This window comes from Salvia splendens, chromosome 3 (genome assembly GCF_004379255.2).
Source record: "Salvia splendens isolate huo1 chromosome 3, SspV2, whole genome shotgun sequence".
NCBI classification, from domain to species: Eukaryota; Viridiplantae; Streptophyta; class Magnoliopsida; order Lamiales; family Lamiaceae; genus Salvia; species Salvia splendens.
In genome coordinates this window covers 13133435-13189022 of record NC_056034.1, presented here as the reverse complement: position 1 = coordinate 13189022, position 55588 = coordinate 13133435, and the positions used below count along the sequence as shown (strand labels likewise).

The 55588-nt window shown below is 40.3% G+C and overlaps 3 protein-coding genes, 1 non-coding gene and 1 pseudogene across 4 annotated transcripts; 2 read left to right on the top strand and 3 right to left on the bottom strand.

The window, feature by feature from the left end:
* Positions 1–2591: 2591 nt before the first annotated feature.
* LOC121796603 lies at positions 2592–4275 on the top strand (annotated as a pseudogene).
* Positions 4276–4806: 531 nt separating this feature from the next.
* On the bottom strand, positions 4807–4878 carry TRNAD-GUC. The gene has a single exon. It is a non-coding gene; the product is annotated as a tRNA-Asp (tRNA).
* A 15907-nt stretch (positions 4879–20785) lies between these two features.
* Positions 20786–24500, bottom strand: LOC121796602 (protein FAR1-RELATED SEQUENCE 5-like). The gene is made up of 4 exons (XM_042195417.1): positions 24305–24500; positions 23131–23863; positions 21874–22306; positions 20786–21784 (listed from the first exon to the last, which is right to left on the bottom strand). The coding sequence occupies exons 1-4, from the start codon at positions 24498–24500 to the stop codon at positions 20786–20788; spliced, it is 2361 nt and encodes a 786-aa protein (XP_042051351.1).
* Positions 24501–27662: 3162 nt separating this feature from the next.
* On the top strand, positions 27663–28976 carry LOC121793535 (protein LURP-one-related 5-like). The gene is made up of 2 exons (XM_042191559.1): positions 27663–28049; positions 28425–28976. The coding sequence occupies exons 1-2, from the start codon at positions 27780–27782 to the stop codon at positions 28842–28844; spliced, it is 690 nt and encodes a 229-aa protein (XP_042047493.1). The 5' UTR covers positions 27663–27779; the 3' UTR covers positions 28845–28976.
* A 14996-nt stretch (positions 28977–43972) lies between these two features.
* On the bottom strand, positions 43973–45193 carry LOC121795329 (pseudo histidine-containing phosphotransfer protein 6-like). The gene is made up of 4 exons (XM_042193852.1): positions 44994–45193; positions 44770–44913; positions 44313–44385; positions 43973–44245 (listed from the first exon to the last, which is right to left on the bottom strand). The coding sequence occupies exons 1-4, from the start codon at positions 45191–45193 to the stop codon at positions 44168–44170; spliced, it is 495 nt and encodes a 164-aa protein (XP_042049786.1). The 3' UTR covers positions 43973–44167.
* Positions 45194–55588: the final 10395 nt, after the last annotated feature.

Genomic DNA, 55588 nt, shown 5'->3' with positions numbered 1-55588 from the left:
AGGTACCGGCGACCATGGGAAGCCGGGGAGGAAAACGTCTATCGCCCCAGTTTGATTTGTCGACTGACCTTCTTCGCCAACATCGACCCCAGCGGATTCGCAGTTAACGCAATTGAGTCTTTCTCCTTAGAGGAGTTGGGGTTCGATATGCTCGGGGTCCGGAAACTCCCGATCAAATGGGGGGAGCAGTGCGGGGTGGGGGCGACCCAAAGAAGAAGGGCAAGGCGAAGAAGAAGAAGGGCGAGTCGTCGCAGCCGGGTGTGGATAGCCAGGTCCGGAGGAGGTGGACGGACGCGGAGAACGTCGCGCTGTCCAAGGCGTGGGTGAGTGTTTGCGACGATCCTCTCGTTTCGAACAACCAGAGGATCGTCACTTGTGGGGCAAGATAGCAGCAGCCTACCAGACATTTTGCCCGGAGGGGAGGCCACGCAACGGGGAGGATTGCCGGAAGGGGTGGGACCGAATCAGGGCTACCGTCTCTCGATTTTCGGGTTGTACGCCAACGCCCTCCGCATACAGAGCAGTGGCCAAACGGAGGAAGACTGCAGGAGGATAGCGGAGAAAGCCTTCCCCCAGCCCGGGTTGTATAAGGAGTTCACCAGCTGGAACTGCTATCTTGTGCTGAACGACTCCGAGAAGTTCCGAGTAGGTGTCGATGCTGGCTAGCCGAAGAAGTGAAAAGAAGTAACGACTGAACTATACCGGTGATTTCAGCGGCAGCAGCGGTGGTTTCCACGACCTCCCCGAGACGGCCCAGGAGGTCCCGACCCCTCGTTCGTTCGTCGCCGAACTAGCCCGGTTGGGCACAAGCGGGCTCAACTGGAGGCGAGGGGGGGTCGCCGGGGGTCCCAGGAGGTCCAGTCGGTATCCCCCCTAGGCCAATCCACAACGGATCTCAAATTCTTTGCGCGTCAACAAACGCGCGCTCAGATGGTCAAGACGCTGGCCGAATGGCGGGCGGCGGTAGACCTCGTGGAGAAGAGTTTGCTTCAAACATTGCTCATGAGCATGCAGGACGAGTTGGAGGCGGCACGAAAGGAGACCGGCGGGAGTAGAGGCGGCGGCGACGGGAGGCAGCGACGATGGTGGCGACGGAGGCGGAGGCGAGGGTGGCGACAGTGACGTAGGAGACGACGACGAAGACGATGAGTGAATTATTGTTCTTTTTTTAAATTATTGTAATTTTTTTAAACTATTGTACTTTTTAAAATTTTAATAGTATTATTAATGTTTTCCGTATAGGTCTTGTAAATTAAATTCCGTATATTGTGTGATTGTTAATTATTTCATTTTTATATAATTGTTATTAGTGATGTGGCTAGGCTATGGCCTGAGCTATTTGCTTGTTTGATGATGTGGCAGAAGGATTTTAGTGCTGATGACGTGGCAGAAGGAGTTTGTGGCTAGGCTATGGCTGGGCTATTGTTGGGCTATCCTATTGTGGATGGCCTGAACAGAATATGACATCAAATCATCATGTTGTTGTAAAATTGACATGCCACAACGAATACCATCTTTATCTTAATCTTAATACTCCATTAAGAACGATCACTTATCAATCATTTTTCGCTCAGTAGATATTCAACAACAATTTATGTTGTTTTCAAAGTAAGTGGAAGAAAAATCGACTAAATTGTTACTCCATTAAGTATTATTGATTTATGGTGCAATAATTCTTTTAACCTTATGAGATTGATTCGATCTTCATCTATCATTTATTGTGTGTAATGACCAGTATTTTTTATTTTTTTTTCTATTTTCTATTAAGGCAACAAAGACCAATTGTAAAGTTGAAGAATTAGAAGTAGCTAAAATCAGAGGAAGGAAAGAGTTAGCTACAAAAATTGATTTGGAAAGAAGAAAATATTATCAGAAAAAATTCTAAAATATCTTACATAGCCATATTTCAAGTTAAGTTAATGCATTGCATTAAGTTCAAAATATACTACTACACTGAATATATTAATTAAAATATTTACTTTATTCACTCTCTTATTTTATCATATCTAATGTATTTACTTTTCTATGTTACTTATTAATTAATAAAATCTCATAGTACTTATTTAGGTGGGGGGCCCACACATCTGAGATAAGCGGGGCTTCCTAACGCCACCTCATTATCATCACGTGAAACATTTGACAATTATTGATTCAATTCTTGAATAAAAATCTTTGGTGTTATCATCACTATATTCCAATTCCGCCCCTTATAAAATCCCCACCACTCTCCTTCAACAACCAAGGAGGAGCAGCCGCCTCCATTAACATCACTACCACCAACTGGAAACACACACAAATCGATCAATCATGCTGCTGAGGAGCGCGTCGTCCCCAATTTTGAATTCATGGCTTCCCAGCAATTCAACAACCGGATCCGGGTCCGGATCCCTCGCCGGAGCCGGAATCCCTGCCACAGCTTACGAGGACACGGTCCTTCTCCATGTCCATGTCCTCCGAGGAAGGGATCGGCCGGGTCACGCCAACCCGGTTCGAGTCTGATCTCAAGGATCCGGCGAAGCGCACGCCGCGGGTGCCGAAGGCTGGCGCGGGTCCAGGAGCGGAGGGAGAGGCATGAGGTCGGGCCCAGCGCCATGTCCACGGTGGGGTATCTGGAGAGTCAGAGGAAGCCGCAGTCGCTAGTGGTTGGCGGCGGCGTTGGGGGATGCGGCGGCGGGGGAGTGTGCGGCGGAGGTAGGGGTTCGGATGAGGGGTCGGGTCCCGGCCGGGAGAGCACAGACGTTTACTATGAGATGATGATTCAAGCTAATCCTGGCAATGCTCTTCTCCTCGCCAATTATGCTCGATTTCTTAAGGAGGTAGTTTTTCTTCTGCGAATTAATCTCGGATTAGGTTTTGGGTGGAAAATTGGGGCATGATTTTATACCTTATGCCTTCAATTTTGTGTAGGAGCCTTTGTGTGTTTGAGTTATTTATGGTTTGAAGAACTATACTGTTTATCCTTTTTGTGTGAATTGTGTTTGGAGGGTTGCGATTTGAATTTGGAATTGTTTGATGTGTGTGTGTAGGTTAGGGGAGATTGGTGAAGGCAGAGGAGTATTGTGGAAGGGCGATTTTGGCTAATCCGAGTGATGGTAATGTGCTATCGCTCTACGCGGATTTATATGGCAGACGCAAAGAGACGCTGTTCGAGCCGAGGCCTATTTTGATCAAGCTGTCAAAACTGACCCCAATGATTGGTGAGGATATGATTCTTACCTTCTTGCTGTTTATGTGTTGGTTGTTTGCTTAGATTAGTAACAATGGTCTGAGCTATGAATACTTTGCAATGAATGAATCTGAGGATATGATTCTTGCTTTCTTGGTTTCTTTATTATCTTTGAAGAAAAGATTATATAATTGTGTTGGCCTTTTTTGTTTGCTTAGTTAGTTTCTGAGCTATGTATACTTTGCAAGTGAATGAATCTCCATGAGAATTATGTGATACAGAGCAAAAAGGATATGATTCTTCTTGCCGTTTTGGTCCTTTTATTATCTCTGAGGGAAAAGTTTGTTATGATTGAGTTGGCCATTTTGTTTGGCTTGTTAGTTTAGACAGTGGTTTGATTCTATGAATACTTGCAATGAATGAATCTCCATGAGAATTATGTGATACAGAGCAACTAGGATATAATGTTTTGTTCCATATTTATGTGTAGTGACTTAACTATCTCCACTTCATTGCTAATTTATGCATTATTCTGAGCACATGCTATTTTGATTTGTTTGACAAACCTGTCAATGTGTTCTCACACTATGAACAATTAAAAAGGTTAACTAATCCTGTGATAAACTTAAAACTTGTGCAGCTTTTGGCTAATTGGGAAACATACAGTGATTTCATGAGTTTTTTCCTTGGTTGAAACTTTATTTCATGGTGCAGCTATGTTCTCGCTTCATATGCTCGATTCTTATGGGATGCTGAGGATGACGAAGAGGAAGAAGAAGAGGAGGAGGAAGCAGTAAACGATATGTACGAGAAAAGAAGCAATCTTCCGTCCAACTTCTTACAAGAGGGAGCTTACTGGCCTCCTATCACAGCAGCTTCTTAGTAATATAGCGACACAACATCGAAATATAGTAGTCATCAAGTGCCAAGGAGAAAATTGTGTAACATTCTTGAATCTTGATGAAATTTTGCTTCTTGGTATGTTTTCTTGCTCTGTTGTACTGTACATATTAAAGAATAGCAAGATTCTGACTGTAACATCTCTCTGTATGAACAATGTTCAGGTATCCATGTTTCTAATATAAGTGGTTTAGCTCCCTTTAATTTCATTTGGATGATGACTTAGAATATGATGAATTTTCTTGTTTTTTTTGGATTTTAGCCTTGTTTTTCTTCTTTGCAAGTAGCTGATGAGGGTCCCCTTGGAAAATCTTGAGTTGTTGCAGCAAAAAAATTATCAGCCACACTTAATGATATGCCATATCTTTCCCTGTTTGTGGATTTAGTTTTCTTTAAAATTTCAAAATTAGATCTAGGGATTTTGGTTATTGGTTTGAATAAGTCTATCGTAAATATTTTTGTAAACACATGTCATCCATGAAAGTTCTGAATGATATTTCTTGTATAATTTGATCTATGGCAAATATAAAAGGGTATTTAGTAATTTACACAAATATGTACGTATAATCATAATCATTTAACTGTAAACTAAAAACAAAATTTATATGATGAAAAGTGAAAAGTAATTAAAATTTTGAATTAGATATGTAAACACTGTTTTGCATTCTTAGGGGGAAATTAGCGAAAGCAAAAAATATGTAAATTTAAAAAGAAAATTCGAAAATGGGAGAAAAAAGAAACGCCGTTGCCGGGGATCGAACCCGGGTCACCCGCGTGACAGGCGGGAATACTTACCACTATACTACAACGACTTGTTGTTTAAGTATCATGCAATAATATTATTTATTTTCTCATTCATTTTTGAAAAAAAATATCATTTTTAGTAATTTGACAATAGTTATAATAACGTATTTTGCTTTAAGATTTTCAGATATATATTACTACATATTTTCCGTTATAACTTCATTTTCATCATCGAAATAATTAGGATACTAGTAATTTATCCGAGTTAGGAAAGTGGGATGGAATTCTAATGATTAATGATAATTAGTTTGGATTATTTTGAAATTGTGAATGACGAGGTCATGGCCCATTAGATAGACTTGGCAATGTGCTGGAATGGACTAAATGTTTCTATTGCAAAAATATTAAAGATATTTGGGCCTTTGGAATGTCTATGGTTCGCAGCATTTAGATATACTTATGTTCATACATGAAATATGTTGGGATTTACTCACACACAAGGCTTTCACACACTCAAGAAGATCACACACACACTCACTGTTGTATGAGATCACACAATGCAGAAACACACACACTCACACTTTGAGTATTGAAGATGATAATCTTGGAGAGAAACTGGAAAACTCTTTATTGATTAAACTCTACTCTAAACTACATACACGGTGAGCTATTTAAAGCTCTACAATCAAGTAGCAACTGCTACTAACTAACTACAAGAAGAATCAAGAAAGCAAGAAGAATAACCGCTACATCTCAGCTAACTAACTGCTGCTCCAACGGCTAGTTCGGCTAGGTTTGCTTTCTTCCTTCTCGGTTCAAGACCGAACTCCTTCCTCGGCTCAAGACCGAACTCCTTCCTCGGCTCACAACCGAACTCTTCCTTCTCGGCTCACAACCGAACTCTTCCTTCTCGGCTAGTTCCAGCTCAAAGCCGAGCTTCCTTCTTCTGCCTTCTTCTTCTCGGCTAGTTCCAGGCTAGTTCCAGCTCGGTAAGCCGAGCTTACCGAACTCTGCCTTTTTCTTCCAACTGAAATGAGCACTCCATTATTACAATTCTCCACCTGAGGGCTCATCTCAGTTCTTGCACAAACATTGATCAATTTCTTGCAATGATCAAACTTGTCTCTACCTAGAGACTTTGTTAGCATGTCAGCCGGATTGTGCAAGGTGTTAATCTTAATCACCTTCACTCTCCCCTTCTCGATCTCATCTCGAATAAAATGGAACTTTATGTCTATGTGCTTGCTCCTTTCATGAAAACCCGGATGTTTAGCCAAGCACATAGCTGAGCTGCTGTCACAATGAATCACCATTGTCTTTTGATCAAAGCCAAAGTCAGAAATCACTCCCTGAATCCAAAAGCTCTCCTGTACAGCTGCAGTGAGAGCTATATACTCTGATTCTGTTGTTGAGAGAGCAACAACACTTTGCAACCCCTGACTTCCAGCTGATTACAGTTCCAAACATGGTGAAAAGATAACCTGTTTGGGACTTCCTGTTGTCCAGGTTTGCAGCATAGTCTGCATCACAATAGCCCTGCACAACCTCCTCAGATTCACCTTCCCAGCCATTGAAGACAATCCCCCAGTCCTTAGTTGACTTCATGTACCTCAATATCCACTTAAGAGCATTCCAATGCTCCTTCCCCGGGTCTGCCATGTATCTGCTAGTCACTGAGATAGCATGAGCAAGATCTGGTCTTGTACAAATCATAGTATACATAACACTTCCAACCACACTAGCATAAGGGATAGCCTCCATCTCATCAGCCTCTTGCTTAGTTTTAGGGGCCTGCTCCTTTGAAAGCTTAAAACTCTGGGACAGAGGAGTTGATGCAGCTTTTGCATTTTCCATTTTGAATCTCTGCAAAACTTTCTCAATATAGTCAGTTTGCAGCATCCACAGCTTCTTGCAGCCTCTATCTCTCTGAATATGTATGCCTAGGATCTTCCTTGACTCTCCTAGATCCTTCATTTCAAAGCTTGACTTCAGATCTTGTTTAACTTTCTGAATTTCTGTCATAGAAGGCCCTGCAAGTAGCATATCATCCACATAGAGTAATAGGTAGGCAATGGGAGTCTTGCCTGCCTTCTTGATGTAAATGCAATCATCATATTCTGACTTGGAGAAGCCAATCTTCTTCATCTGTGCATCAAACTTCTTATTCCACTGTCTAGGACTTTGCTTAAGTCCATAAAGACTTTTCTGTAACAGGCACACCTTGCCTTCTTCTCCAATCTTCACATAGCCCTCTGGCTGTTCCATGAAGATAGTTTCCTCTAGATCTCCATTTAGGAAGGCTGTCTTCACATCAAGCTGTTGTAGCTCCCAGTCAAGCTGATTCACCACAGCCAATAGGATCCTAATTGAAGTGTGCTTCACAACAGGTGCAAACACTTCATTGAAATCGATTCCCTCCTGCTGTGTAAAGCCTCTAGCCACCAGCCTTGCCTTGAACCTGACTCTATCCTTATCAGTGGTCTCAATCTTTCTTTTAAACAACCACTTACAGCTTACCAGCCTCCTTTCCTTACCATCTGTACTCAGCTTGGATTTGTCCACCAAAATCCATGTTTTGTTCTTGAGTAAAGACTCTATTTCCTCATTCATGGCTTCAATCCATCTTTCTCTATCTTTACTCTGCATAGCTTCTTTATATGTGAGTGGATCTGCGCCATCAATACTTTCAGCTGCACACAGAGCATAATACACAACATCAGAGAACCTTGTTGGTGGCCTTGTTTCTCTTCTAACTCTGTCCCTTGCAAGCTGATAGTCTCTGATAGAGTCTGATATAGACTCACCAGCCTGGTTGCCCTGAGTTGGAGCCTCTTCTTTATCTGAATCAGACTCACTCCCTGAGTCAATAACTCCACCTGCTCCTAGGCCAACCCCCACAGGCTCCACCTTGAAGAAATCACCCTCATCTTCATTGGAGTCCAGCTTATCTTTCAGGAATGGCATCTGATCCTCCAAGAACACCACATCCCTACTCACCAAGACCTTCTGCTTACCGGGCTCAATACACCAGAGCCTATACCCCTTAACACCCCTCTGATACCCCAACATAATACATTTCAGAGCCCTAGCTTCAAGCTTGCTTTGCCTAGCATGAGCATAGGCCACACAACCCAAACACCTTGTACTTTGAGTAGTCACTATGAGCTCCATACCACATGTAATCAGGAGTTTCAGATTTCAGGGCAGTAGATGGGCATTTATTGGTGAGATAGGCTGCTGTATACACAGCCTCACCCCAGAATCTGCTGCTCAAACCAGAACCAAGAAGTAGGCACCTCACCCTCTCTAGGATTGTCCTATTCATCCTCTCCACAACACCATTTTGCTGAGGATTACCAGGAACAGTCCTATGCCTCTTCATACCCTTCTCTTTACAAAACAGATCAAACTCAGCAGACAAGAACTCTAGGCCATTGTCTGTTCTTAAGCATTTAACACTTCTACCCTTCTCTAGCTCAACCTCCTTACACCATATCTTGAACTTTGTGAGTGTTTCAGATTTTTCTTTAAGAATATATACCCACAACTTCCTTGTATAGTCATCAATGATAGCTAGATAATACTTTCCTCCACCAATTGAACACACCGGTGAAGGCCCCCAAAGATCACTATGTATGTAGTCTAAAGGGGCTGTAGAAGAGTGAATACCTGTAGGATAGGGTGCCTTCTTAGCCTTTCCAAGTATACACTGCTCACAGGGGTTCATCTTGTTGAAATCTCCAGAGATCAGACCCTTCTTGATGAGTTCTTTCAAGCTTCCTTCAGCTGGGTGGCCCAATCTCTTGTGCCATAGCATTATGGAATCATCTGACACTGCATTGCTTTCTCCATCAACAGCCTTAGCCTTCAGATAATAGAGAATATGCTCTCTGTCAGCCTCCATCATCACTGCATCTCCAGATTTAACAAACAATTTTCCTTGACTCATCAATATGGTGAACCCTTTCTGCTCCAGCATTCCCAATGAGATGAGATTCCTCTTCACTTCTGGAATATACCTCACCCCAGTTAGGATCTTTATAGAGCCATCTTGTAGGCTTAGCTTTACCTTCCCTATTCCTCTGATCTGACAAATATGATTGTTTCCAAGAACAACCGTACCCGATGCTTCTTGAAGATCATGAAACCAGCTTCTATTGGGGCACATATGGAAGCTGCACCCCGAGTCCATTATCCACCTGTGACTGACCCCACTGTCACTAATATTCATAAGTTGAGCCGGGGGATCAGCACTCTCCACACAATCAGATTGGTTGTGTCCCTCAGAGGCTATCTTTCTCTTCCATGCATGACAATCTTTCTTCAAATGTCCAGGTTTCTTGCACCAATAGCAAGCTCTGGTTTCCTTCTGAGCATCAGAACTTGAGGGTTTAGAGCCCTCAAACTTCTTCTTGAAGTTCTGCTTCTTGAACTTCTTCACATTCAAGGCCTCTGCAGCTTGAACATTGGAGCTTGCAGAGCCTCTGTTGGCTGTCTTCTGGAGTTCTTTGGCCATCAAGGCTGAATAGACTTCTGCATAGGTGATAGGTTTATCTCTTCCATAGATAATTGCATCACTTAGCTGGTCATACGAGCTAGGCAAGGCATTCAATGTGAGAATGGCCTTATCCTCATCTGAAATCTTGACATCAACAGATCCCAGGTCATCAATGATCTTGTTGAACTCCTCTAGCTGCTCAATGATGGACCTATCTCCAGAAAAACTATAGGCATACAGCCTCTTCTTGAGATACAGCCGGTTAGCCAAGGATTTGGCCAAGTAAACTTCATCTAACTTGTCCAAGATCTCCACCGCAGTCTTGGCTTCTTGAACTTCCCTCAAGACCTTATCTCCAAGGCACAGAATCACTGCAGAATGTGCCTTGAGCTGCATCTCCTCCATCTTTGCCTGAGCTTTGTCATCAAGCACTGGAGCCTTTCCTTTCTCCTCTGGTTTTGCAAGAACTGCGGCCAAGCCTTGTTGAATCAAAACCGCCTTCATCTTCATCTTCCACAGGCTATAATCATTCTTGCCTGTGAATTTTTCTGCATCAAGCCTTGCTGCCATCTCTGAAACCGTTTGATCCTCTGCAAATCAGCTTCAATATCCCTTCCCACAAACGGCGCCACTTGTTGGGATTTACTCACACACAAGGCTTTCACACACTCAAGAAGATCACACACACACTCACTGTTGTATGAGATCACACAATGCAGAAACACACACACTCACACTTTGAGTATTGAAGATGATAATCTTGGAGAGAAACTGGGAAAACTCTTTATTGATTAAACTCTACTCTAAACTACATACACGGTGAGCTATTTAAAGCTCTACAATCAAGTAGCAACTGCTACTAACTAACTACAAAGAAGAATCAAGAAAGCAAGAAGAATAACCGCTACATCTCAGCTAACTAACTGCTGTTCCAACGGCTAGTTCGGCTAGGTTGCTTCTTCCTTCTCGGTTCAAGACCGAACTCCTTCCTCGGCTCAAGACCGAACTCCTTCCTCGGCTCACAACCGAACTCTTCCTTCTCGGCTCACAACCGAACTCTTCCTTCTCGGCTCACAACCGAACTCTTCCTTCTCGGCTAGTTCCAGCTCAAAGCCGAGCTTCCTTCTTCTGCCTTCTTCTTCTCGGCTAGTTCCAGGCTAGTTCCAGCTCGGTAAGCCGAGCTTACCGAACTCTGCCTTTTTCTTCCAACTGAAATGAGCACTCCATTATTACAAAATAATATCTAATTATCAGTATTTGTAAGAAGCAATGACTGATCAAAAAACAAAATTCATGAGGTTGGATAGAGTGAAAAGGTTCTTCTTGTTGAGTCGAAAGACAAAGATGGTGTGGCAGTCATGCTGTCAATGAATGACGGTCGAAGAACGGAAGTGATCCATAATTTCAAATGGTTAAGGCAAAGTTGTCGCACCATGGTCTCGGTGGCAGCTCTAAAGGCTGAATACAATGTACTCCATTTCTCTAGCCCCATGGCCGACGGTAGAGTCAATCTTAACCACGTTCTCATCATTAATTAGAAGCGAAACCTAAAATATTGCACGTACCATAGAATTTAAGTATTTATCGCAGATAAAGAAGGAAATGAAGGAAATGTTGTATGTTGAATTCAAAATTTAAGTCTATCAATGTAATGCGAATTGTGCTTGACTAATGAATTATATGACGCTGAGCTGTAATGTATGATATTACTTACTTACATTCTGGTAAGATTGGATATATATATATATATATATATATATATATATATATATATATATATATATATATATATATAGGGAGATGATCAAAATAAGTATGTGTTTAAATCCAGAAATGCAGCCCAAATCTCAGCCATAGGATTAGATGATCTAATGGTCAATAATTAACACAAAACACGGAAGGTCATAATTAAGCAGTTTTATGTCATATTATAAGATTTGAGTTTAATGTCATGTTAAGATCATTTTAGGTCATACTTCGTTAGTATGACCTAAAAATAAACTAACTATGACCTAAAAATGTGCTTGGCATGACACTGTTTTGTGTTTCTGTATTTAAATTTGGTTTTGCATAGATCAAAACCCTATATATATATATATATATATATATATAGTCTCATTATTCACAAATCCACTCTTAAAGACCAAACTAGAGACCAAATTTAAGCCCTTAGATCTAATTTTTAATGGCTGAGATTAGATCATGCTTTATTAATTTTACTCCTTCATTAGGTAGATAATTTACTTCAATCAAGGGGTATTTTGGTCAAAATCAATTTAGGGTAAAAATCCATTTATGGTAAAAATTTCGCACGCCTCTTTGCCTTCAAAAATTTCGCACACCACTTTAGTCTTCAAAATTTCGCGCACCTCTTTCTCCTTCAAAATTTCGCACCTCTTTCGCCTTCAATTCACCGCGTTTCTCTTTTGCTTCATTCAATTCACGCGGTTTCTCTTCATTGTCATTTCTCCCTCTATCTTCTTCTTCTTCTTCTTCAAATTGACGGATTCCACAGTTTCTCTTCTGCAAATCGACGAGATAATCGTCGACCAGGAGTAAAATCGACGACATTTCCAGGAAGTCGATTAATCGTCGATTAGTCAACAATCAAACATTCGAAATGGTTGACACAAGGAAGTCGTCGACCAACAGTGGACGCCAGTTACGTTCTGGCAGAACATCCGGCGAAGGTAATACACCTTGAACCTTTCCAGAGTTCTTATTCTTAATTTACTTCATCTAATTCTTAAATTTGTTTCTGATTTTAGTGAAAGCGGATCTCAAATATTATCGAAAGAAGACAGCAGTTATTGGAAGCAAAATTGATGAGGAAGAAGGTATAAAAACTATTTGTTATGAAGTAGTAATTTGATAAAAACTATTTGTTATGAAGTAGTAATCTGATGAGGAAGAAGGTATAAATGCTCTGTTTAAACAGTAGGGTTTATGAATGAAATGAAGTAATAAAACATTATACTGAAGTAACAGACTCTAAAAATGAATTAATAACACTTAATAATGAAGTAACATAGTATTCCAAGTGAACTATCTATAATTGTTTCTGATTTTAGTGAAAGCAGAACTATTTGAAGAACATCTAATTCTTAAATTTGTTTCTGATTTTAGTGAAAGCAACACTCAAATATTATCGAAAGAAGACATCAGTTATTGGAAGAAAAATTGATGAGGAAGAAGGTATAAAAACTATTTGTTATGAACTAGTAATTTGATAAAAACTATTTGTTATGAAGTAGTAATCTGATGAGGAAGAAGGTATAAAAACTGTTTGGTATAAAAACTCAAATATTATCGAAAGAAGACTGCAGTTACTGTATTGATTTTTATGAAGTATAGGTTTAATATCTGTTTTGAAGTATTGATATTTAATGAAGTTAATCATGTATTTAAAGAAGTAACATAGTATTCCAAGTAAACTATCTATAATTGTGGATGATAGCTTGTATATTAATTCCGTGTTTGTTATGTATAGGTAAAACTTCCCAAAAGAATAAAGCAAGTATTTCTTCTCAAATCACTCACACAGAAGGTAAAAATGAATTTAAAGCATAGATGCATCAAATATTGAATTCATATGATTAAGTTAACTGCATATTAACTGAATATACTATTTGATTATGTGATATACTATTGTTGTGTTGTTTGCATATTCAAATGAACTACATATTATGTTTGATGAAGTAGTAAATTGATAAGATGAAGTAATAAAACGTTATAATGAAGTAACACACTCTAATTATGAACTACCTATAAATATGTTGTATGGGTTTAGTGTTTTAGGATTAAACTTAACTGCTGCGCTGTTTGCACATTTAAATGAACTACATATTCTATTACATGAAGTAGTAAATTGTTAAGATAAAGTAATAAGTTATGATATTTAAGTAATATAAATTTGTAAAATGAAGTAATGAAACATCATAATGAAGTAACATACTCTAATTATGAGCTACCTATTTAGGGTATTAGGATTGAACTTGACTTCTGTGTTGTTTGCATATACAAAAGAACTACATATTCTTTTCAATGAAGTAGTAAATTAATAGGATGAAGTAATAAATTATGATCATGAAGTAATATAAATGCTCTGTTTAAACAGTAGGGTTTATGAATTGATATGAAGTAATAAAACATTATACTGAAGTAACAGACTCTAAAAATGAAGCAATGACACTTAATAATGAAGTAACATAGTATTCCAAGTGAACTATCTATAATTGTGGATGATATGTTGCATATTAATCCTGTGTTTGTTATGAATAGGTAACACTTCCCAAAAGAAGAATGCAAGTATTTCTTCTGAAATCCCTCACACAGAAGGTAAAAAATGAATTTAAAGCATAGATGCATGAAATATTGAATTCATATGATTAAGTTAACTGCATATTAACTGAATATACTATTTAATTATGTGATATATTATTGTTGTGTTGTTTGCATATTCAAATGAACTACATATTATGTTTGATGAAGTAGTAAATTGATAAGATGAAGTAATAAAACGTTATAATGAAGTAACAGACTCTAAATATGAACTATCTATTTACTGTATTATATGGGTTTAGGGTTTTTGGATTGAACTTAACTGCTGCGCTGTTTACACATTTAAATGAACTACATATTCTATTACATGAAGTAGTAAATTGTTAAGATGAAGTGATAAGTTATGATATTGAAGTAATAGAAATTTGTAAAATGCAGTAATGAAACATCATAACGAAGTAACAGACTCTAATTATGAATGTTGTGTGGGTTTAGGGTATTAGGATTGAACTTGACTTCTGTGTTGTTTGCACTACATATTCTTTTCAATGAAGTAGTAAATTAATAGGATGAAGTAATAAATTATGATCATGAAGTAATATAAATGCTCTGTTTAAACAGTAGGGTTTATGAATTGATATGAAGTAATAAAACATTATACTGAAGTAACATACTCTAAAAATGAAGTAATAACATTATTCAGTTATTTTTGTTCTAAAATATTGATGATGATAACAGAATGTAGTCAATTAGTATTAATTGTATTTTTTGTTGATGATGATGATGTTGATGCAGCCGACAAGAAATTGGAGGCTATGAAGAAAACCATTACCCCAATTAATGAACTGCAAGGTTAAATTCCAAAACTGCCATTATTGTTTGATTTAATACAACATGTCATTTCATTCATTGACTAAAATAGTCGTCCTTTTTTCAGAAATGATAAATCTGAAGCAAAAATCTGGTGGTGATTTTGGTAATGATGAAAGAAGGACAAAATATAAGCATGATAAGCAGCAACACACAGCGAACAAAGGTTTGTTTTAAAATAAATATTAGTTGCAATGACCTAAATAAGTTAACTGATGAACTAAATAAACTTATGAAGTGGTAAATTGATAAAATGAAGTAATAAAATATAATAATGAAGTAACATACTCTAATTATGAACTACCTATTTACTGTGGTTTATGGGTTTAGGGTTTTAGGATTGAACTTGACTGCTGTGTTGTTTGCACATACAAATGAACTACATATCCTTTTTAATGAAGTATTAAATTGATAAGATGAAGTAATGGAAATAACATGTTTTCATATAACCTAGTTGCTGTGCTTAGACCTTGCCCGTTGTCTAATTTGTAATGTGTTGTATGTTTTATATAGCCAAAGGCTTGTCTATATCGATATTGGATGCAGCTCTGGAAGGTAAAACGTGAATTCTAAGCTTTTTTGTGTTCTAAAATATTGATGATGATAACAGAATGTAGTTAACTAGTATTAATTGTATTTTTTGTTGATGATGATGATGATGATGCAGCCAACAACAAATTGAACGCTATGCAAAAAACCATTACCCCAATTAATGAGCTGCAAGGTTAAATTTTAAAACTGTCATTATGGTTTGATTTAATACAACTTGTCATTTCATTCGTTGATTAATATAGTCCTCTTTTTTTTTCAGAAATGATGACTTTGAATCAAACAACTGGGGGTAATGATGAAAGTCAGGCAAAAAAGAGAATGAGGGAAACAGAATGTTCTTTACCTAGTGGGGTACAAGGGAATGATGCTAGAAAAGAACAAGGGAAAGCTAAAAAGTTTGCTCGTAATAATGCTAAAGGTGATGCCAGTAGACCTTCTGCCCAGAGAGTTCTCTGTCTTAAGAGAGGACCAAGGAAATTTGTTGAAGCGATTGAATCGCTTAATGTTGATCAGAGAGATGCTGTGGAGAATATGGGTTTTGGCAGCCTTTTGCATTTCAAGTTAAACTATATCCCAGCGAAGCTCGCATTTGAGATTCTTGATCATTTTGATCAAGATACATGCGGTGTAGTATACCAACGTGGTATATTACACATTGGGTATGATGATGTTCGGGCAACATTGGGGTTGCCAAATGGTAGTGTGAGGTTAGAGGATAATGGACATCAAAGGAAAAACAAATTCATAAACGAGCTTGCTGAGTCTGTTGGTCGTAAGAGGTCTAACATGGGTGCACAAATCCTTACAGATATGATGTTAAGTGATATCTGTGGAGGGGAGAAGTTCAGGAAGATATTCCTGATCTTGGTTGACACAATTTTGATCAATCCTTCGGGGGACGGGTACTTGCACACACAGATAGAAGATGTCATCCATGACATTGATAATGTCAGAGAATATAATTGGTGTGGGTATGTGATTGACTGCCTACTCGATGCCCATAAGACTTGGGCTCGAAACAAGGACAAACCATTCACTGGCCCAATTTCATTTCTGGTGGTAAGTTTTAAATTCAGTAATTTATTAACCTTGAATAAATATATTTTAAATATGAACTTTACTAATGCTAGCTTTCATTTTGTATCCATGCTATGTGGATAGGATTGTGCTTCGATCGAGGCCTGTTACCCGAACATTCCCAACCATAAAAGGCTGGACAAGCACGTTAATCCATGAACGTGAGAAATTGGAGCTTGAGTCTGGGCCATTTGGAAGAGGCATTGAGGAGCCCATCTTTGATCCTAAAAGAAACTACAAGTCTAAAGAATCTGCCAAGGAGAATACTGTGTCCTCCTCTAGGGCAAAGACCAAAGATATCTCTCTGACAGCCCAACGTAGAAGTACTGTTGTCAACCTTATGGGAAAGGCTGTTGATGTCCTAGGGGAGCTGATGAAGGAGCTCGAAGATGGGGCAGAGGATCTAAAGAATGATGGCTGCTCTAAAGTTGCAGCTAAATGCTCAATGAAGATGATGGGGTTACATGAGATGGAGCCAGAAGAAGAGGCAAATGATGTCCAATCAATGTCTCAAGCAATGGAACAAGATGATCTCGACAATCCAGAGTTCATTGCTGCTGTAGAAAAGGTGATGAGGGTAGTAGAACAAAGGAAGAAATGGCAAACAGAAGGGCCTTCCTTTGATCTTGGATTTGAGTTTCATGAAAGAAACGTAAGTTGACGATGGGCTGCATCGTGATGTTGGGGTTGGAGTGATTTGTTATTGGTTTGTAATTTATAAAACACATTAGTTGTTTTTGTTGTATTTGGGATGTTCTAAACTTTTTTGTTGTATTATATGGTTTTTGTAACCAACTGACATTCTCCATTTTGTGTTTTTAAAATGAAGATTACTTGTTCATTGGGTTTTGTTTGTGTTGTTGTTTATTATGTACAGGTTGATACTACACCGACAAGGGATATAGATCCCGAAAACTACATCTTTGATGCTGTGCAGTTCATGCCTGTCCAAGATTTGGACAAGGTAAGAAACTGTATTTGCCTCTTATTAATTCTGGATGAAGTAATATGTAGTTGTGATGTAGTAAATGTCTCACTGAATCAACCATATGATTATATAACACTACTAGCAGGATATTCCACCATCAATCACCAATGTTAATGCTGGACTTATGGGAAACTTAGAAGTTAATCTAGTGGCAGAGGTAATATGACAATACCTAGAAGTATACCTCCTATATCATGAAGTAATTTGTCCTTGAAATGAATCATCTTTTGAATGTATGAATTGCCACTACCAGGATTTCAATCCATCGTGTGTATTTCAAAATGGAGCAAATATGAGATCGCATACCGATAATGAGCCAAACAATGAAGGAGCAAAGGTATAAATTTGTTTTGGATAATGTAATACATAGTTGTGATGAAGTAAATGTCTCACTGAATGAACCATATGATTATATAACATTACTGACAGGATATTCCACCATCAATCATTAATGTTGATGCTGGAATTATGGGAAACTTAGAAGTTAATCTAGTGGCAGAGGTAATATGACAATAGCTTGAAGTATACCTCCCATATCATGAAGTAATATTTAATTATAATGAAGTAATCGTCTATCTGAATGAACTATCTGTTATATAATACTATGGGCAGGAAAATAATATACCAATGGAAGATGTTACTCAATCATCAAACTTCAGTGTTGATGCTGTACTTAGGGGAAACTTAGAAGTTAATTTTGTGGCAGAGGTAATATGACAATAGCTAGAAGTTTGCATTCTTTATGATGAAGTAAATTTTCCTTGAAATGAATCAGTTTTTGAATGGATGTATTGCCACTACCAGGATTTTAATACGCCGTGTGTAGTTCAACATGGAACAAATGTGACATGGCATACAGATAATCGGACAAAGGATGATGGAGTAAAGGTTAGATCTAAATTCTACAAACAAAATTCTTCATCCTCCAACAACACACAACATACAACCATGTGACATAATTCCTTTTCTTTTTCAATCCATGTTTACAAGTGTCAACCCAGCATGCTATGCATAATTATTCATTCTGGATGAACTAATATTTAATTGTAGTGAAGTAATCGTCTGTCCGATTGAACTATATGATTATATTATACTTATATCTATATTTTGTTGAACAGAATGCTAATGTGGTTGCTGAAATACAGTCAGTTATTGATGCTTACAAGGAAATAGACATGGATGATGATGATTTCATGGATAATGGTCCAGTGTGTAAGCCGGTAGGGACTGAGGTCATTGTTTACAATGCTAACAAGGTAATCCTGTGCAAATTAAGAATCTGATAATAATATGTAATCTACTTCTTGTTGGTTATATAAAAGTGATTTATTTATTGCAAACAATAGATCAAAACTTTGAAGGGGCGAATGGAGGTACGTACTAGAACAGAGAAAACTGTTTCGCATGCATTGCGATCTCCATTCGCTGACAGACCGTTTAAGATTACAAACAAGCTCAGTAAAGATGAGAAGGAATCATATTACTGGATTCTTGTAACACATGAAAGAGACGGGTATGATTTCTAATATTGTCTCTTGTTTTCTAGGATTATATCATACAATTAACATATCCAATAATAGAATGTGAAGTACCAACATGTATGATATAATGTGCAGATTAGTACTTGTTTATGACGACGATGTTGTAAAAGTTACAAAGATGGAAATGTGTTCTTTGATACCTCGGCAATTGATTGTGGTTGGCGTTATAGATGCATGGGCTTCCTACCTCAACAACATGGAGGAATTTCGATCATCGTACTCAGCAAGGCGCCTATTTTTCACCACGTACCCTTGTGTAAGTACAAATTATTGAAATATAATAAGATTGTATGTTATGAGGATCCTAACTACATTAATATTAATATGCAGTTGTACACCATTGTGACAAAGCCTCAATCCATGGATGCCAACACAGTTATTGCAAACTTTTGTAACAACTTGGACAGAGAGTTGAAGGAAATACCATATTTCAAATGGGAAGATGTAAACATGGTACAAGCATCATTAGTATTACTTCAAGTCTGATTTATGTCTTCATCATGTTTCCTGTTACTTCATTTTTCAGATTGTTCATAGTACTTTATTCGTAAAATTTATTACTTCATTCATAATGCATGTTACTTCATTCGTACACTATATTACTTCAATCATGTTTCCTGTTACTTCATTTTTCAGATTGTTCATAGTACTTCATTCGTAAAATTTATTACTTCATTCATAATGCATGTTACTTCATTCGTACACTATATTACTTCAATCATGTTGTCTGTTACTTCAATTTTCAGATTGTTCATAATACTTCATTTGTATACTTTATTACTTCATTTGTATACTTTATTACTTTCTTCATGTTGCTTTTTAATTCATTCAATAGGTGTTGTTCCCCATATGTGCAAATCAGCATTATTATGCTGTTTGTTTTTGCTTCAAGAGAAATGCTATTGCTGTAATAGACAATTCTGCAAACGGGGATGACAATGACCTCATAATAAATTATGGTCACATTCCAGAAACATTGGTTCGTATTCTTCTCTTATGTTTGAATTTTATAACACATACATATGAATGCACACAACTATAAATGACATGTATTTGTTTTGTACATGCACAGATCATACTTTTGTCACTTCCTCACCAAGAATGGTCTCCACGCATATTGTAAGATAGTGTCCAACTCCAAAATGCAGAGATTGAAAATGCCATGGAGAACAGTTGATAACGTTGAAGATTGTGGAGTATTTCTAATGCGGCATATGGAAACGTACAAGGGTGAGCGAGAAGGTTGCTGGAATTGTGGCTTGAAGTAATCAAGTTCGGGTTTCCTTCAGAGTTTGAGGGCTAAATATTGTTCGGCGCTGATGTTAGCCGAAAACAGCCATGAAAGCTTCAACAACAAAATTGTTACAACAGCGTATTATGAAGAGGAAAGCAAACACATTGAAATTGATGTTGAGAAAATGATTGCGGCATATTTAAAGAGCAAATGATCATTTTAGCATATCAAATTTTGTATTCGACATACATTTGTTATGAGCATTGAATAAAGTACCACGCGTTTTAATATTGTTCATTATTAGGCTATATTACTGCATTGGTTAACAGATTTAGTTCATTTCAGAAATCTTAGTTCATTTCAATAATCTATTGACAAATGGAAAATATTTCATATAAAGTAAGATTAATAATATATTCCTACAATATACCTTGTTTATTCTCTTTAAGCTTGTAAAAAGTTTAAACAAATTCAAATTCAAAATGTAAATGAAGTAAGAAACAACATGGTTGAAGTACAGAAGTAAGTGAATGAAGAACATAATTATCCAACTGAAGTAAATTATCCAAATCCAGATATTTAGCCTCAACATCGTATTTTCCTCTTTATATGTTGTTCAATATTAGCATGTAATGTTGCATTGGGTACCATATTTAGTTCATTTCAGAGATCTTAGTTCATTTTTGAGATCTATTGATTATTGATAAGTGAATGACAAATAGAAAATATATCAAAGAAAGACTGAGAAAAACATTATAATAAAGAAAAAATAAGCCATTATAACAACACTTCAGTCTATTCTCTTTAAGCTCGCAAAAAGTTTTAACAAATTCAAATTCAAAATGTAAATGAAGTAAGAAACTACAAGACTGAAGTACAGAAGTAACACAATGAAGAACAGAAATATCCGAATGAAGTAATAAAACAACCAGCTTTAACATTGGTTTCTCCTCTTTTTCTTGTTATTCTCCTCATGTATCTTATCACAATTTCTTGAATCATGCCGACCAACCTCGCCGCATTTTCCACATTTCCGACCAGGCTTGGACATCTCTCTCATTTCCTTCTCAAGCCGAGAAAGACGTCGACCACAACCTTTGGTTTTGACGACATCTGGCGGATGAACATCTATTTGACTAGGGACATGTGATCCATAAAAATTCTCAATCATTAATCTCTTTTCACTAATTGACAACACATTTCCCTCACCAAGTACTTCTTTTCTCCCTTCAGCCATAATTTGTCTAAATGCTCGAATTTTATCACTATCTCCTTCAATAAGTCCTGCAATATCATAAAAATCTCCATGCATATCCCTATACTCCTGCTTCGTCTCATCCGCAACAATAAATGTTTCAATATCATCATCAAACCCACAATGAACAGCCTTGACAAATTTAGACTTCAACCATCGTCCTCCATGTAACTCATTAGGGATTAATTTTATTTTTTTGTTTCTCAAGACCCAAAAAATGTGACTGCATACAAGCCCAATCCTCCCAAACATCTTACAACTACATGCATATGAATCAAAAGATGTGGAGTATGACACAGTCCAGTTCTTCGAGAACTTGTCGTTGACTACATAAATCTCATTCTCACCAATGTTTGACACTGTCACCATAGTGACATTGTCAACTGCTTCCTCTATCTCACTTTGAATTAGTTTGAAACCACTATCACTATATATTGTTGAAGCATGCTTCTCGAGGGCTGAATTTGTTTTCAAAGTTGGAATTGTATTAAAATCCAAGTATTCTAGCCTATTGTTGTTGCTCCTTTGGCCATCCAATGCATTGTTGTAATTCATAAGAAATTCAACAAGATTAGAACGAGACTTGGAGTACCTCTTGAAGAATATGTTCTGAGATTCAGATATTGATGTGGTCTTTATTAGTGAACTCATTGAAAAATCCCTAAAGAATGCAGGCACCTGCAGTTCATTAGTTAACAAATATGCTTCAGAATAATGACAGAAATTCTTCAGCGTATAGAAAATATGTTTCCAAAGAGGATACATACCCAAAATTTTCGAGAGGCAAACATCGAGGAAAACCACTCATTGTCCTTAAGCCCATATTTTTCCATTACTTTATTCCATTCTTCATCAAATTCTTCAGGCTCTATCAGCTCAGACCACACACAATTGTTTAACTCTTTTTTCAAATCTTCATTGCCAAGTAGATTCTTTGGTAACTTTTCCACAACCTTAAACATGATGTGCCACATGCACCATCGATGTCTTGTATCAACAAGGACTCTTTCCACAGCAACCTTCATTCCCAAATCCTGATCAGTAATGATCAATTTTGGTGCAGAACCCATACATTTGACAAAACGTTCAAACAACCATGCGAAGGAATCAGCATTTTCTTTAGATAATAAGCCTGCACCAAATGCTACAGGTCTCCCATGGTTGTCTTTTCCTGTGAACGGTGCAAATATCATGCAGTACCTGTATTACATCAATTCATCAAAAAAAGGATGTTATAAAAAGGATAAAGTAATATAAATGCTATGTTTAAACAGTAGGGTTTATGAATGAAATGAAGTAATAAAACATTATACTGAAGTAACAGACTCTAAAAATGAATTAATAACACTTACTAATGAAGTAACATAGTATTCCAGTGAACTATCTATAATTGTGGATGATATGTTGCATATTAATTCTGTGTTTGTTATGTAAAGGTAAAACTTCCTCTCCAATTATGAAGAATGCAAGTAGTTCTGAAATGTAGTATCTATAACTGTGCTCACTGCTAAAATGTGAACTTAACTAATATGTAAATATGTAGTAATGAAGTTTCATGCCCTACTGTGAAAACCTATGAAGTAGTAAATTGATAAAATGAATTAATAAAACATGATATTGAAGTAACAGACTCTAATTATGAACTACCTATTTCATAATTATATATAACATCCTTTTTAATGAATTGATGTAATACAGGTACTGCATGATATCTTTACTGAAGTAACAGACTCTAAAAATGAATTAATAACACATAATAATGAAGTAACATAGTATTCCAGTGAACTATCTTTAATTGTGGATGATATGCTGCATATTAATACTTCAGACACTAAGAGTTTTACTCTCCTAGTAAGACTCCTAAATACTTCTGTACTCACATCATTCCAGGGGACTATTAATTCATTATTGACTATTACTAGTACATTCTGTTAAGTTATTTCATTATTTCAGTAAATGTTTCATGCATATGCAAGTTGATCACATCAATAATCATATCATTATAAACAACATATTGTTCGTACCTATTAGTTGAATATGTTGTGTCAAACGATACTATATCACCGTAGAGATGGAAATTCTTCTTAGCAATGGGGTCACACCAAAAAAGACGAGTGAGCATATCCTGAGAGTTCACCTTAAAATCATAGGTGAATGCTGGACAATTCTCTTTCTTCCAGCTCATCTCATTAAGTACCATTTGTGCATCTGCCCCACTAGTATATGCTCTCAAGTCGCGCCTATAGTTTCTAACTTCTACAACTGTGCAACCAACATAATCCAGCCCACCAAGAACCTCATTCAGCAACTTAAAAGTCAGTGTAGGGCCTATGTTTGCACTTGCACAATCTAGTATAAATTTCTGATGCAATAGGTCAATGTTGCGATTCAGCCTCATGAATCGCTTATGGCGTAACTCCACCATATCATGATTATGTATTTCATAAAATTGATTGACAACATAACCTATTCCTTTACAAAACTTAAAAGCAATTTTAGCCTTGCAAAAACACTTCCTAGAAGAACGTCTACGTTTTGACTCATGCCCTTGCATTTTCATTTTCCTCTGACCTTCTCTACTGCACACAACATACAACCATGTGACATGATCCACCTTCTTTTTAGATCCATGTTTACGAGTGTCAAACCCAACATGTCGTGCATACTTATTATAAAACTCAGTAGCATCATCAAGTCTAAGAAAAATCTGACCAATGTAAGGCTTCAGCTGGGATGGACAATCAGGTAAGTATGACACTGTTATAAAACATACAAACTACTGTTAGTGGAAAATTTAAACAAAACAAAACATATTCATTCAAACAAGAACAGAAGTTCAGTTTTACTATTTATTACTTCATGGTAACAACAATTTAGTTCATTATGAGTACATATCGCATATACACTACAATAATATCAGCATTTAATATTCAACAAGAACAGAAGTTCATTTTAACTTGTTATTACTTCAGTATAAATAAAATTTAGTTCACTATGAGTACAGATCGTATATACACTACAAACATGAAAAAAATCTGTTTTACTTCATTATTTTTAAACACATGGATCAACTTTCCAACGTTCCAACGTAGTTTTGAGCTCATTTTTTCGACATTTACTTCATTATTATTCTTTTTACACTACAAACATGAAAAAAATCTAAGATAACACATTGCTCAATTAGAAAAATTCATCTACCTTCAACTGCGGTATTATTTGATTCTGCCTCTGAATCCGAATTTGAATCCGTATCAAAAAGAGAGCCTCCTGGATTTCTAAGATCATTCATAATCGATCCATCATTGATCGATGTAGATCCTCTTGATGTAGATCCTAATCCGTCTTCAACCGCAGAATTTGTTGAAGTAGATCCCAATCTATCGATATTCTCCATGAGAGTCAGAATATTGAGAAATTGAAACAGAATTAGTGAACTAAGGTCCAGCAGCTTTTGATGAGCCCGAAACGAATGAAACACCAGCTGGTGCAGCGTGAATTGAACATGGAATGAAGAAGATCCACGCGAACGTCGATGGCAGATTGAGGAAGATCGACGCAGAGCAGATTGTGAATTGCAAGAGAATTGATAGCTTTTGATGAGCCCGAAACGAATCAAACACCAGCTGATGCAGCGTGAATTGAACGTGGAATGAAGAAGATCGACGCGGATCGTGGATGGCAGATTGAATTGAAGAAAATTGCGTGAAAATTGATGAAGATTGCTTGAAGATTGTGTGAAGATTGTATGAATTGAGAGAATGAAAGAGATTCACGTTTTTGATGAAGATTAATAAATTGATTTCCAAAAATACCCCTCAGCATGTTTTTATTGAATAAATAATTAAATTAATTATAAATTAATCCTAACCATAAGATTAAAAAAATGGATGGCCCTAATTTGGTCTCTAGTTCGGCCTTTAAGAATGGTTCGACATTGATCACATCCCTATATATATATATATATATATATATATATATATGTGTGTGTGTAGTAGGTAGGTTTGGTTAACCTTATTACCAAAGATAGTAACCTCGTTGTTAACTGGTAATATCCGCTAAGCTATAAATTAACGGACATTGACGGCTAACACTTGGAGAAATTTTTTATTGACTTTTTAGGCTTCACAAGTGTTTATCTAAAATAGGTAGCTTTAAGATGTGGAATCCATAGAAAAAGTTTTGTATTTTATTCAAAAATTAGTAATACACCTCACAATGTTATAAAAGTATTCACCATAAAAAATTTACTCATATAACTACTTATTCATATTAATAAACTTATAACTGAATATAGTATATTATGTACTTACTTTGGATTTTTTTAAAATGGGTGTTATTCTAATTTACATACTATTGTCGCACTTGAACTAAATTTGTAATAGAAATGTATAAAAAAACAAATCAAATTTTATAAACAAAATTATCGTTTTTATCTTGTACTACTAGTATATTGCATGGTTTGTGACGTTGGTTTAGTTTTTTAGGATTTGTAGAGATGGATTATCTAAAATTTTAATAACCCTTAAAAGTAACTAATTAATAGTATTAACAGTTTGAAATAGTTATCTTAGACCAAGATAATCAAGAATTTCAATATTCAATCGTCCTACTACTTTATAGTTGCTAGAATTCTCTATTTGAATCAAGGATACAGTAATTTTTCTTAGATGATCTATTATTCTAAGCATGAGACGACAGATTTTGATATTATTAAATAATGATCATTCTTTGACTCAAACTATTTTTTTTCACTCGTTATTCTTTTCTCACTAATTTTGTCGTACCATAATTAATGAAACACGTATGACTGAACTTTACCTTATTAGAAAATAATGTTAACTGATATGACATCAAAATTATCCTGCCTCAGATTTCTATATTCATATTCATGAGATTTGACTTGTTATCCAATGTAGGGTTGGAGTTCAATTTTTCATGGTCATTGACATTAATCTTGCTACCATAATAAGTCCAAATCAAATAAAACAATGTTTCCACCTAATAATAGCTGTAAAGAGATTTACCCAGCCTTTTTTGGTTAATACTTAGTTGAATATAGCTTCCCACATAAGTATTAAACGTGTCAAGCTCTATGTATAATCGTTTTTCAATGAAGATCAAACAATATGCATAAAAGCAAATGAAAATGAAAATAATAAACTATAGTCGAAATATAACAATAGTAGATTAATTTGTTTATAGGAGATGAATGGTCTCAAACTCCTAGATAGGAAAACTCCCCAAAAAAAAAATCTAGAAAGCTTATTAATTAGGTCAAATAAACTATTCATAGTATTATCCAATTTTTAAAAATGTCAAATGTTCCCCATTCACGTATACACGTCTAGAATACCTAAAAGTGGTGAATAATTTAAAAAACGTATAAATGATAGGTTTTTCTGTTAATAATTTATAATCCACTTTAGTTAGCATATGAAAAGCCAAAGTTCTTACAAGACTACGTACTATTTGATGTATTTTGATTGAATTTAAAACGTTTTAAATCACCAAAATTAAACTCATAAATAAATCATACTCCCTCCGTCCCGTGCTACTCGCACGTTTGCTTTTCGGCTCGTCACAAAGTCCTTACACTATTTATAATTTAAGTTAGAATTAATGCATTTAATTAATATGTTAGTTTAAGTTAAGAGCTCTTTTATTAAGTGATGTCTCATTACACCTAAAATTCTTTTTTAATTACACAAAAAAATCAATCCCAAATTTACGGCCTAAAATGAAAAGTGCGAGTAGCATGGGACGGAGGGAGTACTAAAATATAGTAGTAAGATACTCCTTCACCCCACCAAGAATATGCCCTCTTTCCTTTTTAGTCTGTCTCATAAGAATATGCACTTTGTAATTTTTGAGAGTCTTTTCTCTCTAATGAGGTGGAACTCATTCTCCACTAACAATACTTCAATTACTTTTTTTTTCTACATGTCTCTTACTTTACTAATTTTACATTAAAATTCATGCCGACCCCAAAGTGTATATTTTTTAGGGACGGAGGGGGTAGTATACAGAAGCAACTTTAAAAATAAAATTAAATGAACTGTAATTGGCATAGTGAAAAATATTCGAATCTAAAAACTGGACTACACTTAAATTATTAGTCCAGCAGTTATAAAATAAAGACACATGCATACTATTCATGTGTTTATTAAAAAGTGACACTATTAGTAATAAACTAAATAATCAAATCCTTTTGAATCTGAATAATTTATTAAAAAGTGATAATAAACCAAATAATCAAATCCTTATGTATCTGAATAAATTAGTACTCCCTCCGTCCCGGACTACTTACACTTATTTCCTTTCTGGACGTCCCAAGTTATTTGCACTCTTTCCATTTTCAGTAAAAATTATCACCTACAGCCGCAATTGTTAACTTTGCTATACACTCATTCCTTAATCTCCGTGCCGAAAAGGAAATGTGCAAGTAGTCCGGGACGGAGGGAGTATTAAAGTAACACGATGCTTCCTCACTACTACGTGGGCGCGGAGTAGGCCCCACAGCCTCCATTTCTCCTTCAAATAGCATACATTTCACAGTTCTCAGTTCTCACTTCAATTTCATCGCACTCATTTCCTTTTCCTATAAAAATTATATAAATTTTTTTAATCATCTTCTTTTCTTCTTCGCCGCAGCCGCTAATTTCTCGATTTTGTTATGCTGTGGCCGACGGCGACGAAGCGAATGGCGGCGGAGACAGTGACGAAGAGCGGCGCGATCGTGGAGAAAGGCTACGTGTACGAAGAGGAGACACATCTCACCTTGCTGAAAACCTCTCTCTTTTTCGCCGGCGACGGCTTCACTGCTTACGATTGCAAAGGCGCTCTCGTCTTCCGAGTCGACTCGTACGGCCCCGACGCCGGCGATACTGGCGAAGTCGTTCTCATGGACGCCTCCGGTAGATGCATCCTCACCGTCCGCCGCAAGGTATGTATTCATCTCAGATCACCGATATTCTCATAATTCGGCAATTGCGTATGAAGTGTAGTACTGTAGCTGTTAATTTATTTTCCCCAAATTCATATGATTTTTGTGGTTAATTGATCACCGATTAGGCGCATTCGCGATACGATCATGTGGTTTAGCAGTGGAGTGAAGTGTATTCATCTCAGATCGCCGATTTCCTCATATTTCGGCGACTGTGTAGTATGAAGTGTAGTGTTGTAGCTTGTGATTTTTTCACCAAATTGATATGATTTCCGTGTTAATTAATCAATCATTACGCGAAATCGCGCCGCGATCGTGTGATTTAGCAGCTGAATCAACTCACTGATCTGTTTTCCCCAATTTGTATCGAGACAGAGGCCGAGTCTGCACCAGCGGTGGGAGGGCTTCGTCGGCGAGGGATCGGAGGGGAAGAAGGCGCTGTTCAGCGTGCGGAGATCGTCGATAATCGGACGGTCGAGCATGACGGTGGAGGTGTACACCAACCCCGGCGAGGAGTACCAAATCGAAGGCTCCTTCGCGTGCCGGAGCTGCAACATTCTGGCCGCGGATAAGGAGATCGTGGCGGAGATCCGGCGCAAGGTGGACGCGACCACGAACGTGGTGCTCGGGAAGGACGTCTTTGTGCTGTCGCTGAAGGCGGGGTTCGACGGCGCATTCGCCATGGGGCTGGTGCTGGTGCTCGATCAGATCTACGGCGCCGATGGAGACGAAGCCGGCGGCGGCGTTCACAACGGGAGCAAGGTCGGTGATGATTCCAATTTGAATATCCTGTAGATTGTAGATTTGCGGTTTGATTTTGGTATTTTCTTTTGACTTTTATGTAATGTGAATTAAAAGAAAATATGTAAAATTGTAGTTATGAATTACTAGCTAGTAGTATCAAAGTACTACTACTCCATTCACTAATTGGCAACACGGTTCAGTCAAAAAAGTTGGATGATGAACAATATGTCAATAAGGCCATCCACAATAGGAATAGCTCAGCCATAGCCTAGCCACTGCCACATCATCAGCACTAAAAATCCTCCTGCCACATCATAAATAGCCCAGCCATAGCCTAGCCACATCATAAATAGCCCAGCCACATCAATAGCCACATCACTAATAACAATTATATAAAATGATATAATTAACAATCACACAATATACGGAATTAAATTTACGCCACAAAAACGAGAAAATTCACTAATATTAATTTTAAAAAGTACAATAATTTAAAAAAAGTACATTAATTTTAAAAAAATACAAGTGGTGCGAATGAAAATGACGAGCAAAGCGCGTATATATAGTGTTTCGGAAAAAAAAAATTAATTTTCGCGCTAGGCGGTGCGCTGGGCGATCCGGGCGCTGCAATAGCGCCGAACGGACCGCCCAGCCGACCGCCCAGCGCTGCGCGGTTTCTCTCTCCACTCAGCCGCTGGGCGGCTGCAATAGACCGCCCAGCGAACCGCCCAGCGCCGGCGCTCGGCTGGGCGGTCGCTGGCCGCCTATTGTGGATGGTCCCAAACCCTTTTGTGGGCCAAGAAATAAAATGTGTGCGTAATTAAATTTAATGAGATATTATAATCTTGAGGTTGTAATTAAATCACACTATATATGGTCCGTAAGTATTTGCATAAGATATGAGACTGGTGCACTTTATGGACGAGAATAAAAGCCATATGGGGTATTATTGTAGGAGTATTCTGATGCGAATCAAATCGTACATTTTTATTCCACTAACTTTACATGATTTATATAGTTTGATTCTTGCAAAAGTATGTTTTATGGTGTAGAAATGAAGCTCGGATGGTGAAAAAGTTGTGCAAGAATGCCCAATATGACAGACTGCCCAGTTTGCGTCGTGAGTCCAGAAAGCTCTCAAAATGAGGCACCCGGCCAGGTGTATTTTATGCCTAATAATTCACTCGGTCGGGTATGATGTTCAGAATACGAAAATTCCAGCAAGTCCTCAAAATTGGCCACCCGGTCGGGTGAATTTTATGCCTAATAATGCACCCGACCGGGTGAATGTTATGTAACTGCAATATTGCAGTTTTGTGTACGGTTTTGGGGAGACAGGAAAGAAAGGCTGCAGAAAAAGGTGACGAGGGGAGAGAGCGAGGGGAATTGAATGGAATAAAAAATAGAGAGATTGAATAGGGACGGATCTGGAGAGGAATTGCATTGATTAAATTGAGATTAAGTTTGGGAGAATTGGATTGGAAGTGATTAAAAAATTGAGAGAGAAAGGGACGGCAGGAGAGAGAGAAAAAGGCCGGCGGTTTACAAAATGGTGGTTGGAAGTTTAATTTGATGATTTTTAAGGCCCAAATAAAAAAAAATTCTGGGGGTGACAGAGGGGACGGAGAATAGGAGAAAGAAGCAAGAGGAGAGAAGAGAAAGGAAGGATCCAAACTCCATCTCGGGGGAGATTATCCATCATCTAGAGTTGGAGAACACCACAGAGCTTACGGTTCACGGTTCTTTTGGTGTAATTCATTTTAGTATGTTTGGCAATATTTCCTTCGTTGCTCCGAATATGTTATAAGGTGAATTGTGGATACTTTGATGATTTTTATGGTTTAATTTATGCATGATTCTTGTTTATGAATTGTTTAATCATTCTACTAATCTTGAGACGTCTAGATAGGTAGAATTTTGTAGCCATTATTCTATTGCCTCTTTAGCATAGATTTTGGTCGTACTCATATGCAAGGAACTCGAGATTTGATACTAGTTCAGAGAGATAATCTCGAGTGGATCGATAGTTTTCATCTATAAATTTGGTTTGGTGTCTGCTGCGCTTCCGCGTGGGCATTAAGTTAAAATGAGTTAATTATCGTGCTTGACAATTGAAGAAACTAATCTAAAGCTTGCTACGCGACCTAGTGGTGGTGATAGGTTAGTGAGTATAACTTGGGAGACGTGTTCAACTTATCCTAGGTATACAATTCTCTTGAAGTGTTCAGCGGATAGGGAGCGTAAAACAAACTTAATCCTCTTAAGCATAGTCTTGATCGTAATAATCCATCGAAGTATCCCAATTCGTATGCCCGAGACCTATAGAAGCAATGCTTTCTTCTTATCTTATTTTCTAAAGTTTGTATTTTGTTTATCTTTTTGTGTTTTATCATCTTTTTATCGAATTCTATTTTTATCAATCTCAAATTAAATAACCTACGTCTCCCTGTGGTTCGACACTTTTTTACTACAGCTACATTTGTACTCTTGCAGAAAGGTTGTAATTTTAGGGTTATTTAATTAAACTTGTGTGATCTTACACTTGATATTTAAGCTCGAAAAAATACACATCATATTCAATTTCTAGATTTTTTTTCGTGAAAAAATGAGACGAGCTCTTAAAATCAACGAGCAAGTAATAAAAAGAATAAGTACTAAATTTTCGCCCCTAGCTAATAACACTAGAAGTTAGAACATTCATACAATAAGAAGTTGCATCTATTAATTATAGATTTTTTTAATCATCCGGTCGTCTTAATTATTCCGCAAAAAGGAATAGGGGAAAATTGCAACTTGTTAACAAAATTGGCCAATAGCAAACTATAGGGTAATAGTTGATGGAGTATGTACTAAACAAGCCCATCAGCCTAAAGCCCAAGAAAGAGTATCAGTTCGGCGTTACCAAAGAGTTCGGCCCCAGCCTGTAGCTCGGTAAAAGCCGACCAATCAAGCTCTACAAAGCTGCTCGGCAATAGTTCAGCAGTTCGGTCTCAGCATCGGCAAAAGCTGCTCGGCAATACCGAACTGGGAGCCACGACCTCCACTACACGATCTATCTAGTGGTGGACCCATGCAGGCTCTCATGACCTCCACGACATCCACGACATAATTACTGATGATGTAAGCCACTGCCTAGTCAGTGGCCATGCAGGATCTCATGACCTCCATGACCTCCACGACTTAGGGTGGTGATGCAAGCCACGATCTCAGTTCAATATATAAATAGAACTTAGATCTGATAGACCAGGATTTACTAACTCTAGAGATAAAAGATCATATAGCAAGTCTGTGTTGTAAGCTGTAATCCCAGATCAAGCAATACAATCTTGCCCTCCCTTCTTCCCGTGGACGTAGATTTACTTCAGTAAATCGAACCACGTAAATTCTTTGTGTCGTAGTCTTTATCTTCTACCAGCATTTACAAACATCAGAAATTCGCGGATTCATCACTGGCGCCGTCTGTGGGAAACAGAGAACCAAATCTGTGATAAAGCGAATTTTTGATCCTTTTTCCACCACTAAAAAAAAAAAAAAAAAAAAATGCATACCAGATCACATAACACCCGTGCCTCCGTCCGTGATAACCATGAGGAAGCTAATCCAGCAGCCCATAGGCCTGGAAAGCAGCCTCGTGAGAAATCTGTCTCCAGTTCTCACGAAGAAGGAACAAGCCACTCCAGGAGAGATCGCACCGAGTCTTCCCAGCAGCCCGATTTAAATGAAGCTGTCAAGCTGTTCTTGGCCGAGAAGCAGGAGGAGTTCTTAACCTTCCTGCAGAAGAGCCAACAGCCGGAGAAGACAACGGCGGATTCTCCCTCCTCATCCAGACATGAAAGTCACTACCGCAGTAGTGATGTGTCTTCCAGGAGAAAGAATCCTCAACCCCGACATGTTCCTGTTCCTCCTCGGTACCGGAACCACAGGAGAACTCCATCTCCTCCGTACCGAAGAGATGTCGGGTTCGCCATGTACGGAGCATTAAAGACTCCGTTCTCGGACGATATCACCCGAACTCCTTTGCCGCGGAACTACCGGACACCGTCAATGACTTATGACGGGCTAGTGGATCCTCATGACTTCTTGGGATGCTATCAATATAATATGGCGAACCAGGGTCTCAATGAGGTCCATATGTGCAAGCTGTTCCCCGAGCTGCTCATCGGGAACGCCAGAAGGTGGTTCGACAGCCTTCCTCAAGGCAGCATTAGATCCTACCGAGATCTAATGGATGCTTTCCATAGGAGGTTCTTTCAGAAAGCGGAAGCCCGAATTGCTTCGGCTCAGCTGCTTTCTATACGTCAAGGTCGCGACGAAAAGATCAGCGACTTCCTGACGAGATTCCATAAGGAATGCCTACAAGTAGATAATCTCAATGATCTACTTGTCATTTCGGCATTCCAAAATGGAATCCTGCCCGGAGCTCTCTACAGAAAGCTCGTGGAGTGCGGTCCGCAAACAACTCAAGAAATGTGGGACATTGCGGACCAGTTTTCCCGTGCGGATGAGGCAGACCGTCGAAAACGGTCTTTAGACAGCTCATCCCGAGAAGAGAAAAAGAAGCCCGATCAAAGCGGCCAGGTGCTTCCTCGCCGAACTCCTTTTGAAAGAATTCAAAGGGCACCGGTACAAGGCAGATTGGGGCCACGTCTCAATCCTGAGAAGCCGCCCGCTCAGTTCGTACCATTAAACAAGTCAAGAACGGAAATTTTCGAACTACATTCCGATATGTTCGAAAAACCAAAGCGGATGACGAAATCAGCCACGCGGCGACCTCAGGATCAATATTGCTCCTTCCATCAAGCCCACGGTCACGATACCGAGGAGTGCCGAAATTTGGCTGCAGGTATTGATGTTCTTGTGAAAACAGGAACGTTAAAAAAATACCAAAGCAAGCAGCCGAAAAAGAACAAAAAGCAGAGAGGTGCGAACTGCAATCCTCAGGATCCGAAAAGGCATGAAGATCCCGAAGACGACAACGAGCCGCAATATGATGGAGTAATCCAGACTATTGATGCTCTCCCTGCCGGGAAGACTAAGTCGTCCCTAAAAGCAGAATGCAGAGGTTCCAATCAAGAGGAGCCGACACATAAAAGGCTGAAGAAAGACGAAGTGATTACATTTTCAGATGCCGATCCCGTCCCAGCCATCTCTCCTCACCAAGACGCTATTGTCATTCAAGCCGGAGTGGCAAACAAACTGATCCACAGAGTATTTGTGGATACAGGAGCGTCAGTCAGCGTTCTTTTTAAAGAATGTTTCGATAAAATGGAAGTGGATCCAGCTCGGCTCAGTCCGGCTCCTCTTCCTCTGAAAAGTTTCGCCCAGGAGGACACCCGCCCTGAAGGTATTATCAGCCTTCCGATCACGGTGGGAAAAGCGCCTACAAGCTCCAATACGATGATCGAGTTCTTTGTGGTGAAAGTTCGGTCCCCGTACAACATCCTCCTGGGGAGAGACTGGCTCAACACAGTTCGGGCCGTTTGCTCTACTTATCACCTCACCATCAAGATCCCCACTAAAGGTGGGATAGCGGTCATCCGAGGTGATCAAAAGAGAGCAAAAGAATGTCTGCAGATTGCGCTTAAAAGTGCCGAGCAATCAGTTCGGCACCATCAAGCATAGCAATCACAGCAACCGGAGTCAGAGGCAAGCGAGATGACCGAAGTCACTTCAGAGCCGAACTCAATGACCGTTCAGTTATACGAAGATGATCCATCCAGAACGGTCAAGATCGGCTTCACAGGAACGCCTCTACTCCGGGAAAAGACCATTCAGCTCCTCAAGGAGTACAAAGATGTCTTTGCATGGTCTTCGTTGGACATGACCGGAGTGCCCCCCGAGGTAATCACTCATCGGTTAAATATTGATCCTTCAATCCGGCCAGTAAAACAGAAGCAAAGACTCTTTGCGGCAGAAAGAAGCCAAGTCATCCATGACGAAGTCCGCCAATTACTAAAAGCGGATGTACTATTCGAGGTGAAATATCCTTCTTGGGTGGCCAATCCTGTGATGATCAAGAAAAAAGGAGGAGGATGGCGGATGTGCATAGATTTTACCGATCTAAACAAGCACTGTCCTAAAGATTGCTATCCCCTTCCGAATATAGATAAAAAAGTAGAAGCTTTGATCGGCTTCGAAATTTTCTGTTTTCTTGATTTATACAAAGGATATCACCAAGTGTTGATGGATGAGAGTGACGCTCCGAAAACAGCTTTCATTACCGATTTCGGCATTTTCGCTTATAAAAAGATGCCATTCGGTTTAAAGAATGCCGGAGCCACTTATCAAAGGATGGTAGACAAGCTTTTTCGGCACCTAATCGGAAAACAGGTTGAAGTGTATGTCGACGACATAGTTGTCAAAAGCAAAAGCACTTCGGAGTACGAAGACAACCTCAAATCCACTCTCGACGTGCTCCGAAAAGCCAACCTCAAACTCAACCCCCAAAAATGTACCTTTTTGGTAGATTCGGGAAAATTTCTGGGTTGTTGGGTTTCAAAGGACGGACTCAAGGCAAACCCCTCAAAAGTTCAAGTCATTCAGAACATGGCAATGCCGAAGTCCATACATGACGTGCAAAGGCTAACCGGATGTCTAGCCGCACTGAATCGATTCCTTTCCCAAGCAGCCGAAAAGCAACTGCCGTTCTTCAAAGTGTTAAAAAAGGCACCAAAGTTTGAGTGGGGAGCCGAGCAGAAAAAGGCTTTTGACGAGCTCAAAAGTTATTTAGCCGAGCTTCCAATTCTCTCTGCTCCAACAGATGCCGAAGTGATTTTCTTATACTTAGCGGCATCCGATCAAACCATTAGCGCGGTGCTTGTACGAGAAGAAGGCCTAAAGCAGTTTCCCATCTACTTTACAAGCCGAGCATTAAGAGGTCCAGAAACAAGGTATCAACCTCTGGAAAAAATTGCTCTGGCGTTAGTAAATGCAGCAAGGAGACTGCGGCCATACTTCTATGCTCACAAGGTATGCGTCTTAACCGATTTGCCTCTTCGGCAAGTTTTGACCAAGCCAGAAGCATCAGGCAGAATCGCCAAATGGGCCATAGAGCTGGGAGAACACTCAATCGAGTACCTACCTCGGAAAGCCATCAAGGGACAAGCCTTGGCAGATTTTCTTGCAGAGGCCAAGTTCGATCAAGCAATCCCTGTCATTGCCGAACAGAAAAATTCTGCCAATGCCGAACTAGCACAGCCCTTGGAATCCGAAGTAGAGCCGCCGGACTGCTGGAGCGGATTCGTAGATGGAGCTTCGAATAAAACGGGAAGTGGAGCTGGTATTCTGCTTATCGCTCCCGATGGACACGAGGTAACCTATTCACTTCGGTTCTCATTCCCAACTACTAATAATGAAGCCGAGTACGAAGCCCTCCTGGCCGGACTCCAGTTAGCGCAAAGTCTGCTCGTCAAATCTCTCAAAGTCCATTGTGATTCACAAGTCATAGTAAATCACATGTTGGGTACAAGTGAAGCTCGTGACGAGAGAATGAAGAAGTATTTGGACAAAGCGCAAAGCATCAGCCGAAGTTTCTCCTATTTTCGGATAATCCGCATTCCCAGAGCGGAAAATAGCCGAGCAGATACCTTAAGTAAGTTGGCCTCAGATCCAAGCTCAAAGGCAGAAGAATTAATGCATCGAAGCATTAATGAAGCCGAGGTACATTCAGTATCCAGCTCGCCGAACTGGATGACGCCGATCTTGCAGTATCTGGATCAAGGACAATTGCCCGAGGATAAGAGAGAAGCTCGGAAGATCACGTGCCGAGCACTTCGGTACGAACTTCATGAAGGAGTCCTCTTTAGAAAGTCTTACCTCCAGCCGTTATTGCGGTGCGTAAGACCAGAAGAGACGGACTACATCCTCAGAGAAGTTCATGAAGGATCGTGCGGCAGCCACATCGGAGCTAGAGCTTTAGCTAAAAAAGTTCTAAGATGGGGATATTATTGGCCAACCTTGGTACAAGAAGCAGTGCAGCTCGTCAAGACATGCCCGAAGTGCCAAGTCCATGCAAATATCCCAAGGATGCCGCAGACCGATTTATCCACTATGCAAAGCCCTTGGCCTTTTATGCAATGGGGTATAGACATAGTAGGACCACTACCACAAGCTCCTCGGCAAATAAAATTCCTAATCGTTGCCGTGGACTACTTTACGAAGTGGGTGGAAGCTGAACCATTAGCTACGATAACGAGCTCGAAGGCATTGGATTTCGTCTGGAAGAACATAGTGTGCCGATTTGGCATACCCCACATCCTCATCTCGGATAACGGGACTCAATTCACCGACAAGACGTTCAAGAATTGGTGCCAAGAGCTGAATATTCAACAGCGGTTCACTTCGGTCTCTCATCCACAAGCAAACGGACAAACGGAGGTAACAAATCGTATCCTGGTGAAAGGGTTAAAAGCTCGGTTAGAACAAGCCAAAGGACAATGGGTAGAAAATCTCCCTCAAGTCCTATGGTCCTACCGAACTACACCCACAACCTCCAACGGTGAAACTCCGTACAGTCTGGTGTACGGCACTGAAGCCGTGATTCCGGTGGAGATCGGCATACCCAGTCCCCGAACTCTAAATTTCTCAGCAGAAATGAATGACGACGGACTGAGAGCCGAGCTAGATCTTGCCGAAGAAAGAAGAGAATTGGCATGCATAAAAGCAGCCAAGTACAAGGAGCAAGTAGCCCGGTATTATAACCAAAGGGTGAAAAAGCTGCAATTTCAAGTGGGAGATCTCGTCTTGAGAAACAACGAAGTAAGCCGAGCAGAAAAGCTGGGCAAACTCGAACCCACATGGGAAGGTCCGTATCGGGTGTCAGAAGTCCTCGGCAAAGGGTCTTACAAATTGGCTCCCATGTCAGGAGAACAGGTACCCCGAACATGGCACACTTCCAACCTCAAGAAGTTCCATTTGTAAGAGACAGTCCGGTCAGTCAGTCAGTCTTGAGTCCTGTTCGGTCAATGTGCTTTCTTTGGTTTGCTTGGTCTTTTTGTCTATGTGCGTTTTGTCTGTCTATGTGCGTGTCGTCTCTTACAAATGTTGCTGAGGTATCTTGTTCTTCGAAGGCTGATCCCCTTTTTAGAACATATATAAGCTAACGATTGTGAGTCAAAGCTTCTAAAGAGGATACAAGACCACAATTCAGCTTAAACAAGCACTTCGTCTGAAACGAACTGCAATAAGCCAACGATTGTGAAGTCCAAGCTTCTAAAGAAGATACAAGACCACAATTCGGCTTAAAAATCAAGCACTTCGTCTGAAACGAACTGCAACAAAAGTCCGATTCACGCGATAAAACTTGCCTGAATTAGGACAAGGGAAAGTCCGATCCACGCGATAAAACTCGCCGAATTAGGACAAGGGAAAGTCCGATCCCCAAATTAGGACAACGGAAAGTCCGATCCGAGCGATAAAACTCGCCAAATTAGGACACAAGACGAGTCCGGTCAAAGATGTTTATTTCATCAGACCAAAGACGAGTCCGGTCAAAGATGTTTATTTCATCAGACCAAAGACGAGTCCGGTCAAAGATGTTTATTTCATCAGACCAAAGACGAGTCCGGTCAAAGATGTTTATTTCATCAGACCAAAGACGAGTCCGGTCAAAGAAGAGTTCACTTCATAAGACCGAGGACAAACATCAACTTACCCCGTACCTTTATCCAGAATGCCGAAGTAGTTCACTTCGCTTTTCGGGGGGGGTAGTGATGGAGTATGTACTAAACAAGCCCATCAGCCTAAAGCCCAAGAAAGAGTATCAGTTCGGCGTTACCAAAGAGTTCGGCCCCAGCCTGTAGCTCGGTAAAAGCCGACCAATCAAGCTCTACAAAGCTGCTCGGCAATAGTTCAGCAGTTCGGTCTCAGCATCGGCAAAAGCTGCTCGGCAATACCGAACTGGGAGCCACGACCTCCACTACACGATCTATCTAGTGGTGGACCCATGCAGGCTCTCATGACCTCCACGACATCCACGACATAATTACTGATGATGTAAGCCACTGCCTAGTCAGTGGCCATGCAGGATCTCATGACCTCCATGACCTCCACGACTTAGGGTGGTGATGCAAGCCACGATCTCAGTTCAATATATAAATAGAACTTAGATCTGATAGACCAGGATTTACTAACTCTAGAGATAAAAGATCATATAGCAAGTCTGTGTTGTAAGCTGTAATCCCAGATCAAGCAATACAATCTTGCCCTCCCTTCTTCCCGTGGACGTAGATTTACTTCAGTAAATCGAACCACGTAAATTCTTTGTGTCGTAGTCTTTATCTTCTACCAGCATTTACAAACATCAGAAATTCGCGGATTCATCAATAGTCCATCAACTATATTTGAAATTCGTGTACAACCGGCTCGACCTAGCTACGATATATTCATAATAAAGTCATACCCTTTTATGTTGTATTGATAAGTCGGATTGCATCTTTTTACTTAATATTTAATTTTTTTTCGATTTAATTTGTGACGAGTGAGAGATGAACCATGGCTACAAACCGGCTATAACAATAACTTTTTTTTCTATTTTTTAAAATCCGAGATCACGATAAACCAGAATTCTGATTCGGGCCAATGATTGAATTTTCGTACAATGATTTATTCAAAATATAGTACTCCCTCCGTTCACCATTAGAAGTCTCATTTCTTGACAGCACCAGATTTAAAAAAGTAAGTGGAAAAATTTAGTGGAATATGAATCTCACTTGTATATATTAATTTTAAATGAAATGTGAGTGGAAAGAGTTAGTGAAGTGTGAGACTCTATTACCTTTATAGTAAAAGTGAACCCGGACTCTTATTCTCGGACGGATTAAAATAAAAAACGGGACCCCTATTCGCGAATGGAAGGAGTAGAGTAGTACATAATTAGAAAAATTTATAAGGGAGTCAGTGGGTCGGGCAGGGTTGACAAGTCCAGCAGGTCAAAATAGAATAAGCCTCATCTTAAGTTGGGTTACTAATATTTGGAGGCCAACCAACTTTAAAAACAATTCAACTTTCGAAGGCTCACAAAGTTTGGCTGCACAATTCAATTTCTACTAATATACGGAGCAGGGGCGGACACACGTGAGAAGAGGGTAGGGCTTAAGCCCTTACCAAAATTTCCATTTTCTTGATTTTTCTATTTCGAAAATTGTTTAAAATTTTAAAAATCATCTTCAGCCCTTATTAAACTACTGTTGTAGATGCCTAAATGACCAGAATTTGAAAGGTAGAAAGGGCTGAAATTCAAGAAAATACAAATATTACAAAGCTAAAAGTAGCAAAAATGGCTGCCCTATAATTGAGGAAGACGAAGACCTCGTTTTAAAACAAATATTATTATATTGTTAAATTTAATAGGAGTACTACAATTTGGGAAAACTGGCAGTGACGTATTGTTTAGGTTTGGCTTGTATTTTAAACTGCCTTTCTTTTAAATAGTATGAAATTGTTTTGTTTAAAATAGCGTGTAAAATTTTCTTTTGTATTTGAGTTGTACACAAAATTTTAATAAGTACTAATACTAATTCAATTTTCTTTCAATGAGTAATAATCTAATTTACAAAATAAGTAATAATTCAATTTTCTTTAAATATAATCTACGTAAATTCAATAATTTTACAAGTATTGAATTAGTTTATGACTATTGTGTTTGTAAGTTGTTGTATGATAGTATTATGTACTATGTAATACTCCTATTATTTTGTGAATTATGTGGAAAAAATAAAGTAAAAGAGAGAAAGTAGAGAAAATAATATTTCTATTTAAAAAAATATGTTACGGCATCTAACGTTGAACTGAACTAATTTTGATGAGATTTTGAAATTATCGCGGCTTCTAACATATCATGGAGTATTAGTATTTGAAATCTTTTCAAATATGTATTAGAATAACACTGTATGCTTAATAGTCATGCAAGTAACTTTGATAATCATTATTATTTCTTAAAATGGATACATACTGCGATTGCTGTATATTTCAGTGATGCATTAGAGTGTCCAAGTTGGCCCGGCCACAATTTGTGGCTCTTTTGTGGCCCTCCACAATGGTAAATGAACAAAATTAACAATAACAGCAAGGGCCACAAAATGTGGCCCTCTCCAAAAAAAAATTTAATTTGTTTACTTTTTGTAATGATATTTTTTAATTTAACTATATTAAATTTTATTAGACTAATAATTAGGAAAATAAACATAATTTAATAAAGTTACGAATTAAAGACAAATTTTCGTCGTACTATAGATAGAGGAAAATTCTAGAACGAAAAATTTTAAAAAACACAACATCAAAAGATAAAAAAACGTTACCGCCTCCTACTCGGTGGCGTCATCGGAATCCGACACATCTTCTTCACCACCTTCTCGCCCGCCGCCACCGCCCCCACTGCCGCTAGCTTCGCCCGTCTCCGACCCATCGGTCCACCCCAACTTCGACCTCAATCTAATAATGAGGTCGTAGCACATCTTCTTGGTGAGAGGGTCTGTCGACATCTCGTAAAAGGACAAGTTATCCCCGAGTTGCTTCATCATCTGCACCTCCAGTGTTCGAGCCAACGCCGCGGTCGGTGATGGACGCGGTGCCGACACGCTCGCAGCAGAGACTTGGGATGCGATTCTAGCTTCCCGGATGGCGGATTGTTGGCCCTGCGGGCGTTGGCGCCTCGACATTGTCGAGGGGGGCTCATCCAACACATCGTCATTCAGGTCGAATGCACGTGTGTCGCTACCACTGCTGTAGGTGCTGTCGGCACGGAGTTTTGTCCGCTTCCCGGTGGGACCGGTCTCATCATCGCAGATCGCCTTGAATTGAGGGCAGTCTCGGAGAAGCATATATTCATTCCAGTAGGTGAACTTGGGCTAGTTTTCAGTATTAAACAACTGATACGATAACACCCATACGTCTGCTTCGCTGCGGCCGCTTTCGACATTCTGGAGTTGTCGCTCGTAAATGCTACTGAACCTCTTCACAGCTCTACAGATCTGGCCGAACTTCTTCCGGATCTGGCCTTCATCACGCAGGGCACTGTCTTCTGGTTTGAAGCCGTGGTACACCGTCAGGACGCGCCTCCAGAAGCAAGTGTCGGTCTGATCCGTACCGATGATCGGATTCATCGTGACCGCCTCCCAGGCCCGAGCAACAGCAAGGGATTCATCTCCGTTGTACGGGACCCCCCGCCGAGCCCCACCACTCCGCCCGCCACCTCGGCTGCAGCTTCCGCCGGACCCCTGCTCTCCGTCTTTGCCGCTTCCGCCGAGCCCCTGCTCTCCGTCTCCGCCGCCTCGCCTCCCACGACCGCCGCCGCCGCCGCCGCCTCGCCTCCCACCACCGCCGGTTCGGCCAGCCCAGTGGGGGCATCCACCTCCACACTGCCGGACGTCGGGGTCTCCGGTGTACCCATCAATTGTTCCCATGTGAATCTATCAGATTCAGACATAGGAGACTGGGAGTATTGAAATTGGGAGGATTGGAAGTGCTGAGACGGGTTGTTGATCCCGTCCATATTCGGCCGGTAGTCACCGAACCCCGATTGTTGGCGAACCATGTTCCTCTGCTGGGATGATTGGACCCGGTATTGGGGCGATTGCGGACTCCACATCTGATTGGGGAAGTTGCCGTATCCCGAGTCTCCGTACCCCGGGGAATCACCATCTCCACCTTGCATTTTTTGTAGGATGTTAATTAGGGATTGGAAGTGTAAAATGAAGTGGAAAAAATGAAAATGGAAGTGCATATTTATAAAAAAAATTTCGAAAAAAAAAATAAAAATTCCCGCGGCCCAGCCGCGTTTCGTGGCTCGCTGCAGTGGAGGGCCGCGGCTCACACGGCTCAGCCACGTGAAGGCCGCGACCGCGGCTCTCTCGTGGCTCTCGGCCCTCAGCCGCAAAACGTGGCTCTCTGCAGTGGGGGGCCGCGCACCGAGCCGCGGGTCGCGGCTCCCCCACTGTGGACACTCTTATAATATTGTTTTATAAAATAATAGTATACCAGTGTGAAGTATGTACTACTATATACTTTTGTTATATTTTTACTACCATTCATATCACATATACTGTATTTGTGTTAAGAGAATATATACTATAAGATATTTAAATACGGAGTACTACTACTAACTTCTCAAAATATAAAAAACCTATATTTTTGTTCACATCACAAAAATGGCAACATTAGGCCACTCGCAACCCATCCCTTAGCCGTCCCTTATCTCGTCTCGGAGGGACGAGGCGGATAAGGGACGGCGTTGCAGCCTTCCGTCTCCATCCCGTCACGAAGAAATGCTCGTCCAGGAGGGACAGCTCGCGAGACGTCTCGCCACGCGTGTTGACGGCGTGGCGAGCTCCGGTTCATCCGTGACCCCCACTCGCCGGCCCGTGAGTGGGCGTCGTTTTTATTCGAAAAAATGTTTTTTTTGTTTTTTTTTTAAATTCAGGAAAATTCAAAAATTAAAAAAATCTCAAAAATATACAAGTCGTTTATAGGCATTTTTTGCAAATTTTTAATTTTTTATATTTTTTTAAGCCTCCAATCACTTCTATAAATATCAAATCATTCCCACAAATTAATCAACCATAAAATATGTATTTTTTAAATTTAAATTATGTATTTTTAATTTTTTTAGGATTTTATTAATGAGGTTTTTAATTTTTTTTAGAATTTTATGTTGTAATGTTATTTTATTTAATGAAGTGTGTTTTTATTAATTGAATTTGTTCGAAATAAAAATAAAAAATGAAATTGAATGAATAGTAATTTAAGAGACGGTTAAAGGATGAATAAGAGATGGAGGGTTGCAGGTTCCGTCCCTTAGTTAAGAGATGAAGTAAAAAAGTACAGTGGGTCCATGAATAGTAATTTAAGAGACGGTTAAAGGACGGATAAGAGACAGCGGCCGACGTTTTGAAACTAATTAAGATTTTTTCTTTAAAAATAAACTCTTTTGACCGAATTAAAATAAACAGGATTTTCTATTCACCCTAAACATATAGTACTCCTACATCAATTTTGTTCATTGACAATCTGCAAACAACATTTACTACTTGAATGACAACACAACTTCACACACACACACACACACACACATACAAATCAAAGTGAAGAGACAGTAGAATTGTTTTGAATAGATTACAGTCCACAAAAGAAGCACTAAATAAGATATGATAAATCTTTCTCTACTTGTACTTTAACCCCTAAACTAAAAAAAAAAGCTGAAAACCTAGTTTCTTGGAAGTGAGATTTGTTATCAGAAGCAGCTGCTGCCTCAATTAAATACCCATTCAAGAAAAAAGGGAATTTATCTCTGCTGCATGCATTCAATGCAGGTGAAATTCTGTCACTATCTTCCCCCACTTTTCTATCACTTTTTGATGCCATTGAAATTTGAGATCACTTCAGCCTTGAGGATTGTCTGTGTGTTGCTGAGGCGCAGGATATCTCACTGCAGCTGCTAGCATTCTCTGCTGCTCAATCTGAGACACATTTCAAAATGTTCATTTATGATATTAATTGGTGAATTTAAATTGTCATATAGTTTACCTGAAAGTATTCATGCAGCTTGTTTTTGAGGTAACAGTATTCATATTCTAACAGCTCCAAAGCCCTTAAGCATCTGTAAAATTCACAAATTAAAGGTGTGACAATTTACATTTAACTTTTGTTACTCCACTTTATTCCATACACTATGAAATTTGTTTAATTGAGAGTCTTAAAATAAATTGTTTAGATTTTTCTTAATTGTCTCGTACTTGTACAAAACAACGTTTTTAATTTAGTGATATTCAAAACGATATGTTTTCATAAGGAAAAAAAAAAAAAAAAAAAAACTACTCCAGTTTACTGAAACGAAGTCATTTGAGCATATAGACGATACAATTGAGAAAACTTAAAAGTTACTAGTATATTGATTTAATAATCTTATACTATTTCTCAAATCTTATGAATTAAATGTAATGATTTAATTGACAAATATCCCAGGAAAAGAGAGTAGACGAACCCGGGGCGGTTGTTGAGCTCGGAAGCGGCCCGAAAGGCGATGCAGACGTTACGGAGGCGTTGAGCACCGATGCTGGAGCTGCTTCCCATCAATTGATTCAAATGGATTCCCATCTTCTTGTAGTCGGATAGCTCCTTATCCACTCTAAATTAATTCAATCATTTTGTAAGAGAAATATATGTGTATGTAAAATGGAATTAATAGTAGTAAGAAATTAATATTACAGCAAAGCTCTGAGGTTGCGGAGGAGCTTCTCGGACTCGTGGAAATAGATGGTGACAACTTCAGACACAAAGTTGGGGGAAGATTCATCTTGCAAGTGCTGGAGCTGCAAGAACTGCTCGTCCAACACTCCCTGGTGGAAAAGAATGGCCAGCAAACGGTTCATGTCAGCTCGATGCTGCTCCACACTCAGTCCCAACATCCACAGAGGTAGACCCGTTTTGTCTTGTTTATTCCAAAGAAAAGCAATTAGTAATTGTTGCTGCTTTGGTTGGTAATGAGTTATGACTAATGACCAGTGAAGCAAGAGGCGAGGGGATTTTAAAGGGTGGCGCTGGAATTGTGACAGATATCTTTCTGTGCCTGCCAAATAACTGCTCTTGCTTTTGTCCCATTCACTCAATTTTACTCCTATATATTTCTATTTTATTTAATCTAATGATCATAATGAGTAATTTCTTACTCTGCCATCAATATAAGTTATTTGTGATGCAGTAGTTGATATCATTAACCAAGAAATAATTAAGAAACAATCAAAATAAACTTGAAAAATATGCATTATTATATGTCAAAGAGATCATAGAAAGAAATTTATATCCTCAGTATAAATCTTCTTGCAGTGATAGCTTGAATAAAATCGAGTAAATTATACTCCCCTCGTCCCATTCTAAGTGGAACATTTCTATTTCAGTATGGGATTTTATGTAGTGTTGTTTTGTGAGCTAAGTGGAGAGTATAAAGTAAGAGAGGGGAAAAGGTAAAAAGAGTGATGTTTCAACTTTTAAAAATATGTCATGTAGAGTGGGATATCCCAAATAGGAAAATGATTCACTTAGAGTGGAGCGAAGGGAGTATTACACCTATATGCAGTGAAAATGTTATGGAGTACAAAATTTAGTACTCCCCCGTCCTAACTAAGTCGAGTCGTATTCATTTTTTGGATGTCCCAACTAATTTGAGTCATTTCCCTTTTTGGCTAAAAACAAAACATTCAATCACTCTCATCTTATTCCATAATCTACTTTACTCTCTCTTTATCTTTCTTACTTTATTCATCTCTCCTATGATGATTCCGCGAATTGTTGATGTTAGTAAATGCAGGAAAATACAGATCACGACACAGAGAATTTTACGTGGTTCGATTTACTGAGGTAAATCTACGTCCACGGGGAGAAATGGGGGCAGGTTTGTATTGCTTGATCTGGAATTACAGCTTACAACACAGACTTGCTATATGGTATTTTTCTCTAGAGAGCTTCTAACCCCTTTCTATCAGATCTAAGTTCTATTTATACATTGAACTAAGATCGTGGCTTACATCATCACTCTAGGTCGTGGAGGTCGTGTAGGTCATGGCCTAAGATCGTGGCCTGAGTTGACGCCACGTGGTAGTGGGTGTGTTGGAAGTTGTGGAAATCCTGCATGGGTCCACTAACTCCTTGTTCGGTCGAAAACTGAGACCGAACTGCTTTGGTTGCCGATCTGAGAGTAGAGCTTGATGCCGACCTGAGAGCAGAGCTTGGTTGGCTTTTACCGAGCTGTAGGCTGAGGCCGAACTCTTTGGTAATGCCGAACTCGCAGAGCTTGATTGGTCGGCTTTTACCGAGCTGTAGGCTGAGGCCGAACTCTTTGGTAATGCCGAACTCATACTCTTCCTTGGGCTTTGGGCTGATGGGCCGTCATTGCTGTCGGGCTTGTTTAGTACGCACCCCATCACTACCCCCCCCCGAAAGACGAAGTGAATCACTTCGGCGAAGCGAGTCACTTCGGCATTCTGGATAAAGGTACGGGGGAGGCTGACGTCAGGGGACGTGCCTTGCATGTGGCTGCATTAAATGCGACAGTAAAATCCGGCCGTTGAATCCTGAAAAGGTGGGATTCGAAACGGTGCGACGATTTTGAAATCTTCGCCGAATCTGATAAATACCTCCCTTCTTCATCATTGAAGCACTTTTGCGACTGCTTCTTCTGCACTCTATCTCCTTTGCGAAAATTCTCTCTCCGCTTTCAAGAACTTCTTCAGACTTTCTTCACCTTCAAAAAGTAAGAAAAATGTCTTCTTCTTCTTCGGAGTCGGGTAGCGGTAGGAAAGGGGATAAGGGGTCTCCTAGCCGGAAAGAATCCGGGGAGAAGACCGTAGAGCACTTTCACAGCGTCTTGAGTAAGGACACCGTGATATCTCTACACGAAAAATATCTTCTTCCCGGGGGGAAGGCGGTGGTTCCCGATGATGATCATAGGGCTAACGACCCGCCGGAGGGTTATGCCACCGTTTACGAAGCCTGCTTAGAATGCGGGCTTCGTTTCCCTCTTCCCCCACCTTTTGTAGAGCTTCTTGATTTTTTTCAACTCCCTTTAGGTCAGGTGACTCCGAACTCTTGGAGGCACTTATCGGCTTTTGCTGCCGAACTGCGTAGGCTAAATAAGGATCTGTCTCTGAGGGCAATCCTTAATTTTTTCCAGTTTAAAAGGAAGGGATCTTGGTTTTACTTGATCCCCTTACAGCCTTTTAGGGCCTTCTGCAAAACCAAGTGGCCGAAATGGCAAAACCGTTTCTTTTTTTATAATAGGACTTCGGCTCCGGGCTTTCCTTGGAGAAGGCCGAAGTCCGTGATTCCCCATCCTCGGTTAGAACCGTTGGCCGAGCTCGAGGGCGAGCTCAATAAGATTCCTATGATTAGGAAACAGTATTCGGAAACTGAGCTCGTCAAGGGCGACGTCGTGTTCGACATCTCGTCTTCGGACGAAGAGGCCGAGGGTGAGGATTTCTCTTTTATGCTTTACTGCTTTAGCGGCGAAAACTAACCTTGCTTTCTTGCTTTTTGGCAGTGTACATGCTGAATAAGGCTATCCGAAAGTCCTCCGGGCTTAAGGAGCCGGAGAAAGAGAAGGCTACCAGCTCGGCGCCTGATGCCGAGAAGAATCCGAAGAGGCAAAAGACCTCTTCGGGTCCAAAGAAGCCGGAGTCGACTTCGGCAAGTAGGAAGGGGAAGACCCAGAAGCCCCCGAGAGCGCCAGAGAAAGACGTGGTCTTGGCGCCTCCTTCGGAGCATATCTGTGAGCCATTTTTATGGCCCACGGACTTCGCCGAGGTGAATTGTCTTCTTGATTCTTTGGCTTGGCTTCTGTCCTGTATTTTTGGTGCCCTCTGTTGACTTTTTTCCTTATCCATTTTCAGAGGAACGATATGCTCTCCAAGCTCGTCGCCGTCGAACTCTCCAAAGCGTCCAACGACTATGCTGAGATGCAGAGGAAATTGGCGGCTGCTTGTCACCGGGCCGAGCAGGCCGAGGCAAACTTTGAGAAAGCCAGAGCTGCTAGGATTTCGGCCCAGGATGAAGCTCAGTTTGCCAAAAACCAGCTCGTCATCCAGCGAGAGCAGACGAAACGGAGTGATGCTGCCGCCGTGGTTGCCCAGGGGGAGGCTCTCCGTGTTTACACGGAGAAACTCTTTTTGAGCAGCCAGTTCTCGGCTTTTGTCGGTAGTCTGGTAAGGCTAATTGCCGATAAGGGCGAGCAGGGGGCCGACGTCGTGCTGCCTCTGTACAGCCGAGAGATAGCAGCTCGGCTTCAGAATCTGCCGCTCCTTGAGGAGCTCGCTTCATCCTCGGTCCTGCTTTCTGCAGACCGAGTCCGGAGTTGTCGAGCTGATCGGGACGAGAACCTGGAGGCTATCTTTGCCTCCGTGGGACCCGTTTCACCCGCTTCGACTTACAACGGAGAGGGTGAGGCCGAGCCGCTGGAGCTGGAGGCCGAAGTCGAGCGGGCCGGGCATCCGGAGAAGGAAGCCGATCAGGAGGCGGAGGCGAGGCCGGCAGGATGCGAGGCCGAGGCTGAGGTAGCTCAGGAGAAAGAAGCTGAACCAGACCAAGGAGCCGGAGACGAAGCTGGCGGAGTATGATTTCGTCTCCCTTCTCTTAGTCTAGTTTCTTCCTTGTACGGTGGCCTTGAAGCCCTCTTAGTGTAAAAAATTTTCCTTGTGAATGAAAAATTCTCTACACTTGTCTTCGTATAGCTTTTCGTACTCGCCTTTATTCCTGTTGTTTTTTACTATCTGCTCGGTACAGCTGCCGAACTAATATAGCTGCTTTGTACTCAAGGAGATGGAGATACTTCACTGGAAACGGCTGTACTCTTCGGCTTTAGACGAAGCTGAGAAAAGAGCTATAGCCGATCAGACGAAGAATGACGAGCTTCTGGCTCGTTTAGTGAAGCTGGATGCCGATAATAAGGACTTAGAGTCCGATAAGAATGATCTGGAGGCCGAGCTGAATACGACCATTGCTGAGAGGACTGCGTACGAGGATTACATCCGTGTGCGCGGGGGAATGACCATATCAGATGTTCAGAGTCGAGTTGACGAACTGTGGGAGGAATATAATGTACTCCGGAGGAACAATGCGCTGGAGAGCTCGGCTTGCCAACAAGTCGTGACATCATTGCGGCGCTGGGCCTCTCGGTACGACATAGTTCTTGCCCGGCGTCCCTCAATTGAGAGATTCCTCCGGCATTTCCCGCCAACAGATGCTAGTACTCCAGCTCAAACCTCTGATTCACTTGCTCAAAACCCTACTCCAAGTCAGCAACGAACTCAGGGACAACCGGAGACGTCACGTCGAGGACGGACTGAAGTTCGCAGAGGAGCTGTGGTTATGAGTGAGCAAGATCGGCAAATGCTTCGTGAAGAGACTCTTCGCCGCCGAGGTGCTAGGGCTTCCCGGGCTCAGAGAAGAGGTGGCAGGTCGATTAGAGCATCTCGTCGACCTGCTTATTCTGCAGCTGCCTGGAACGCCCGAACTCAGCTTCACGAGGATTTTGTGAATAGATGGCTCAACTTTAGCAACCCTGGACAGTAGAATAGTCCTTTGTAATAGCGTAACGCCATCTTGTAGGGTAGCGGAGTTGTGTGCCGAACAAGATTTGAAAATGAAATTTTGTTTTTGTTTTCGCTTCTAACACTGTATATTTACAGCTTAGCGAAAAAATTTCATCGTACTTGTCCTCGGTCTTATGAAGTAGACTTCTTTGACCGGACTTGTCTTTGGTCTGATGAAATAAACATCTTTGACCGGACTCGTCTTTGGTCTGATGAAATAAACATCTTTGACCGGACTCGTCTTTGGTCTGATGAAATAAATATCTTTGACCGGACTCGTCTTTGGTCTGATGAAATAAACATCTTTGACCGGACTCGTCTTTGGTCTGATGAAATAAACATCTTTGACCGGACTCGTCTTTGGTCTGATGAAATAAACATCTTTGACCGGACTCGTCTTTGGTCTGATGAAATAAACATCTTTGACCGGACTCGTCTTTGGTCTGATGAAATAAATATCTTTGACCGGACTCGTCTTTGGTCTGATGAAATAAACATCTTTGACCGGACTCGTCTTTGGTCTGATGAAATAAACATCTTTGACCGGACTCGTCTTTGGTCTGATGAAATAAACATCTTTGACCGGACTCGTCTTGTGTTCTAATTTGGCGATTTTTGTCGCCGGGATTGAACTTTCCCTTGTCCTAATTCGGCGAGTTTTATCGCGTGGATCGGACTTTCCCAGTTAACCGAAGTGGTCTTATGCAGTAAACCTCTTTGACTAGACATGGTCGTCCTCGGTCTTATGAGGTAAACTTCTTTGACCGAACTTGGTCGTCCTAATTCGGCGAGGTTTATCGCGTGGATCGGACTTTCCCTTGTCCTAATTCAGGCAAGTTTTATCGCGAGAATCGGACTTTCGTTGCAGTTCGTTTCAGACGAAGTGCTTGATTTTTAAGCCGAATTGTGGTCTTGTATCCTCTTTAGAAGCTTGGACTTCACAATCGTTGGCTTATTGCAGCTCGTTTCAGACGAACTGCTTGTTTAAGCTGAATTGTGGTCTTGTATCTTCTGTAGAAGCTTTGACTCACAATCGTTGGCTTGTTGCAGCTCGTTTCAGACGAACTGCTTGTTTAAGCTGAATTGTGGTCTTGTATCTTCTGTAGAAGCTTTGACTCACAATCGTTGGCTTATATATGTTCTAAGAAGGGGATCAGCCTTCGAAGAACAAGATACCTCAGTAACATTTGTAAGAGACGACACGCACCGAAACAGACAAAACACACAGACAAAACGCACAGAGACAAATAAAGACCAAGCAAACCAAAGAAAGCACATTGACCGGACTGTCTCTTACAAATGGAACTTTTTGAGGTTGGAAACGTACCATGTTCGGGGTACTTGTGCTCTTGACACGTGAGTCAATTTGTAAAACCCTTTGCCGAGGACTTCTGACACCCGATATGGACCTTCCCATGTGGGTTCGAGTTCGCCCAGCTTTTCTGCTCGGCTTACTTCGTTGTTTCTCAAGACGAGATCTCCCACTTGAAATTGCAGCTTCTTCACCCTTTGGTTGTAATACCGGGCTACTTGCTCCTTGTACTTGGCTGCTTTTATGCAGGCCAATTCTCTTCTTTCTTCGGCAAGATCTAGTTCGGCTCTCAGTCCGTCACCATTCATTTCTGAGGAGAAATTGAGTTCGGGGACTGGGTATGCCAATCTAAACCGGAATCACGGCTTCAGTGCCGTACACCATCGAGTTCGGCTCCGGTGTGACTTCGGTCATTCCGCCTGCCTCTGACTCCGGCTGCTGTGATTGCTATGCTTGATGGTGCCGAACTGATTGCTCGGCACTTTTAAGCGCAATATGCGAACACACTTGCTCTTTTTTCGATCACCTCGGATGACCGCTATCTCTCCTTTGGTGGGGAAGGTGTTCGGCGAGGAAGCCTCTGATCGCTATGATCGGGCTTCTTTTTGTCTTCTCTAGATGAGCTGTCTAAAGACCGTTTTCGACGGTCTGCCTCATCGGCACGAGAAAACTTGTCCGCAATGTCCCACATCTCTTGAGCTGTTTGCGGACTGCATTCCACGAGCTTTCTGTAGAGAGCTCCGGGCAGGATTCCATTTTGGAATGCCGAAATGACAAGTAGATCATTGAGATTATCTACTTGTAGGCATTCCTTATGGAATCTCGTCAGGAAGTCGCTGATCTTTTCGTCGCGACCTTGACGTATAGAAAGCAGCTGAGCCGAAGTAATCCGGGCTTCCGCTTTCTGAAAGAACCTCCTGTGGAAAGCATCCATTAGATCTCGGTAGGATCTAATGCTGCCTTGGGGGAGGCTATCGAACCACCTTCTTGCGTTCCCGATAAGCAGTTCGGGAAACAGCTTGCACATGTGGACCTCGTTGAGACCCTGGTTCGCCATGTTATATTGATAGCGTCCCAAGAAATCATGAGGATCCACGAGTCCGTCATAGGTTATCGACGGAGTTCGGTAGTTCTGTGGTAGGGAAGTTCGGGTAATATCGTCCGAGAACGGAGTCCTCAATGCTCCGTACATGGCGAACCCGACATTTCTTCGGTATGGAGGAGATGGAGTTCTCCTGTGATTCCGGTACCGAGGATTCTTTCTTCTGGAAGACATGACACTACTGCGGTAGTGACTGTCTCGTATGGAGGGAGAGGGAGAATCCGCCGTTTTCGCCTCCGGCTGCTTTTGGCTTCTCTGCAGGAAGGTTAAGAATTCCTCCTGCTTTTCAGCCAAAAACAGCTTGACAGCCTCGTTCAAATCGGGCTGCTGGGAAGACTCGGTGTGACGGCTTTTGGAGCGGCTTGTTCCTCCGCCATGAGAACTGGTGGTGGATTTATCCCTAGGCTGTTTTCCAGACCTATGGGGTGGATTGGCTTCCTCCTGGTTCTCACGGGCAGGAATACGGGTACTCTGCGATCTGGTATGCATTTTTTGGGTTGAAAAAATGGTCAAAAATTCGCTTTATCACAAATTTGGTTCTCTGTTTCCCACAGACGGCGCCAGTGATGATTCCGCGAATTGTTGATGTTAGTAAATGCAGGAAAATACAGATCACGACACAGAGAATTTTACGTGGTTCGATTTACTGAGGTAAATCTACGTCCACGGGGAGAAATGGGGGCAGGTTTGTATTGCTTGATCTGGAATTACAGCTTACAACACAGACTTGCTATATGGTATTTTTCTCTAGAGAGCTTCTAACCCCTTTCTATCAGATCTAAGTTCTATTTATACATTGAACTAAGATCGTGGCTTACATCATCACTCTAGGTCGTGGAGGTCGTGTAGGTCATGGCCTAAGATCGTGGCCTGAGTTGACGCCACGTGGTAGTGGGTGTGTTGGAAGTTGTGGAAATCCTGCATGGGTCCACTAACTCCTTGTTCGGTCGAAAACTGAGACCGAACTGCTTTGGTTGCCGATCTGAGAGTAGAGCTTGATGCCGACCTGAGAGCAGAGCTTGGTTGGCTTTTACCGAGCTGTAGGCTGAGGCCGAACTCTTTGGTAATGCCGAACTCGCAGAGCTTGATTGGTCGGCTTTTACCGAGCTGTAGGCTGAGGCCGAACTCTTTGGTAATGCCGAACTCATACTCTTCCTTGGGCTTTGGGCTGATGGGCCGTCATTGCTGTCGGGCTTGTTTAGTACGCACCCCATCATCCTACTTTTCAACATCTCTATGTCCAAAAGTTATGATTCAATTTAGTTGGGACAGAGTGAGTAATAAACTGTGTCAAAAGATATGGTTTTCCATTCAGATATAATACTCTCTCCGTGGGTCCCACGTTATTTGAGGAGTTTTTTTTACATGGAATTTTAGAAAGTTGTATTTAATGACTTAAATAAAATAAATTAAAATAAGAGAGAAGAAAGAATAAAGTAAAGAAAAGAATAAAGTAGATGTGATTAAATATTTTATTTTTAATTAAAAAAAATGACTCAAGTAATTTGAGATATCCTAAAATTAAATACGACTCCAAGTAATTTAAAACGAGGGAGTACTAGTTGGAAGTTGTTTGAAGCCGTATCTACTTTTTTTTATCGTAAATATGTGTTACTAAGGTGATGATTAGCACACAAAAAAGAAATTTGATGTGAAATGACAATGATGATAATTATTAATCGAATGAAGTCAATATAGAGTTTTTATTATCATAGCATAAACAGTCAACCGCTATCTAAGGCCATCCACAACGCTGTTCCTATACCGTTCCTTAAACCACTATTTGAGGGCCCTATTGGACTTTTTTACTCCATTCCTTAACTAAGGAACGGAACCTGCAACCCTCCGTTCCTTAAATTACTATTCATTCAATTTCAATTTTTTTTTATTTCCAACCCAATTCAATTTAAATAAACACACTTTATTAAAAAACACACAACATTAAAAAAAATTACAACTTAAACTTAAAAAAATAAAAAGCACACAATTAAAATCCTAAAAAAATAAAAGTACACAATTTTAATAATTTCATCCGCCAAAATTTGCCCAAATGTGCTCAATTAGATCATGTTGGAGTTGGGTGTGGGCATAGAGTCGCGTGTCCTTGCACGAATAGATAACCGTTCTTGTATAGACGGATGCGCTCCACTTCGAGGCGGACTACTTGCGGTTGAGCTTCCGGGGGATTCGGGTCCTTCGTCTAGGACAATCATGTTGTGCAAGATTATGCACGTATACATGATGTCGACCATGTTTTCCATGAACCACGTACGAGCCGGGGCTTTGATGATGTTGAAGCGCGCTTGGAGAACCCCGAACGCCCTCTCCACATCCTTGCAAGCAGCCTCCTGCTTCTGCGCAAAAAGAGCCTGCTTTGGGTTCGCAGACCCACTGCACGTCTTCACGAAGGTAGGCCACTTCGATCTTCTTCAAGTGATTGTTGCAATATTTGACGCATTTGTTCAAAAGGATCCATTAGTTTGATTAAATTTGGGAGAAGGAAACGAGAGTTGGTTTGAGATGAAAATTGGGGTTGAAATAGAGAGGAATAGATGTGTGTTTGTGATTGAAATGAGTATGAAATAGGAGTATTTATAGAGTAAATAAATAAATAAAAAATAAAAAAATATATAAAACGGATATAAAAAAACGGTCACATTACCGTTGCAAAATTTTTTTTTTTTTTATGAAATTCGTATTTAAAAAAAAATGAATTATTGCGTCACCGGGACGAAGCCCACTCGCGGGGCAGCGAGTGGGCTTCACGCGTCGAATGGGAGGCCGCCACGTCGCCTAGGCGCGTGGCGGAACGTTTCGTTCCGCGTTCCTCCGGAACGGAACGCGGCACGGCATAGGAACGGGGGCGGCACGGAATGGCGACGGAACGCACGCTGCAGCGCGTGCCGCCGCGGAACCGTTCCACCGGAACGGCATAGGAACGGGGGCGGCACAGCGTTGCGGGTGCCCTAAACAAACATGGAAACTGTAGCATCATTTTTTTTTTGTTACTGCTACTTTCAAAAATAGATGGGAGAAAGTATATAAGCACAAAAATCATCTCGTAATCAAAAGAAATGCGAGGAGTATTTTTATAGAGCAAATATTCAGGTTGTATTTGTCTGTTTTGCGAGAAAATTAAATACTCCCAATTAATTCATTGAGAATTGTTACGTACAGTAAATTCACGCCTTGGCAGTGAGTGCGAAAAGTTACTGGCAAGAAGAATGTGGAATTCGAGGTAAATGTGGGGCATCTACCAGACCACACCCATACCCTTTTTCACCACTTTTTTTTCTTCTACTACAAA

Bases quoted from the DNA above. Each gene is read 5' to 3' on its own strand.
- LOC121796602 (XM_042195417.1), bottom strand. From the start codon at position 24,500: ATGGAGAATATCGATAGATTGGGATCTACTTCAACAAATTCTGCGGTT. The intron at 23,864-24,304 runs GTAGATGAATTT...GTTTTATAACAG, and splicing joins AAATAATACCGCAGTTGAAG to TGTCATACTTACCTGATTGT. The intron at 21,785-21,873 runs GTATGTATCCTC...AATGAACTGCAG, and splicing joins TTGCCTCTCGAAAATTTTGG to GTGCCTGCATTCTTTAGGGA.
- LOC121793535 (XM_042191559.1), top strand. From the start codon at position 27,780: ATGCTGTGGCCGACGGCGACGAAGCGAATGGCGGCGGAGACAGTGACG. The intron at 28,050-28,424 runs GTATGTATTCAT...GTATCGAGACAG, and splicing joins TCCTCACCGTCCGCCGCAAG to AGGCCGAGTCTGCACCAGCG.
- LOC121795329 (XM_042193852.1), bottom strand. From the start codon at position 45,193: ATGTTGGGACTGAGTGTGGAGCAGCATCGAGCTGACATGAACCGTTTG. The intron at 44,914-44,993 runs GTAATATTAATT...GAATTAATTTAG, and splicing joins CGCAACCTCAGAGCTTTGCT to AGTGGATAAGGAGCTATCCG. The intron at 44,386-44,769 runs GTTCGTCTACTC...TGAATTTTACAG, and splicing joins GAGCTCAACAACCGCCCCGG to ATGCTTAAGGGCTTTGGAGC.